Source organism: Ictalurus furcatus, chromosome 12, assembly GCF_023375685.1.
Source record: "Ictalurus furcatus strain D&B chromosome 12, Billie_1.0, whole genome shotgun sequence".
In the NCBI taxonomy this organism is placed as follows: Eukaryota; Metazoa; Chordata; class Actinopteri; order Siluriformes; family Ictaluridae; genus Ictalurus; species Ictalurus furcatus.
In genome coordinates this window covers 12979861-13041600 of record NC_071266.1, presented here as the reverse complement: position 1 = coordinate 13041600, position 61740 = coordinate 12979861, and the positions used below count along the sequence as shown (strand labels likewise).

Here is a 61740-nt window from a genome sequence, read left to right as displayed (position 1 = left end):
TATATTTATCCTTTCATCTGTCCCTCCATCTCTGAACAGAACAGAACAGAGGAATATCTAAATTCATACATGTTTAAAACTATGTTAAATGTATTTAATTTTACATATTGAAAAGAAATTCTCTTATATCATGTACTCTCAAATTATGAACTGTTAAGACACCTTGGATATGGGGAATACTGGGTTATAGTTTCTGTCTGTGTGTCTCTGTACTATCAAATACCTATGATGAATGTATTCATTTAATTACCTCATTGAATAAGCTGATCAACTGCCATCTTTCTTATAGCTGACACATGTAATTTTTATATCTTGAAAAGACATTTTCGTAGTGTGTGTGCTTTTTTTTTTCTATCTGTCTGGGCCCTGCACCAGTAGAAACCATCCACACACTGCTTCTTAGCTATGTGTATAAATACTCTTGTTTTGCATGAATAAACGGGGATGTCTCTGTGAGCATGCATGTGTCAGTGTGTGTTCATTTTAGACGCCCCAAGCCTGAACGCTCTACGGCAAAACCACACTTTCTAGCTCATAGCATCACAGAACTAAGAGTAAAGTTAGTAGAAGTAATTGTAAAACAGGCTGAAAGGGCTCACGGAGATCTGAAGACATAATCTGAGATTCTTGAGATACCTTGAAATCTAACACATAAAATGCACATCTAAGGACTATGTCTATACAAGAATTTAAAAATGGTTTTAAATAGATAATTTTTTCCCCTGATGAATCATTTTACTATCATTATTGCAGTACATTAATTAAGACAAAATGAAGTACACAAAGTAGACTGAAATAACTATTCTACTTGAACAATTATGAATTGTTAAATAAAAACTCGTGTCATAATAATTAGAAAACTTTATTTAAATGATGTATTTTAAAAGTATTGGCTTACCTATTTTACTGCACTTTTTCATGTGCTTATTTTATTTATTATTTTGTATTTAAAAACTGGAAAGCATTTTGGAAGGATGCTAGTAAAGAGAGTGAGAATCAGACACGGAAATCAGTGTTAAAGGATTTTATTGGATATTTACACTCAAGTACACCTACATCCACCTGTTATAATTTAAACAAACAAGAAGCACCTTTCAATTAAAAAAAGTACCGTATTAGGAGCGTTGTGTCAGAGAGGATTTAAATCTCAGTGTGTCAGAAATCACACACACACACACACACACACAAACACACAAACACACACAATCACACACAAACACACACACACTTCTTCATTGTTAAAGAGTCAGAATTAAACACTCCAGTGTGCTTTACAAATCAAATTACAGCTAAAACATATTTACATTTTAATAAAAGCATCAGAAATCATACACACACACTTGCGCGCACGCGTTTCTAAAACCTGAGATGTTTTGTTAGCCATTTAGCTAACTCAAAGAAATACACAATGAGACTTTTCCCTTAGCGAAGTTTCTCTTTTTCTTTGATTTAAAAAGATTATTTAATAACGTGATAGTATTATTTGTGATTAAGACTTTCAGTGTTTCTTCTAAACTCCACCAAAGGAAAAGGGAGTTTTTTTAAACCGCTAATAAAATGTCACTCCTGAGCTGCAGAACACTAAAGTAACCTCATCACATCACTGCGCCTCCTGCTGGCCGAGTGCACAAATTACAATCAGAGAGAATCGCTCTTTAAGATTCAGCATTTCGGAAAAAGGCATTGGTTGATTTTTTTTTATCGATATAATATACACTATAATTACACATAACGCTGATTAAACATCTAATTAACTAGAATAAATTTTAAAATAAACAATATACAATATATCTTTGGTGCAAAACTTTAGACAGTGTCAGTGCTGTAGCAACAGTCTGCGGTCGTAATGTTTCTGTGTGCAATTACGGTGATTTACCCTGAGCTGAAAACATTTAAAAACATTTACTGAGGATTAATCAAGTTTATGATTAGGATTTGGGGTCGGGGTCCAGAGGGTGGGGTTATAACAGAACATGGTTGGATTGTTTAGGGTTTAAGAGTGCATGGTAACAGGATAGGGGTCCAGAGGTTGGTGGTGGGGGTCCAGAGGTTGGTCATGGGGGTCCAGTGGTTGGTCGTGGGGGGGTCCAGAGGTTCTGGCAGAGGTTCATGGTTGGGGTCCACTGAAGGTGGAGATGGGTAAACAGAGCAGAGAGCAGAATGTTTGCTCCGTCTGACTGGACAGAGCTCTCACCTTCAGCCAATCAGAACAGCCGCCCGGCTTATAACACACCGACACCTCACACCTGTTACACACACACACACACACACACACACACACACACACACACACACAGAGTGAGTAAGTGAATGAGTGAGTGAATGAGTGAATGAGTGAGAGAGTGAGAGAATATCTCAGTACCGGGTGATGCTCTGTAAAATCTTTTTCTCGTCCTGATCCAAACACACAGCAAACGTTGTGTTTCCAGAACCACAGACCCGAAACCTGTCCACCTTCACCTGAGTTACACTCAACTGCTGCGCACACACACAAACACACACACACACACACACACACACACACACACAGTGAATAACTATATACCTCTCCCCTTAATTGCACTCACTAAACCAAAATATTCCTACTCTTTTAAAAAAAAAAAAAAACAACAAAAAAAAAACTATTCCCCGATGCAGCTCCATAATGCCACGAGATCAGAAATACAAACATCAGAACATCATCATCAGAGTTACCCCATTTACACACGAACTCTTTCAGAACAGAAGAGTCTGTACTTTACTGTAAATGACAGATTCTTATTTAAAGTAAAATGTAATTAACATTTCACAAATAAATCAAATCACGTGATTCTGGGTTTAAAGCAGCTGCTGCGACATTTCTGATAAACCTTTTTTTTCAGCATTGTAACCCACACAAAACAGTGTATTTATGACATCGAACCCCTCAGTGTGGGTGTAACTGACAAAAAACCCCTTTCCTGTTTATCAGAAAGTAAAAAAGCTAACTGTTTACTGTTTACAGGACATTTATCTGTTTTCACAGTATTTGATTTTATTACATCACATTGAGTTAACAGCTCAGTGTAATATATATTTGACAGATTATTCATTTTAAATGTAATTTTTCTGCTTTAGAATTTCTCATTAAAACATTATCCGATCTGACGTCAATAAATAAGTGTTTGCTAATTTACAAAACAATCAGACATTAAGTTCAGACGTCTAATTTATACAAAAATAACCGTTTTTTCAGTGCAGTGGAATTCATGAGTATATTTCTTTACGAAAAATCAAGCCTAGTGGATTTTTAATCAATACATTTCTATGAATTACGTGATGCATCAATTACTGTTGAAATGAACTTAAATATTGTAAAGATGGTTTCATTTTCATGATATTATTTTAATATCCTTTCATCCTGTGGTGTAAAGTTGCTGTCGGATCATTTGAAATTCAAATAAATTGAAGTGAATCACAGCAATTTTTTCTTTTTTATCTGGAAGCAGAGCTGCAGACTCAAACTGAAAGCAGAGACAGAGTTTTGTGGCTCACTGACACCAAAACAAAAACCACCAAGGTGTGAAAAGCTGCAGTGAAAAACACTGGTGTGCCGGTGGCTGTCGGTGTGGCGTGTGTGTGTTTACGCTGTATGTGGCACGCTCGCCGTGCTTGTGTTTGGTCGTGTGCTGTGTTTTGCACGGTCTCTAAACCTCGCTTCCTTCCTGCACATCAGATTTCTATCTCCATAGATTTGTGTTTAAGAGAATCGCTTTTGTCCTAATTCTTTATCACGACTTTCTCACAGTTACACCTTTAAATCATCCTTTTATTTACCTGGTTGTAGCTTCTCTTCGATTTGGAGTTCTGCCTCTTTAAAACCTCTGTCATGGTCAGCTGCAGGAACTCCATTTTAGGATCTGGATACAAAAATGTATTAAAGATTATTAAGTGCATCAGCTTGATCTATTTTAACTATAGTCACACATCATTTTCATTTTTTAAGTACTAACATTCATGCTCCTCATTTGCAGTCCAGGCGTTCTGTAACACTTTTAATCACCTGCCCAAGTTCTGTTTAGCTAAATCACTGATCACATGACCAGCAGCTCATAAAGCCCCAGGTTAAAGGAGAGGCCAGTATTAATAAACGATGAACAATAAAGGGTGCAGACTGTGTGTGTGTCTGTGTGTGGGTGTGTATGGGTGTGTGTGTGTGTGTGTGGGTGTGTGTGGGTGTGGGGATGTGTGTGGTGGTGTGTGTGTGGGTGTGTGTGGGTGTGGGTGGGACAGAGGACACACTCACTGAGTTCCTCCTGATTCCTGCACACTTTAGTCAGGTTAATCGAAGTGCACACTTTCTCCACCCTCGTCTGCTGACTCCGCCCACTGATGACCACCTTAGGAGAGGAACAGACAGACAGACAGAGAGAGAGAGAGAGAGAGAGAGAGAGAGAGAGAGAGAGAGAGAGAGAGAGAGAGACAGATAGAGAGATTAGACAGATCACAGGTAAAGAGAGTGTTGAAGTGTGGTGAGGTGTGAAGTGAAGCTCGTACCTGATTATAAACGACCTCGAGTGAAAGTGGCACTGCCTCCCGATCTCCATCAATACCAAACCTCTTACTCGCAGCACCTACACACACACGCACACACATGATTTTAAATGTTATTATTTTGTTAGTGTTTATGATGTTAATCTAACCACATGGTGATTTACTGGTTAATGGAGGTTGACGTTGTGATTAAAAATGGTTGCCAGGATGACTGGCGCTTACCCATGGCTTTGATGGCTCTGGTGGCTGCCGTGTGTCCGAGCTCTAGTGAGTGGATGAACACTTCAGTTCTTGTCTCTCCGCCGGCCAATGTCAGCTACACACACACACACACACACACACACACACACACACATACACACACATACACACACACACTTTATTACCTTTCATCATGTAGAAAAGCAGCAGAACTGAAATGTGTGTGTGTGTGTGTGTGTGTGTGTGTGTACCTCAGCCTGGTACAGTTGGATCAGTGCAGGTCGAGCTGCGTTTCTGCAGTAATACAGCAGCAGGTCGGCCATGATGGGTAAACACTCCTCTACTGAGTTGTCCACAGACTCTGAATCTGACTTGGATGTCTGCTGTGGGGTCAATGCACACACACATACACATACACACACATACACACACATACACACACATACACACACATACACACACATACACACACAAAGGTGTTTTTAGCACATGGGACAAAAAAGTGCTTAAATGTTTATCAAGCTTAACTATTTAGTATATATGTTTGTTTCTCACCTGACACACCACGTGCAGCGGCAGGTCAAGCAGACAGAGTGCATTTCTCTCGTACCAGGGGTCCAGCATGCCGAGAAGTTGAGCGATGTTGTTGGTGCTGTACTCATGAACATCAGTGTTCACCTCCTAAATACCAACAACACCATCATCACCAACAAACACACACTCAAATACACTATCAAACACCATCATCATCAACACACACACTCAAATACACCATCATCAACACACACACTCAAATACACCATCAAACACCATCATCACCAACATACACACTCAAATACACCATCAAACATCATCACCACCAACACACACACTCAAATACACTATCACCAACACACACACACACTCAAATACACTATCAAACACCAACATCACCAACACACACCCACTCAAATACACCATCAAACGCCAACATCATGAAACACCATCATCACCAACACACACACACTCAAATACACCATCACCAACACAGACACTCAAATACACCATCACCAACACACACACTCAAATACACCATCACCAACACAGACACTCAAATACACCATCACCAACACACACACTCAAATACACCATCAAACGCCAACATCATGAAACACCATCATCACCAACACACACACACTCAAATACACCATCACCAACACAGACACTCAAATACACCATCACCAACACACACACTCAAATACACCATCACCAACACAGACACTCAAATACACCATCACCAACACACACACTCAAATACACCATCAAACGCCAACATCATGAAACACCATCATCACCAACACACACACACTCAAATACACCATCACCAACACAGACACTCAAATACACCATCACCAACACAGACACTCAAATACACCATCACCAACACACACACACACACACACAAACACAACCATCAAACGCCAACATCATCATGAAACACCATCATCACCAACACACACCCTCAAATACACTATCAAACACCATCATCACCAACACACACACACTCAAATACACCATCATCAACAACACACACACTCAAATACACTATCAAACACCATCATCACCAACACACAGCCTCAAATACACTATCAAACGCCAACATCACCATGAAACACCATCATCACGAACACACACACGCTCAAATACACCATCAAACGCCAATATCACCATGAAACACCATCATCACCAACACACAGCCTCAAATACACCATCACCAACACACACACGCTCAAATACACCATCAAATGCCAACATCACCATGAAACACCATCATCACCAACACACACCCTCAAATACACCATCATCATCAACACACACACTCAAATACACCATCAAACACCAACATCACCATGAAACACCATCATCACCAACTCACACACACACACTCAAATACACCAAACACCAACATCACCAACACACACACTCAAATACACCATCAAACACCAACATCATCAATACACACTCAAATACACCATCACCAACACACACACTCAAATACACCATCAAACACCATGATCACCATCAAACACCAACATCACTTACACTCAAATATACCATCAAAGACCATCATCACCATCAAACACCATCACTAACACACACACTCAAATACACCATCAAACACCATCACCAATACACACACTCAAATACACCATCAAACGCCAACATCATGAAACACCATCACCAACACACACACACTCAAATACACCATCACCAACACAGACACTCAAATACACCATCACCAACACACACACACACATACACAAACACAACCATCAAACGCCAACATCATCATGAAACACCATCATCACCAACACACACCCTCAAATACACTATCAAACACCATCATCAACAACACACACACTCAAATACACTATCAAACACCATCATCACCAACACACACACACTCAAATACACCATCATCAACAACACACACACTCAAATACACTATCAAACACCATCATCACCAACACACAGCCTCAAATACACTATCAAACGCCAACATCACCATGAAACACCATCATCACCAACACACACACGCTCAAATACACCATCAAACGCCAACATCACCATGAAACACCATCATCACCAACACACAGCCTCAAATACACCATCACCAACACACACACACTCAAATACACCATCAAACATCACCAACACACACACACTCAAATACACCATCAAACGCCAACATCACCATGAAACACCATCATCACCAACTCACACACACACACTCAAATACACCAAACACCAACATCACCAACACACACACTCAAATACACCATCAAACACCAACATCACCAATACACACTCAAATACACCATCACCAACACACACACTCAAATACACCATCAAACACCATCATCACCATCAAACACCAACATCACTTACACTCAAATATACCATCAAAGACCATCATCACCATCAAACACCATCACTAACACACACACACTCAAATACACCATCAAACACCATCACCAATACACACACTCAAATACACCATCAAACACCAACATCACCATGAAACACCATCATCACCAACTCACACACACACACTCAAATACACCAAACACCAACATCACCAACACACACACTCAAATACACCAAACACCAACATCACCAACACACACACTCAAATACACCATCAAACACCAACATCACCAATACACACTCAAATACACCATCACCAACACACACACTCAAATACACCATCAAACATCATCACCAACACACACACACTCAAATACACCATCATCACCATCAAACACCATCATCACCAACACACACACTCAAATACACCATCAAACACCATCACCAACACACACACACTCAAATACACCATCATCACCATCAAACACCATCATCACCAACACACACACTCAAATACACCATCAAACACCATCACCAATACACACACTCAAATACAACATCATCTCTAACACACACGCTCAAATACTACATCAAACACCAACATCACCAACACACACACTCAAATACACCATTACCAGTCCTGTACGGAGTGTTCTGATTGGCCGAGAGCTGTAGAACATCTAGAGGTCACACCCATATGATCAAACAACAAAAGAAACAGACAAAAACACAGACAGACAGACAGACAGACAGAGGCCTAGAACAACACAGACAATCAGAGAGAGACAGACAGTCTCCAGGTCTGATCTCACCTGTGCAATTTTGAGTGGACTTGCGCTGATCTGACTCCCTCCCCCGTTTGCTATCGGATCTCTCTTCACAGGAATAAAGAAGAACTTCATCCTGCAGTGTTTAGTGAGTCGTGGTGAAAGTTTTTCTTTATTCCTCAGGCCGTTATATGCCCGCGCCAATTTCCCCGCCACATAATCGGCCCCGAACACCATCACCCTGATCAGCACCATGCCCGTGGCCTCATCTTCATCGCTGCTGAGGATGGGACGCTTCCTGTAGCACACCGGTTTCACGGCCACGCTCTCGCTCTGCGCCGGCTCCACGGTGAGTGCCAGCACCTGCTGTGGCATCGAGTTGGAGCGTTTGGAGCGAGCAGCCGGCAGAAAGTCCTTCTTTTCTTTACTGTCTGTGTTCCCCAGACTCTTAGCACGGCAGAGAGGATGTCCACGCGGTTTAAACAGCCGTGAGAGACGCTTGGAAAGTCCGGAGCTACTTTTACTTTTGCCTATCGGCATTAGCACGTGCGGTTCCTCCTCAATGTCCTCGCAGAAGTCACTGTCTGTGCCCGAAGCCTGAGAAGACGATGACAGGGTGGAGACCGGAGAGAAGTCGGATGACGTGGACAACATGGAGTCCTTAGATGCAGTGGACAGAGAAGACGTAGTGGAGAACATGGACGCCCGTGGGTCCAGGCAGCCCTCCATCTCAAACCGCTCCATCTCCACCTCCTCGTCTTCTTCCTCGTCTTCTTCGTCCTCTTCGTCAACCTCATCCTCCTCTGCGTGTCCTTCAGAGAAGAGCGAGGAGAGTTCAGGCTCGGTCTCCAAAAACTCACTCAGGACGTCTGTCAAGAAACACAAACATTAACACGGGGATCACACGGCACTCCAGAGTTCCAACATCAAAACGCAGAACCACATCCTTTCACAAATAAAACACTAACCGAGTAAAAAAAAAAAGAAGATTCACTCACCAAAATTATCAGTGTCCCAGTCGATCCTGTAGCACTTAGCTGTAGGTAACTTCAGAATCTGCAGCATCCCTGTACACACACACACACACACACACACACACACACACACACACACACACATCTGTTAAATTCTGGATTGTGATTGGTCAGAAGGTGTTGATTAATTCTCTAGAACAGCAGCTCTGACAGTAGTGCAGGATTACATTAATGCTCGTTATCATTTCTATAGCAACAGCTCATTCACAGGGATGTGTACAGTGTTGACCTGTAAGGAGATGTTTATGTAGCATTTATGGAAGGATTCTCCAGTGACAGAGATAAAACTGTAACTAAATTTTCCCACTTCTTTAGAACAGAGGAGTTTACGCTTCTTTGCGGTTTCTCGGTAACATGTGTAACAAGCTGAGATTGTTTATTTTATTAACTTTAACCGAGAGAGAGAAAAAACAGAGATGGTGTTTATAGCTCTAATCACGTATAAGGCTCTTTACCATCTGATGTGGCACAGTTGCATGCTGGGATACTGAGTTTTTCCCGCACTTCCTCTAGACCTTTCAGTACGTGTGCTCGAGCGGCGCTGGTGTCCGTCATGGCTGCCGCTGTCTCCAAGACCGCTGATACACACAACAGTGTGTCAGACAGTACATCATTACTGAGAGACTGGACACACACACACACACACACACACACACACACACACACAGAATCTGTTAAAACCCACAATACATCATTAATACAAACAATGTGAATGTGTGTGTGTGAGTGTGTGAGTGTGTGAGAGAGAGAGAGAGAGAGAGAGAGAGAGAGAGAGTGTGTGTACCTGCAGTGCACACTGTACAGTGTGTGTGTCATATCTTGTGCCCAGGCTGCACTGAAAGGCGTGTTTAATCAGAGTCATGCTGATCTCTCTTTGCGACACATCAATGGCGCTGAGCTGCTGAACGACAGACAGAAACGTCTGGGGGACATCAGCCGGGTTCAGCAACAACACCGTACTGCGCACACACACACACACACACACACACACACACACACACACACACACACAGAAGTTATGAAGGAATACAAGACTAAATACAGAGGTGTTTCAAAATGGAAATAGTGAATAGTGAATCCAACCACATTAAAATGTTCTCATTTAAGGATGTGTGTGTGTTTATAAGAATGTGAACCCTTTTTTTGATGATGTGTATAAAGGACAGAAGGTTTGCAGGCGTACGGTAAAACAGCAGACAGAGGAAGGAAGAGCTTCCTGAATAACACTCACATGGTTTTGCCACTTTGATGCTCAGCAGTGATGCCCTGTTCCTCTTTCACCAACCTGTGGTACGAAATTCCTATCACACACACGCACACACACACACACAAAAAACACCAGGTCATCTTTCAGCTGTGTCCATTTCACAATGTTCTGGTTTTTTTTTTTAACACTATGAGCTAACACACATCCTGAGTGACGGGGGACCGGATCACATGACCTCACCGTTAGCCATTCTTTATTTAACTGACTCGATGCTGACTCGACTATCTGAATGAGCGAGACATTTTAAACTCCGCTTTGAGCAGTGTGTGAGTCTGTACAGTATGTAATATATATATACACATATACATACACACACGCACACACACACACACACAGAGTGACATTAACGCCTACAGAATAAAAATATTTGAACTACAAACAGATTTCTAACGACTGGTGGTGAAAGTGTGGCTGCAGTTACTACTAACACCACTGGGTGGCAGTGTAACTGTAATAAATATATGTCATTATACTGTACAAGTGTGCATGTGAGTGTGTGTGTTACCTGGTGCCCTCAGTTCCTGCTGTATAGTTGTTAGAACACTGCGACACACACTGCTGTATGGTTCGGGCCACGTGAGGAAACCATGGAACACTTCACGCGCTTCTACCAGGAGATTACACTCCATTGGACAGTACGGAGTCTGGGGGGCGGAGCATAATCAAATTATTATTGGACAAAAAATGTGCAGAATGTGAGTCATGTGTGGACAGGGGGCGGAGCATAAGATGAGTAAATTAATATTAGTGGACAGGACAAAATCAAGGAGGGTTAGAATAAATTACTCTCATCATTGTGTGTGTGTGGGTGTGTGTGAGTGAGAGAGAAACTTACCTGTAGAAGTGTGGACTCAAACATGATGGTGAGAGGAGCCACCAACTCATACTCACACTCCTCCTGCACCTGTGTTAGAAAATTTGTGTTAGAACTGGGGTACAGGGGTGGCAATTATTAACACTGTGTAATACTGTGTGCATGTGTGTGTGTGTGTGTATGTGTGTGTGTGTGCATGCATGCGTGTGTTACCTGTCTTGCTCTCTTGACAATCTGCTGCAGGAGGATGAGGAAGTTCTCCGGATCTCTCTTCAGGAGTTCCTCCAAACTCCAGCGGTTCATACACCATCCGGCTACACACACACACACACACACACACACACACACACACACACACACACACACTCTATTAGTGTTATACATGTCTGTGTGTTACACTAATTAAAGAGCAGAACCTGAAAAAGAGCCAACCTCTACTGCTGAACTCGCCAACATCTTCACAGAGTGATTACTGTAATACTGTGTAAAGGTACTAGCTTAAAGGGTGAATTTTAGTTTTAGACCATTTCTACCTAATACATACTTCAGATCTGACTAGTATACACTTCCAATTAAACTAGTACACACTACTAATACAACTAGTACACTTCCAAACCAACTAGTATACACTTCCAATTTAACTAGTATACACAATCTATCTAACTAGAATACACTTCCAATTTAACTTGTATACAATTCTTATCTAACTAGTATACACTTCCAATTTAACTAGTATACACTTTTGACTCAGGTAGTACACTTCCAAACCAACTAGTTCATTTACACACACTTACATACTTCCAATTTAAATAGTATACACTTCCAATTTAACTAGTATACACTTCTAACACAACTAGTACACTTCCAAACCAACTAGTATACACTTCCAATTTAACTAGTATACACTACCAAACCAACTAGTATAGTTTAATTCCAATGAGTAACTTCTTATTCCAACTTCTTATCCAAACTAATATAGTTTCAATGCAACTAGTACATTTCCAATTTAACTAGTATACACTACCAAACCAACTAGTATAGTTTAAATCCAACAAGTATGCTTTTAATTTAACTAGTATATACTACCTATCTAACTAGTATACACTTTTGACTCAGCTAGTACACTTCCAAACCAACTAGTACACTTACACACACTTACATACTTCCAATTTAAATAGTATACACTTCCAATTTAACTAGTATACACTACCAAACCAACTAGTATAGTTTAATTCCAGTGAGTATACTTTTAATTTAACTAGTATACACTTCTAACACAACTAGTACACACTTTCGAAGCAACTAGTACACTTTCAAATGAATTAGTATACATTTCTTACTCAACTAGTACACTTCTGATCCACTTAGTAGTTTCAATACAACTAGTACACTTCTGATCCACCTAGTAGTACAACTAGTACACTTTAAATTCAACTAGTATACACTTCCAATTTAACTCGTACACTTCCAGTACAATTAGCATACAACTGCACCAGTATACTTCAACTCCACCTAGTAAACTTTAAATATGACAAGTATACACTTCAACCTGAACTAGCACTTGTAATATCCAACTAATACACCTAAAACAGCAGTACACAATTTTAATCTGATCAGTACACATCGGTGTTGGTGCTACACAGGTCTAATTAGATCCAACCCCAACTAGCACACTTGAAATCTAACTAGTACGCTTAAATACTAAGTGTGCTTTCTAAAACTGCACCATTAACACTCGTGTCCAAAGTGTATTAGTTCAAAAGTGTAAACAAGATTGTTTTTTTTTGTGTGTTTGTCTGTGTACTTGATAACCTCTCACCCGCTGAGGAGCTGAGCCTCAACTTCCTCCCTGAACCAACATGTCAGATTAGAAACTTCCTCTAGCACGTTTTCTTAGAATTCTATCAACATGTACACACTCGCGCACACACACACAAGGCAGAAATGAGTTGAGATGTGCATGTTTATCAGCAGCAGTGACACGTCACTTTTACACAAACTGTTTTCAGTTAGTCAACTGAGACACGTGTGTGTGTCTATGTCTATATGTGTGTGTGTGTGTGTGTGTGTGTATGGGTGTGTGTGTCTACTAGTTTTCTGTAGTTTTGTACTGGAGGCTTTACACTTCCCTTATTTATTAGCAACATTAGCCTCAAAGCGCCAGCATAAAACTAATGAGGAAAACAAGCCTCGCCCCTGTTTGACAGACAGCCATTGGTCACACTGCAAATTAAAGGCTGTCTCATCTCTGAGAAACAGAGACCGACAGATAGACATACAGAAGGACAGACAGAGAGTAAGATGGTTTCTCACTGTTCCATGACTGAGAGAGGAATTCGGATGATCGGAGGCCATCGAGGCAGCGATCCAATGCGTGCTGGATCCGATCCTCTGTGCACGAGGTGTACTGCATCTTCACACTTCCTAAACACACACACACACACACACACACACACACACACACACACACACACTCTTATATTTGTGAAGACCAAGATTATATCTACTATAAGGTCCAAAATCAGGTTCTGTATTAGTTATCCTTTATTGAGTGTTCTGATTGGCTGAGAGCAGTATGGTGTGTTCTGATTGGCTGAGAGCAGTACGGTGTGTTCTGATTGGCTGAGAGCAGTGTGTTTTAGTTCGTTATTGTTGCTCTTCTAACAAAACTCATTTTACTTTCATTCCAGTTGAAAGAAGCGAATAAACTCGCAGCAAATCCAGAAAATCTGGCAAGAGAGATTTACAGACAGGGAGGGAGACAGACAAGGAGAGAGACAGACAAGGAGAGGGATAAACAGAGGGAGAGACAGACAGAGGGACAGACATACAGGGAGAGGGATAAACAGAGGGACAGACAGACAGGGAGAGGGATAAACAGAGGGAGAGACAGACAGGGAGAGAGACAGACAGAGGGAGAGACAGACAGGGAGAGAGACAGACAGGGAGAGAGACAGAGGGAGAGACAGACAGGGCGAGAGACAGACAGGGCGAGAGACAGACAGACAGGGAGAGACAGAGTGAGAAAAACAGAGAGAGACAGACAGAGAGAGAGAGAGACAGCCTCAGAGAGAGTCTTGTATTTGGGGAAGTAACATACCTGATCAGTTTTGCATGTCTGATAAAGACAGAAGTTTAGGCAAATTATTTTACTTCCTAGAAAACACACTCTCCCTCTCTCTCTCTCCTGGAGAATTTCTGGGGACTCTAGTGTTTGTCCCCATTTGTTTATCTTCCTGGTTGTAAACATGATCAGCAATGAGCGTCCACAAAATATTGTATGCAAATGAAGACTGGTCACACACACACACACACACACAACACACCCTCTACCTGTTCAGCCTCAATGTTTATCATTTTATTTGGTTGTGTAATGATCTTATAAAATCCATTTACGGCGATCTTCCAGTTCAACATGGCTCTGTGGTGTGTGTTTATTTGCCTGTGGTGTGTGTGTGTTCTTGTGACTATAAATAAGCCGAGCTATTATTATTATTACTAAAAATAATTAAACATTTATAAAATTAACATTAAAGAGGCTGAGTTATTTGGATGTTGAGTGAAGAGTAAACTCTCCTCTGAAACTGAACATGGACCGAAGTGAAATGTGTGTGTGAGAGAGAGATACATAAAATGGCAATGCATGGTATATTGTATCAGGTCTATTAACCACACAGATCCATCTGTTGTGCTGCATAAAGTATTGGCACCCCTCAACCCCATCCATCAATATATAGAGATGACCACAAGAGTGTTACTGGAGGGTTAAACACTTCCTGCCAGTTATCACACACTCCTACTCTGGTGTTCACTTTGTAGGTGTTCAGTTAGGGACTCATCCTGTGCAATGTGTGTGTGTGTGTGCGTGTGTGTCTGTGTGTTTTAAACACCCTCAAAACTTTGTCATCAGGGTCAGTTTCTGACTGGAGCAGACCTGTGATTAGGAGACTACCTGTTTTCCTGCCACTTCCTTAACCAGTTATGTCACTGGACTGCTTTCACTTCAGTATTTTTGTGTGCGTGTGTGTGTGTGTGTGTGTGTGTAACCCTGGAGCTGACAAGCTGAAGCAATCACAGAGTTTTATCCAACAAAAGTAAAATCCAACAAAAAGCCAGGATCAGGTTTCATTCCAAATCAAACACAACGCACAGAGAGAAACAAAACGAGACAAGTTCAAACCCAGAGATGCCCAAAGGTCATAAAAGCCTGGCTGTGTAAATGCCTTTGAGTTCAACAGATATAGCAGGTGTTATGATCAGCTGTACTGGTGCCAAACGGGATGTCAGCGCTCCATTAGATTATAAAAACATCCCAGTATGATCACACTTCCTCTTTCACACTTGGCCCTAAAACACAGACTAGCACTGAGGAGGTTTTTTTTTTCCATCTCAGATCAGGATTGTGCAATAAAAACTTCCCCTCCAGCACACTGAGGTCAGAAAAACAGCTTCGGCTGAAATACGGCCGGAAAAGGCGACTTTAAAAAAGGAAAGTGGTTTATTATCAAGATATTTATGAACAACTTGACCAGAAAACTTATCACTGGACTCAGCTTGATATTTTGCTTTCATACTGGACACACTGCTGAAATTAGATGAGAAATTCCCCACAGCTGTAAATACCCCCCCCAACAGAGTGTGCAGCACACACCAACTTCAACCATACTGAGAAATATGTAACAGATCAAAACACTCAGTGGAGCATGCTTTTATAGAAAAGTAATCAATGGCAAGATGGTGATCTGAAGCAGAGTTACTGCTACCTGAAGCTGATTATTTTCCTATAACAGCACGTCCCCATGTGGGTTATACCTCTTACACCACAGCACCTTACCAACGATTTGAATTTTTCAAATTAGATACATTGTTCCTTTTTATCTGTTTATAGTTACATTTAACGTCGGCGAAACGTTTAGTTCCGGCGAAACGTTTAGTTCCTGTTCTCACTTACGGAGTAACACTTTCACCTGTCAAAACCAACAATAAAAAAAAAAAAAAAAAAACGGCAGCTTTTCGTGTTACCAAGAAACTGCAAGATATGTAAACTACTCTGTCCTAAAGATACCGGAAAACTTAGTTACAGCTTTACCTCGGACACACATATCGACGATTACACAAGGGAGTGTCCGCTGTACACATCCCTATGAATGAGCTGTTACTATAGAAACTATAATGTATTAGATATGAATGAATGCAGTAATAATAATAATAATAATAATAATAATAATACTATTGTCAGAGCTGCTGTTATAGAAAAGTAATCAACACCTTCTGGCCAATCACAATCGAGAATACAGCAACAGCATGGTGGAAATAAAATATAATACAAATCTTACATTTGCAAGCTCAGATATTATTTTGATTCAGTGGAGGAGATTAATAATAAGAACAAGTAGAAAATGTAAAATGTTAATAATTCAGGTGCTCGTCTATGATGCCGGCGCTGAGATATAGTATGCTATTAAATCGTTAAAACACTTCATAGGAATAAAAATGACTAAAAGCAGGACTATTAAAAAGCACAGCAAAGCATGAGACGGAAATAATCCTTTATTCAGTGCTGCTTCTCTACCAGCTCACTGTAAAGTGAGTATTTTATGCAAATGTGATGTAAAGTCCTCTTTCCACAGAAATGTTTCCTCTAAAGAGGGAAGTTCTGCATCTCTCGCTGGTTTGGTTATTATTCCCGCTAAAACCATGCTGATATTTTTCCTGTACTTTACACTTGGCAGTGTTTATAGTTTATAGAGGAGATGGTCATGCCAAACAGACCCTACTCACATTTCTGTTCTTAATATAATACTAATTTTCCCTAAAAAAACCCACAGCATTACAGAAGAGTGTGAATCCCCTGTTATGTACTGTAGATACAAAATGAGTCATGGTTTATCTACACACCACACAGATAAGTTCCTTATAGTGCGCTGGAAACGCCAGTAAACATGCAGATACACATACTCCAGAATTAGAGCTAGAGGATTAAAATAAACCCACACACATCCGGTTGAAATAGATTTCCTAAATATCACAGAGAATGCTGACGGTAACAAGATGAATTCTGAAATTAATTAGTATGTTATATGCCATATTAAAACAATAAGCATGAATTTTATCCAAAAAGCAAACTGAGTGAATTCTGACTAACTAGTACTCTTGCTAGCTGGTTGTGGGTTTAGTCTGTTTAGTAAAACTGATCACTACAGTTCTAAGAGCGAGTGTTTATCACTAATTAGCCTACTCATCCAACTAATTAGCCAACTCATCGACTTTTGTGTCCTTTGATACAAAATAAAGCTACACCCATCTCTAGAAAAGGCCAAAGGATCACTCTGCAAGTCTCTCATGATAAATTATATGTGTTATATATTAAAGAGAGAGAGAGAGAGAGAGAGCGAGCGAGAACTACAGCATTATCCAGAGTAGGGCTGTAACTAACGATTATTTTCATAATAGATTAGCTGGAAGATTATTTTTTCGATTAATCGGATGGGGGGCACACTTTCAGTACCATTTTTTTTGTTTATTTTAAATGAAATCCACAAGCTGAGTGTTACAAATATAAACTTCAGACTAAAACTTTACACAACTGTTTGTCCAATTATATAAGACTGAAAAGAACCCAATACACACAGACACACACACACACCAGAATATATATTATTCATTTAGGACTGTAGTTTAATTCAGTGCTTTTTGTCCATCCATAAAAAAGAATGCATAAATACTTAAAAAATAAACTAAGTATATAACTAAGTATATAAACAGTAAACTGAAGAAAGTCATCATCGTTGACTCTGGGTATCTGCTAAAGCTAGCGGCATCACATTACATGCGTATGACGTCATGAGCCACTGACTAGGAAGCAGCTTATACTTCCCGTTAGTAAAAAAATGCTAGACAATATTTTAGACGATATTACCTAAAATGCATACACTAGACGGTAGAGTACACAGTGCATAGTGTACGTGTATAGTATGTCATTTGGGACACAACTTTAGGATTTAATCTCCTAAGCATGTTTTCAGAACAGAAGTAACATAGTGAGTAAATGTACACCGTCTCGCGCGCAGACCAACTAATCGTTAATGAGATTCGTTGCCAACGATATTCATAATTGATTATTATTGATTTTATCAATTAGTTGTTGCAGCTCTAGTCCAGAGCTGAAACCAACACAGACGTTCAACACTTTTATTAACCAGGGATCTCAAAATGCATGATGTGAAATGGTGGACTGGTGTAACTCATAATCCAACCTGTAATGTCCACCAACATCCTTCATAAAACCATAAAACACACACTGAGATAACATTAACAAGCAATCACTCATCATTATCCAGTCCACTGGCTGCCCAGTCCTTTCACAAAAGCAGTTTTTTTTTAGGAAGAAGCTGTTCATGTGTAGCACAAACACGGCCCTAAAACCTTCCTGAGCCTGTGTTAGGTGAGGTTATTACTAGAGACACCACCGCTCCGATACCCAGGCTCAGTATAGGGTAGGGATGGGCGACATCTTATCGTTTGCGATATACCGGTAGAAATTCTCCCCACAATAAGAATTAGTCTTCCCGCGCTAATAACGAATGAGGAGCTCCTGTACCTCTACAATCTGGAACTTGTTTAGTAACAGAAAACCAGTTTTAATTTAGATCAATGTTTGTGTTTCTGAGGCTCTCAAGATCACAGCTATCACTTGTAACCAAAAACAGTGGTGCATGCTACTATATATATATATATATATATATATATATATATATATATATATATTGTCACTGATATCGTTATGGCAATAAATACCAGAAAATATCATGATATAGTTTTAAGTCCATATCGCCCATCCCTAATATAGGGCCGATATCAGAAGACAAAACAAAGGTGGATCGGATATCAGGTGAAAAAATAATTCATTTGATCAGATCATATAATAAATGGAAAAGATTTACATATGAACTGCCTTGACTGTAAATTATATATATATACAAATATATACACACACACACTTATATTTAAACTTGAAATTTGAAACTTAAAATTGAACCCGCCCCCATTTCCACCCATCTACACAAAGCTCCACCCCTAAAACTTAAGGTGGTTTCCAAACTGTTTTTTTTCTCCAGCTATGTAATGTTCTGAGACACTGGCTTAGACCATTTTTTTTGGATCTACATAATTTCTGTTACTATTTACATACTATTTCTACTAGTAACAAAATTGGTTTGTGAAATAATTCCTGCACACTGAAAGCTCTTATAGAGTTTATATTGAAGTTTAGTCTGGAAGCTGATAAAAGTATTTGGATATAAATTTCAGACATTTGAATGATAAACACGTCACATTCATTACAATAATTTTATTTAGCCTACTGTAGCGTATTTAATAAAGTTACATTTTTGCCAGTGAGTTTCCTTTGTTTTGAAACTTGCTAGTGATGAGATTTGACTTTAAAAACACACCATTACAGTCAGAAGCCTGAATAAACACAAGTCCCAAAAATACAGGACGGATGTAAATTAGGCCAAAGGTGAAGTGAAGCGACTGTTTGAATTTACACTAATGTCTGCGTGTGCAATGTTCACATTCCTGTGATATTTTGTTTACATTATCATGCTAACAGCTAACAAGCTAACCACCGCTCCAGCCGGGTCAGTACAGTAAATAAAGACCTCCATCATGTTAAAGTGACAGCGAAAAAAAAAAAGACCACACACTATATGACGTCACAGCTCAGGAGTAAACTCACCAGCATGTTTACTACACATCAGACACACCGCCAACAAAATCCAAGCGGGAGCATACCGGATCTGGATCTCAGCCAATCACAGAGCGCCATGACGCGCACCTGGGATTGAGAGTCGCTAGTAAACGTGCAATGGCGTCTCACCGGACATCCGCCCGCGCGCGCGCCTCCTCGGTCCCGGTGGTAGAGTCGGGTGAGTTTAATAAACACCGTTAATGATTTAAAACAGCTGAAATGTGGAGCGAGTACACGCACACACGCACACACCCCCCAAATGTAAAGCTGAGAAAATTCAAATCATCATCATTTCCCCCGGGATTTCCCCTTCATAGCCAAGCTGGGAAAACCTCTGAGAGTTATTAATACACAAGTGAAAGTGTAGACACAATGTGTAGACAACACTTACTCAATTTAAAGTAGAGGCAAAAATGGCTACTTTTAAAACTGCTCAGGTTTTTATAAATTAAAATGTGGACGTTTTTAACTGATGAAATTGAGTGGGTTTTACTGGTGTTTTCCACTCTGGCTTAATGTCACTGCTATTTATATCACATTGACACCTGTTTAATCTCACACACAGAATCTAGGGTACATGATAACCAGGTCGTTATTTCACTGCACTGGGACTTTTTCAGAGGTGATAAGAGACAGGAAGTTGTCATCATGTTACAGATAGAGGTGGAGGAAGAGGAGGAGGAGACCATGTTAGGTGCAGAAGTGAACGCCAAAAATCAAATCCAGAACCTGTTTCTGAGGTTTATGAGATCACACCAAAATGCTCGGGAATTTCTTTTCCCATAACACTAAGGACACACATGCCATGTCACAAATGTCTCCCTACTCCCTATTCCTTACTTTCCATTCCCTACTCCCTACTCTATTCCCTACTCCCTATTCCATACTCCCTATTCCTTACTCTCCATTCCCTACTCCCTACTCTCTATTCCCTACTCCCTATTCCATACTCCCTATTCCTTACTCTCCATTCCCTTCTCCCTATTCCTTACTCCCTATTCCCTACTCTCTATTCCCTACTCCCTGTTCCTTACTTATTATTCCCTACTCCCTATTCCCTACTCACGTCATCTGTCCACTGTGGGCGTGTCCCAAATCTACAGTGCGTTTAATAGGGTGTGTGAGGGTAGAGTTCTGACAGCACAGAGCAGTATTATTGAGTGTGGTGACATTTTTAAAATTAAATAAATTATAACAAACGTATATAAATATGGGCCAAACAGTGGATTTTCCCTTCATCTTTTTAAACCATAGCATCCCAGAGGAAAGTGCTATCCGCCCTCTTCCACATCCATGAGCTCACAGACACCCACGATTGAACTTTGGGAGCTTTCTGTCAGCACTGATTTTTCCGAACAAATCTGAAACAGAAATGACTGACACTGCTTTCAGTATGGCCGCCCACATGATCATCTGGCTTCAGAGTTTTAAAACCTCGGAGATGTTCCAGTGGTGATCTCGTTTCTGTTGGTGATGTTGATCTTCTCCAGTCATACTTCATACTTTTACACTGATAGTAGCTACTCTTATAAAAAATGACAATCCATTTGGATGAAACCGATCTCTAATAGTTTCAATTGCATAAAACCCTGCCATGGAAAGTAACTTAATGGTTTCCATCAGATTGAGATATATTTCCATTAGGAATTTTCTGCTCCTTATTAAACCTCCAAAACACTAGTCCATTAGACTACCATTAGGAACCAGGAGAAACCTTGAAAGGTAGCTAGCTAGAGTACTTATAGCTAGCTCCTGTAATGACAAAAATATTTTAAGGAACTGTTATTTAGTTAGCTAGTTATCTGTTTATGTTAACTACTGGAAGAAATGCTTATGATGTATTTTCAGTTATATTAATTATATTTAAATTTATGTCGTAATTTATGTCTTGTGTTAATCACGTCTGTTGTGAATGATGTGTAGGTGATGTCAGGGAACACATCAGAGATAATAAGATGGAAAAATAGTTCTAAAAATAGTACATTAAATATTAAAATATTATTTATTGTTTAAAACTCAAACATGCAATGGGTGTTTTGGAATTAGAGACCGTTTCGGTCATCCTGCATAACTGTCCAGAGCATTACAACAATTAAAATAATTATATTATTAATAAATATTGAAGTAGATGTGTGTGTGGTGTGTGGCAGGGGGGGATTTCTCACACAGTTGAACAATAGAGCTGTCCTTCACGCCTGCAGTTGTATTGTATTGTATTGTATACCTGCTGGAAGGAAATAATTCATCACTGAACTGAAACCACATTAGTCTTTTCCATTAGAGCCAAAAGAGAAGGTCATTGTGAGTTTATCAAGACTTTATTTGCATTTACTGTCATCTTTTGTACAGTCTGAGCGTCAGTTGGGTTAGCATGGTTAATGACAGCTGGACGTCACCTGATTCACTCTGGATTTCTTTTTGTCAGAGCTGTTTGCTCAACAAACACAAAAACACTGTGGCTTAATGAACAGCTCAGTGTCGTGTAAATATCTCACTGATATCATGTCATGAGGCGTTTATTGCATCTGTTCCCTATACTGTAAACACCATCACAAAAGGCATGGACGTGCACCAAATCATAGTTTTATTCTGCTGTTTTATTGTAAAAGGCCCTTCAGGAGTTTTAAACTGAGCTGGTCAGAGTCTTGACCTTTTCTTTTGCAACTACAAAAAAAAAGTGGAAGTGCCCTTGTTGACGTGTTAAAGGATGTGCTCACGTCCTCTTATGAAATTAGAGGATTCATCTGGGCAGCACACATGACCAGCAATAACTGTTTGCACACAGCGAGCAAAAATTCCACAATAATCCCATTTTAATCCAACGAGTGACTCAATTAAAATATAAATCTAAATATACGGGCTGAACATTATCATTTTTTGTTTTGTTTTTAATAATAAAAGATTATCAGCACATGTCTTAATGACAACAACACAAAAAAATATTAAGTTTGGAAAAGCTACAGGACTACAGGATAAAAAATGTTAGAAAATGATAGAAAATGTCTGAAATAAATTCAAATTAAGTTGTGGTAAACATATACATTTTTAAAAAACGAGAATTAGAACTAGAATGAAATTTTACCTTAACATTTACTTACATTTTAAAATAAATTACAGTATTATATATATTATTGTGCATGATGCATTAGTCTTTATATATATATATAAATATAAATATATATATATATATATATATATATATATATATATATATATATAAGACTAATGCATCATGCACAATAATATATATAATATATTATATATATTTTCATATATATATATATATATATATATATATATATATATATATATATATATATATATATATATAATGAGCTTATGGGCTTATAAGCAACTTATAAATATGAGCATCAGAGTTCGTTATAGTTTGAAATTAAAGTCTGTTGTACTGAACTGAAGTTATTCACTATTCAGTGATGGAGACTTGAGCGGAAGCTATTCATAGTAATTGCAGTCCTAATGCTCTCCAAGGAAGGAAATGAAAACAGATATCATCTTAAGTCTTAGTAGGTTTAGTAAAGAAATTAAAGAAACAGTGGCGTGGTGTCGTGTCTAGCGTTCCATAACACTACGTTGTAATTATACAGATAATGATGATGCTTGAAAACAGACTTAAAAAGAGGTGTTTCTACAGAGGGTCATAATCACATTCCACTGTACCATCTCACACACACACACACACACACACACACACACACACATGCTCACACCAGGTCCTCAGTCCAGTAGAATAACCCCCCGTCCATGAGAATCTCCTCGTCTTTTCCTTCTCTGTCCAGATCCCATTTCCACCAGCCCCAAACAGGAAGTTCCCCGAGGAAGCAGGTGTCGCTCTATTGTTCCTGCTTTACACTCCCACAATCACGCTGCTCACCGTACACACTGTCTGATTGATTACATACATCATTACGTTTATATATGCATACTCTACATACTGTATACACTCAGCTACACGGCTAATCTTGTAGCCATGGTAAAGACTAAATAATAATCGATTACTGACCAATCCGTACAGGACTTCATGGAGTTTTTTTGTGTCTGTTGCTTGATTTTTCTGCAGTATTAAAAAAAATTTCAAGAGTGTTTTGTGTTTTAATTTGCGGGAAGACTACTCGAATTGGCACTAAATTGTCTTTCACAGTGATGTTTGTTGGTAAATGAGACCTTTTAGCTGTTCTTCTGTTCGACACGTGAATGGAAGAGGGCTTTGGCTGAATGCGGATTGTGATGACATCGCATGACACATCCTGGCCCAAATCTGCACAATATCTACGGCAATTGTGAAAAATTGTGAGCTCCTCCGAATATTGCAGAGTTTTCTTGATTTTGCCTTCATTTCTGCGATCGCAAAATCACCAAATCCTGGATGGATTGATTGCTTGGGATTTTTTGCCATTTAGTTATTTCCTGCTTGTGCTTATTATTATTATTATTATTATTATTATTTTTACCAAAATAAGTAGCTAGTTGGCAAAATTTGGTAATCAGTTATCATTTAGCATTGTTTAATATGAATTAAAGATCATGTTATAACGGCATGCTCACAACTTCCTCTGATCGACCTGTTACTCAGGAACCAGGAGCAAATCTTTTACTCCACAATGAATTATTTGTTGCTCATTTCTAATCTCTGTCATGTTACACTTCCATTTTCTCATAAACACCTCTGACGATACGTCCCAAAGTTAATATACCGAGCTAAATGTTTTCGTAACAGTTATATATCTCTCTCTCTCATATCAGATAAAAGAAGTCACGTAATGTCTCGTGAGAGCTAAACATCACGTCCGTTTTGTCTATGACGAGCGAATCATCACTACTTGTAGCCTTGGAAAGTTTTTTCAACATAGTTTTCTATCATCACGTCACTGTTTCTATGTTCAATTTAACACCTGAAACTATGTGGAGCATAAAAAGACCCCTAAAATATTAAGGTAACACCAGGTTCAAGACCTGCGTGTCCTCATAGCTAGTGATGGTACCAAAAATATATTCGTGTACGGGGTGTAAAGAGCTGCAAAAGATGCAGGATGTTACAAAACAAACAAACTGAATAATAGAAGAGCCTTCAATTTTGCTTGTATTTTCTCATTTGTTTTGCTTGTACTTTCTCATTTGTAAGTTGCTTTGGATAAAAGCGTCTGCTAAATGAATAAATTTTATGTAAATGTAAATGCAATTTAAAGTGCATAAACACTTCAGGAAAAAAAGTTAGCAGTCATCATTAATGTGAAAGCTGCTCCTGTTTAACTGCCTGACCAATGGAAATGTGGAGTTTAAATCCATAAAGATGTGTTTATTTGTTTGTTTGATTGATTAATCTTGTATTCTTCATTTTTATAAACGCCATGTGTGTGGAAGACGGAGCCGATACAAAAGTCATTCATTTGTGGCTTCTCTGCGGTTTTAACCTAGAAAAACACACGCACACCACCTCTTAATACACACCCATGTCTGTGTGTGTGTGTGTGTGTTTGTGCATTTTAGTAGGTTATATGTAATCAGTGTGTTATGTGTGATGGATCAATTGCAGGTTTTACTTGTGTTTTGAGTAAAACATGAAACTCGCTGGTGTTACCGTTATAGTCTCAGGTTTGGAGATGACATGCTGTTCATCCTCAGTGCACACATACACACACATACACGACCTGTGCTTTCGTATGTTCTGTTTCTCATAATAGTTTTATCTATCAGTATCTGTACATGTTTAAAACACGTATTTCTCAGTAATCAGAGTAATGCTTTTTGTTTACGTAGCACTTTCCATTACCCCCCCCCCCCACACACACACATACACACACAAAAATTATATCTAGATATATAAGTTTATTATATGATTCTCACACTTATTTTCTTATTTCACCCCCTTACCCTCACTTTAGCCTCATTTACCCCCAACAGCACACAATAAGCGTGATACTGTTCGGAAATAACTGCACTGAAACAATAGATTATGAAAAAGCAAGGGCTTCCTCTTTTTTTTCCACATGAATGGGCCACAGGTACAGTAAGGACGCGCAATATTTACAAACGCAGGTGAATATGAGCGCCAACTTCCTCTCTGGACAGGAAATGAGGAACCGGGGCTCTTTCCTTTTGGCCTCTATTGATTGCAGTGGGAACTCCTCTGGAGGTGATTCGGTGCGTTATGAAGTCAGATATTCGGCATAATCAGCAAGGTCATGCACATTAAACAGTTCAGGTCATCCAGTACACACACACCTCATCCCTTTCTGTGATACATTTGAATGAAAATCCAGGGTGAGATTTGGCACGCAGGGTTCTGTTGGCTTCATTCTGTGCATTGTTCTGTCCAAAATCAAGTGTTCAAACTTCCATTGTTGAAGCTTAAGTTACTGTGTGTGTGTGTGTGTGTGTGTGTGTGTGTGTATGTGTGTGCGTAGTAGTGGTAGTAAAGAATATGAAAATTATTCTTTTGATAAGAACAACTGCACAAACAGGAAGGCAAGCAAGGGCAAACCTAAATACAGAGTAAGTGTGTGTGTGCTTGTGTGTGTGTGTGTGTGAGTGTGTGTGTGTGTGCATGCATGATTATGCAGTGTAAATTTGTGTTCATGTATAAACTATAATAAGCCTCACTATGGCACACACACACACAGAGGGAATAATAATAAAACATAAGAAAAACTTCCCTCATGGTTCAGCATCAGTAAATGTCAGAATGAGTCACGGGGGAAAAGCAGAAGTGTTGCCCTGTGTGTGTGTGTGTGTGTGTGTGTGTGTGTGTGTTTGAGAGAGGGAACTTCAGTCATACATCTCTTTAGCCTCTCTGTTCTTCCCGGGCGTGATACACCCTGCTATACGGTGCAGTACCATCATGGAGTCAGGAAACTGATCACACATTCATCTAACTTCCTGTCAGTGAAATTCAAAGAACTGCTGCAGCTGAGGTGTGACATGTGCACCACAAACACATACCACCACCAAACTGTTGGTTTTTTTTGCCAATATGACCTAAAGCTAAGATAGAACCCTTATCTAGCTAATTTAGCATTCTCAGATCAGTCTAAAATTTGCACTTTTAAACTTATTTTTACACACACACACACACACACACACACACACACACACACACACGATCACGATCTGGTCACAATCATGACCAAAAACATTCTTTTTCATTGTTCGGAAACAACACAAAACTGTAAATACGCTCGGGTCAGATAGAGTAAAAGTCCAGGCGTTAAAGCCGTAGTCCCTCGCTAGTGTACACTACATAGCTGTTTACATGCACGTTTTGAGTCACATACAAATCAGATTTTTTTTATTCATGTTATCATAAATAGTGAAACTGTTTCAGTTAATGATGTTACTCAGGAGTGAGGTGAAGATGCCATTTTATCTCACACAATCTATATTTTTAATCTAACAGATATATAGAAGCAGAATTGACTCGAGACTGCAGGCTGTACCCAGTCACATCGAGACTCCAGTTTCTGTACGGATTAACATCAATTCAGGAGAATTCATTTTTGTAGATTTAATATACAGTGGTGCTTTAAAGTTTGTGAACCCTTTAAACCCTTTACATTTCTGCATATACATGACCTAAAACATCATCAGATTTTCACACAAGTCCTAAAAGTAGATAAAGAGAACCTAATTAAACAAAAATATTATACTTGGTCATTTATTTATTGAGGAAAATGATCCAATGTTACATATCTGTGAGTGGCGAAAGTATGTGAGCCTCTAGGATTAGCAGTTAATTTGAATGTGAAATTAGAGTCAGGTGGGAAGACAAACAGGTGCGAGTGAGCGGCCTGTTTTATTTAAAGAACAGGGATCTATCAGAGTCTGATCTTCACAACACATGATTATAGAAGTATATCATGACACGAACAAAGGAGATTTCTGAGGACCTCAGAAAAAGAGTTGTTGATGCTCATCAAGATGGAAAAGATTACAAAACCATCTCTAAAGAGTTTGGACTCCACCAATCCACCATCAGACAGATTGTGTACAAATGGAAGAAATTTAAGACCATTGTTACCCTCCCCAGGAGTGGAGACCAACAATGATCACTCCAAGAGCAACACATGTAATAGTCCACGAGGTCACAAAGGAACCCAGGGTAACTTCTAAATCAACTAAAGGCCTCTCTCACATTGGCTAATGTTAATGTTCATGAGTCCACCATCAGGAGAACACTGAACAACCATGGTGCGCATGGCAGGGTTACAACGAGAAAGTCACTGCTCTCCAAAAAGAACATTGCTGCCCTTCTGCAGTTTGCTAAAAATCACGTGGACAAGCCAGGAGGATACTGGAAAAATGTTTTGTGGATGGATGAGACCAAAATATAAATTTTTTGCTTTAAATGAGAAGTATTGTGTTTGGAGAAAGGAAACCACTGCATTCCAGCATAAGAACCCTATTCCATACATGGTGGTGAAACATGGTGGTGGTAGTATCATGGTTTGGGCCTGTTTTGCTGCATCTGGGCCAGGACGACTTGCCATCATTGATGGAACAATGAATTCTGAATTATACCAGCGAATTGTAAAGGAAAATGTCAGGATATCTGCTCATGAACTGAATCTGAAGAGAAAGTAGGACATGTAGCAGGACAACGACCCTAAGCACACAAGTCGTTCTACCAAAGAATGGTTAAAGAAGAAGAAGATTTATATTTTGGAATGGCCAAGTCAGAGTCCTGACCTTAATCAGATAGAAATGTTGTGGAAGGACCTGAAGCAAGCAGTTCATGTGAGAAACCCACCAACATCACAGAGTTGAAGCTGTTCTGTACTGAGGAATGGGCTAAAATTCCTCCAAGTCGATGTGCAGGACTGATCAACAGTTACTGCGAATGTTTAGTTGCAGTTATTGCTACACAAGCGGGTCACACCAGATACTGAAAGCAAAGGTTCACATACTTTTGCCACTCACAGATATATAATATTGGATCATTTGATGACCTCAATAAATAAATAAATAAATGACCAGGTATAATATATTTTAGGATATATTTTATATATATTACTTTTAGGACTCGTGTGAAAATCTGATGATGCTTTAGGTTTATGCAGAAATCTAGAAAATTCCACCACCGTATTTCTGTTTTTCTTCCACCTCGATTTATTCTGATCTGATAATGAAGACTAATTAGACGAATTTTAATCCTAATTTTAGTTTTTAAATACAGTGCAAATGAGAGTTAGAGTGTGACGCTGTGGAACATCACAGTGCGTTACAGTGTTCTGATCTACAGAGTTCTAGAATGCAGGGTTCTATGAATGTGGAACTTAAATATGTGGAACATAAATAATACACTGTAACAGGTCTATCAGTACTCTAGTGTAGGGAATACACTCCCAAATTGAAAAGGTACTAAATTGAACCTTTTCCTTGTTACAAATGAAACTTTTAGAAATGAATGTAGTATTTATATTTATATTTATATCGTACTGTTCTCACCATCATACTACTATGACTCTTTGATTTCCACTTTAGGGCTCAATATAAGTTTATGGTCTCTTGTCGCTGGGGTGGTACCCTTCTCATTTGTACCTTTAATACACACCTTTCACCTGGGAATGTGGACATAGTGTAGCTTTCAGAATGATTTAAGGTACTGTTAAAAAATGAACTTTTAAGTTTATAAGATATACAGATAAACACTAAAGGTACAAAAGATGTACCACCATAGTGACATGGAAAAAGTACAGGTGAAAACCACTTTTCCCTTTTCTGTATGGAATAGGTTGAGATTTATTACACAGCTGATGAAACTAAGACTTTGCAAATGCAGCTTAAATAACACACACACACACACTTTTATTTCCTATTTTTCGACTCTCGGCTAGTAATGACCAGAACAGCAGCTCTCTGTTAGAAACACACGCTTGTCGTTTTTTTTGTGTGAATGTGTATGATTTTGGTCTCCTACCTGCCAGCCGTCACACACTCCCCATGTTTCAGCAGGTCAAAGATCAGAAGTGAGAAGTTCTTCACTTCATATCCGTTGAATAAAAGAAAGCATTTCTTTCAGGGTGCAGCAGCTTCATCTGCTTCAAACATACATACATATACACACAAATGCACACACTCATACACACACACATATACACACACGACTCAAACAGTACTGAAACAGGAAGTGAGTTTAGGGAAGGTGCATGAGAGGACGCAAGGGGAGGGGCTTCCACGCCCACACAGCAGCGGAAGTCATTCTTTGATGTTTTGTGTTGTTTTTATGAATTGGAGTGTGTTGTGGCATCCTGCATCAGGAGAAATGGGCACAAAGAGCAGGCTCTGTGTGTGTGTGTGTGTGTGTGTGTGCACGTGCACTTGTATTGTTCTAGTTCTGAACAAAAACTATATTCCAAAATGTTCCAAAAAGTATAAAATGTGTGTTGATGTAAAAATCTCACAGTGTATACATAATTCAGTGTGTGTGATTGACAGCAGTAACAATGAGGGCAAGTGAACAGTGTGAATATACACTTCCACTAGGGGGTGACGATGCACTGAACATCCTGCAGGTGATGAAGACAGTACAGTATATTAGTGTGTGTTAGAGTGTGTTAATGTTAGTTGGTGTGTGTTAGAGTTAGTTAATGTTAGTGAGTGTGTTAGCATGTGTTGGGGTATGTTAGGGTGTCTTAATGTGTGTTGGAATGCATTGGTGTGTGTTAATGTTAGTTGGTGTGTGTGTTATTTGGTTAATGTTAGTTAGAGTGTGTTGGCGTGTGTTAGTGTGTGTTGGCGTGTGTTAGTGTGTGTTAATGTTAGTGAATGTGTGTTGGAGTGTGTTAGTGTGTGTTGCAATGTGTTAACATGTGTTAATGTTAGTGAATGTGTTAGTCTGTGTTGGCGCGTGTTGGCATGTGTTAGTGTTTGTTGAAGTGTGTTGGCGTGTGTTAGTGTGTGTTGGCGTGTGTTAGTGTGTGTTGGCGTGTGTTAGTGTGTGTTGGCGTGTGTTAGTGTGTATTGGAGTGTGTTCGTGTGTTCGTGTGTGTTGGCGTGTGTTAATGTTAGTGAATGTGTGTTGGCGTGTGTTAGTGTGTGTTAATGTTAGTGATTGTGTGTTGGCGTGTGTTTGTGTGTTGGCGTGTGTTAATGTTAGTGAATGTGTGTTGGTGTGAGTTAGTGTGTGTTGGCATGTGTTAGTGTGCGTTGGAGTGTGTTGGCGTGTGTTGGCATGTGTTAGTGTGTGTTGGAGTGTGCTGGCATGTGTTAGTGTGTGTTGGCATGTGTTAGTGTGCGTTGGAGTGTGTTGGCGTGTGTTGGCATGTGTTAGTGTGTGTTGGAGTGTGCTGGCATGTGTTAGTGTGTGTTGGCGTGTGTTAGTGTGTGTTGGCGTGTGTTGGCGTGTGTTGGCGTGTGTTGGCATGTGTTAGTGTGTGTTGGAGTGTGCTGGCATGTGTTAGTGTGTGTTGGAGTGTGGTGGCATGTGTTGGCATGTGTTGGCATGTGTTGGCATGTGTTGGCATGTGTTAGTGTGTGTTGGAGTGTGGTGGCGTGTGTTAGTGTGTGTTGGCGTGTGTTAGTGTGTATTGGAGTGTGTTGGAGTGTGTTCGTGTGTTGGAGTGTGTTCGTGTGTGTTAATGTTAGTGAATATGTGTTGGTGTGTGTTAGTGTGTGTTGGCGTGTGTTAATGTTAGTGAATGTGTGTTGACGTGTGTTAGTGTGTGTTAATGTTAGTGATTGTGTGTTGGCGTGTGTTTGTGTGTTGGCGTGTGTTAGTGTGTGTTGGCGTGTGTTGGCGTGTGTTGGCGTGTGTTAGTGTGTGTTGGAGTGTGGTGGCATGTGTTGGCATGTGTTGGCATGTGTTAGTGTGTGTTGGAGTGTGGTGGTATGTGTTGGCATGTGTTGGCATGTGTTAGTGTGTGTTGGAGTGTGGTGGCGTGTGTTAGTGTGTGTTGGCGTGTGTTAGTGTGTATTGGAGTGTGTTGGAGTGTGTTCGTGTGTTGGAGTGTGTTCGTGTGTGTTAATGTTAGTGAATATGTGTTGGTGTGTGTTAGTGTGTGTTGGCGTGTGTTAATGTTAGTGAATGTGTGTTGACGTGTGTTAGTGTGTGTTAATGTTAGTGATTGTGTGTTGGCGTGTGTTTGTGTGTTGGCGTGTGTTAGTGTGTGTTGGCGTGTGTTGGCGTGTGTTGGCGTGTGTTAGTGTGTGTTGGAGTGTGGTGGCATGTGTTGGCATGTGTTGGCATGTGTTAGTGTGTGTTGGAGTGTGGTGGTATGTGTTGGCATGTGTTGGCATGTGTTAGTGTGTGTTGGAGTGTGGTGGCATGTGTTGGCATGTGTTGGCATGTGTTAGTGTGTGTTGGAGTGTGGTGGCGTGTGTTGGCGTGTGTTGGCATGTGTTAGTGTGTGTTGGAGTGTGGTGGCATGTGTTGGCATGTGTTGGCATGTGTTGGCATGTGTTAGTGTGTGTTGGAGTGTGGTGGCATGTGTTGGCATGTGTTGGCATGTGTTAGTGTGTGTTGGAGTGTGTTGGCGTGTGTTAGTGTGTGTTAATGTTAGTGATTGTGTGTTGGCGTGTGTTTGTGTGTTGGCGTGTGTTAATGTTAGTGAATGTGTGTTGGTGTGAGTTAGTGTGTGTTGGCATGTGTTAGTGTGCGTTGGAGTGTGTTGGCGTGTGTTGGCATGTGTTAGTGTGTGTTGGAGTGTGCTGGCATGTGTTAGTGTGTGTTGGCATGTGTTAGTGTGCGTTGGAGTGTGTTGGCGTGTGTTGGCATGTGTTAGTGTGTGTTGGAGTGTGCTGGCATGTGTTAGTGTGTGTTGGCGTGTGTTAGTGTGTGTTGGCGTGTGTTGGCGTGTGTTGGCATGTGTTAGTGTGTGTTGGAGTGTGCTGGCATGTGTTAGTGTGTGTTGGAGTGTGGTGGCATGTGTTGGCATGTGTTGGCATGTGTTGGCATGTGTTAGTGTGTGTTGGAGTGTGGTGGCGTGTGTTAGTGTGTGTTGGCGTGTGTTAGTGTGTATTGGAGTGTGTTGGAGTGTGTTCGTGTGTTGGAGTGTGTTCGTGTGTGTTAATGTTAGTGAATATGTGTTGGTGTGTGTTAGTGTGTGTTGGCGTGTGTTAATGTTAGTGAATGTGTGTTGACGTGTGTTAGTGTGTGTTAATGTTAGTGATTGTGTGTTGGCGTGTGTTTGTGTGTTGGCGTGTGTTAGTGTGTGTTGGCGTGTGTTGGCGTGTGTTGGCGTGTGTTAGTGTGTGTTGGAGTGTGGTGGCATGTGTTGGCATGTGTTGGCATGTGTTAGTGTGTGTTGGAGTGTGGTGGCGTGTGTTAGTGTGTGTTGGCGTGTGTTAGTGTGTATTGGAGTGTGTTGGAGTGTGTTCGTGTGTTGGAGTGTGTTCGTGTGTGTTAATGTTAGTGAATATGTGTTGGTGTGTGTTAGTGTGTGTTGGCGTGTGTTAATGTTAGTGAATGTGTGTTGACGTGTGTTAGTGTGTGTTAATGTTAGTGATTGTGTGTTGGCGTGTGTTTGTGTGTTGGCGTGTGTTAGTGTGTGTTGGCGTGTGTTGGCGTGTGTTGGCGTGTGTTAGTGTGTGTTGGAGTGTGGTGGCATGTGTTGGCATGTGTTGGCATGTGTTAGTGTGTGTTGGAGTGTGGTGGTATGTGTTGGCATGTGTTGGCATGTGTTAGTGTGTGTTGGAGTGTGGTGGCATTTGTTGGCATGTGTTGGCATGTGTTGGCATGTGTTAGTGTGTGTTGGAGTGTGGTGGCGTGTGTTGGCGTGTGTTGGCATGTGTTAGTGTGTGTTGGAGTGTGGTGGCATGTGTTGGCATGTGTTGGCATGTGTTGGCATGTGTTAGTGTGTGTTGGAGTGTGGTGGCATGTGTTGGCATGTGTTGGCATGTGTTAGTGTGTGTTGGAGTGTGTTGGCGTGTGTTAGTGTGTATTGGAGTGTGTTGGAGTGTGTTCGTGTGTTGGAGTGTGTTCGTGTGTGTTAATGTTAGTGAATATGTGTTGGTGTGTGTTAGTGTGTGTTGGCGTGTGTTAATGTTAGTGAATGTGTGTTGACGTGTGTTAGTGTGTGTTAATGTTAGTGATTGTGTGTTGGTGTGTGTTTGTGTGTTGGCGTGTGTTAGTGTGTGTTGGCGTGTGTTGGCGTGTGTTAGTGTGTGTTAATGTTAGTGAATGTGTGTTGGTGTGAGTTAGTGTGTGTTGGCATGTGTTGGCGTGTGTTAGTGTGTGTTAATGTTAGTGAATGTGTGTTGGTGTGAGTTAGTGTGTGTTGGCATGTGTTAGTGTGCGTTGGAGTGTGTTGGCATGTGTTAGTGTGTGTTAATGTTAGTGAATGTGTGTTGGTGTGTGTTAGTGTGTTAGTGTGTGATGGCATGTGTTAGTGTGTGTTGGCGTGTGTTAGTGTGTGTTAATGTTAGTGAATGTGTGTTGGAGTGTGTTAGTGTGTGTTGGCGTGTGTTAGAGTGTGTTGGCGTGTGTTAGAGTGTGTTGGTGTGTGTTAGTATGTTAGTGTGTGTTGGCGTGTGTTAGTGTGTGTTGGAGTCTGTTGGCGTGTGTTAGTGTGTGTTAATGTTAGTGAATGTGTGTTGGAGTGTGTTAGTGTGTGACGAGTCACTCAGCAGAGACAGCAGCAATCTCTGCTACTTTCCTCCAAGCTTTATTTTTCCTCAAAATGTCTCTGTACACTTTTAATATAACAGGAGGAGATGAAACTAGGGTATTAAGCTTTTCTTGCAGTTTTGTGGGTGCATTTGTATGTGTGTGTGTGTGTGTTTGCTCTTGTTTTTCTAAGCTAAAGATGATATGATCGCATCCTCATATAGATCCTGATCTATATGAACTGTAACTCCACCCTCACTGATTCACACACACACACACACACACACACACACACACACACTTTTATGATGATATATAACACATCTGCAATGAGTCAATAGACAGGATCATTCACATCTTGTTCTCTGTTTAAAGATGAGCATTCCATAAATAAAAACATCAAAATAAATGATTTACTTGTTGAATTTAGTCCATGTACTCACTTCAGAACTTAAATACAATTTCATATTGTTTTTTATTTTGTGTGAGTTATAAACAATAACAATTATGGACAGTAATGAAGGGAAAATGTATTTAAAATAGTAAAACAGTATGAAATGCGTAAACGTTTTGTTTGTGCTACTGAACGTTAATACTGACCTGTGTAAATAAATAAGTACTGTACGGCTATTTGATTGAAAACAAAATGGTGGTTTCCTGTACATCTATTTTTTGTCCATTTTTAATACCTGGATTAAACAATAAAACAAATGCTGATTTCAAAAGTATGTGCACAGTAAAATCCCTAGTGTTGAATTAACACCCAGAGTGTTCATTTGTGTCCAATGGACTTATATAAACAGTTTGGGGTGTGCATTCAACACTCTGGGTGTTAAATCAACACTAGGGATTTTACTGTGTGGTGTTATATATGATGTTTTCAGCACAGACAGCTTGATGATGTACATACTGCTTCTAGTACAACTAACTGAACAGCAATTAAATAAAAAACACAAAATCTTCACAGAGTCCTAGATTATAATCCAAACTGATAAACATTGAAGCTATGAGTAAATTTGTATCTGTCATTTTTTTTTTTTTAAATCTCTATGCCAAAAAATTCCTAAATTATGAAGCAGTGATGATGATTAAGACATGATCTTTCATAGAATTTTAAGGATTACTGTCTAACAGTAGTCACAGAAAATACCCATCGTGCTGTTTGAAAATGACACAAAGCCTGGGTGTGTGGTTTGGTGATGATGGTGAGATGCTGAGAAATCCATTACTGAACACCAGTGTTTATCACGCTGAAGTGTGACTCTTTAGTGTAGGGGGTAGGGAGTAGGGATTAGGGAGTAGGGCATAGGGAGTAGGAAGTAGGGAGATATTAGGAATACCTCCCAGCTTTACCTGAGTTTATCCAGATCAGATGTGTTAGATCACTGTATAAGGATGAGAAGAGCCACACTGTCACCTAGTGGAGCTCAGTGAAACACACACACACACACACACACACACACACACACACACACACACAGGGTCAGATAATATTACAGACAGAGTACAATTGACAATCCAACAAGCTACACCTCATAAAATAAATTGGAAACATTATTATTATTATTATTATTATTATTAACAATAATAATAATAATAATAATAATCATCTTATTGTTGTTGTTGTTCTTGAACCTCACACTAAAACATCACATTTGTATTTTTACTTGCTTTGACTGTTTACTTATTTAAGATATTTAACTCTCTCTCTCTCTATATATATAAATTTATATATATAGTTGTTATCGGTTCTTTGAGTTATTGCTGCTCTGTATTTACTTTTTTGTGGCTATTTTTGCTTTTTTAAAATTAATTATTAACGTATCTTTATAAATACACTTATCTGAAATAATAGTTTAGGTTTTCCATTTTTTTTTAACATGTCGATTTATTTTTAATGACATTATTGCATTAGATTATTTATTGTGGATATTTCTTTATTCATTTCCTTTACTCTTCTGTTGAACTGAATTTATTTTCCAAAGAGGCGCTCAGCTGTTTTTAACAGCACCAAACCGAATCCCACAGCAAAACAAGGTGTTACTGGTTTTAACATAAAAATGAAATAAATATGAATTGCATAAAGTACACTAATTAGTTTGCTAGTCAGTTTCATCAGAAGATTAAAAAAAAACAACAACCAGGTGTCTGATATAATCATAAGCCAACACAATGATAATATGATTGTTAGCCTATTACCTTCCTCATTTAATGATCTAAGATAACTGAAATTAAAATAACAATTTCTACTGACCTACAACATGGAAACACATTTCAACTATTAATAACAAAATTCATATTCAAAACGCTGATTATAATATAATATAAATATTAATGTTATCAATATCAATGTTAACGGTCGGAATAATTAATGATAAATTATAAATAGTTTAGTATGTAAATATTATTATTATTATTATTATTATTATTATTATTATTATTATGCTACAGTCCTAATTAATCTGCGCGTGAGCTGTTTCATGACCGCGTCACTGGGCTCTCTGCCCGCGCGCCACAGAACTCTCATTTAATTTTTTTTTTTTACATTTAACGGAAGCTCATCGGAAACCAACTCCTCTACATTTAGCACCAATTCAGTACAGAATCTGCGTTTGTTCTTTCTTTTTATAATGACTAAGAGGAAAACGTCACAATAAAATAAAGCTAGATAATAATTAGACTTCTTGCGGTACATGACGACGGATTAGAGTTTTATAGCTGCGTATACAGTCGATGCTTAGCCAGTCTTGCTAACACTTAATCAAACCCTGAGGTAAAAACAAAGAGAAAGAAAAATTTAACACACCGTAGAAATTTGTAAACTATCTCCGTCCTGTGGAAATATTTCAGGTAAATTAATATATATTTATAATATATTATAAATATATAAATATAATATAAATATATTATATTGCGATATTTGTAATAACGGTTAACATTTTAATTGGCGACGTAGCACAGGTGTTAGCGCTGTTTTATCGACATCTTTACATTTTTTAAATATATATATATATATATATATATATATAAAAGCTAAGCAGGAGGTAATGTAAGATAATGTTAGCTGTCTTGATAGCTTAGGCTATACATTTAGCTTAGCCTTTAAAATGTATTTATTTGTTTTTTCTTCTTTTTTATTAAATTGACCACAAAACGGACTGAACGCTCGTGTTTCCATTCCGCGCGCCCCCGCTGTAATTCCAGCGCACGCGGCCGGCGGTGTGTTTAGTAAACGCTGCTGTGTGAAAACCGGTTGTTTCTAGAAGTTACCGATGGATGTCGTTGTTTGTTTGAATACAGCTCTGTCGCGCGCTCGACATGTCATTGGAAAATTGTAATGTGTAGTATGTACTGAGACTGAACTCCTGAATTAATACAATTGCAAGACTTAAAAAAAACTAAACAATTACTGTAAAAAGGAAAACGCAGTTATTCAAAATGCTAGTCTGTGTGTTCAGACCCCAGAAAGGTGTCAGAATTGTTCCTGTACTGAAGGTACCAAACTGTAGCTTTCCTTGTCACTGCGGTGGTACCATCAGCGGTATGTGTGTAGTACCTTTAGTACTGTGAATTCGCATGTAGAGTACAGCTCCTGTGTAGTGGTAGTGTTGTAGCCTCCACTCCAGGGTTCGCGGCTCCAGGGTTCCTGCGCTGAGGTTACTGTTGATGCGGAGTTCCTGTGCATGTTCTCCTCATGTCCATGCGGGGTTCCTCTGGGTTCTCTGGTTTCCTCCCACCACCCTTCCTAAGACATGCCAGTGGACTGGTTAGGATACTAGGATAAATTCCCCCTGTGTGTGTGTGTATATGTGTGTACATATAGGATTCAACCTACACAATTAGGCATCAAACAATGTTTAAGTAGCCTAATTAAGTATCGAAACAATCCATAAATCGTTTTTAAGCTCGTAGCCATTTTTCTTTGCAAACAGATCACACAACATTACACTTGTTCTACAACGTTGACTTTATCTCCACACACACACACACTGTTGCGCTTTATTATAATTAATAAAACCAAATTTGGGTTACAATGTTATTTCACTAACTTTTTGTAACAGATGAGTCACTATCGTGAAATCGTATTTCTGCCATTCACATGCTATAAAAGACCTAACGGGTCAGTGAGTGAAAGATCCGAGTCTGCAGAATTAAAAGAATCGAATCATCGAAAAGAATCGTTTTTCACATCAATTAATACAGGAGGGAAGAAGTGTAGAGCCTCTGAGAGATGGAGAGATTTCCCACCTTCAGCTATTTGAGGTAGAATTAGGCTATTATACCCGGACATCTAACCCGAGTTAAATCCACTTTCTGTGATGTATATTAAAATTAAATAATTATTAAATCTGTGGATAGTTTCTTAAAGCCTTACCAGTGGTATTGTCTCTTTTTTAGTGTGGTGTCACACACACACACACACACACACACGCACACACAGGATCAGTATCCAGCCGCACTCCCTTTAAATTTACCGTATGTGTGTGTGTGTGTGTGTGTCTCCTCCTCTTGCAGGATTACCGGCTCCGGTCTCCGCTGATCACACACACTCTGAGGGACTGGGTAAGAGCTGTGTGTTGTGTATCAGCTGGTGTGCGGGTCAGTTCGGACTACACGCGTTAACCGGGATGATGATTGTGGACTGTGCCGCTGTGATGCTCGGTGTGCTGCTGCTCACGCCGCTTTGTCGGCCCTCGGTGGAAGCGCTCGCGAGCTCGTCGCCGCCGGACCCGTGCTACGACGAAAACGGGCAGGCGCGCCGCTGCATCCCGGACTTCGTGAACGCTGCGTTCGGCCGGGAAGTGCGCGCGTCCAGCACATGTGGCCAGAAGACACCGAGTCGCTACTGCTTGGGGACGGAGAGAGGCGGTGGAGAGAGGAGCCGCGAGTGCCGCATGTGTGACGCGTCAGACCCCAAAAGGCGCCATCCGGCTTCGCACCTCACCGACCTGCACAACCCTCACAACCTTACGTGCTGGCAGTCCGAGAACGGCATACGGTACCCTCAGAACGTGACGCTTACGCTGTCTCTCGGTAAGAAGTTCGAGGTGACGTACGTGAGCGCGCAGTTCTGCTCGATCCGTCCGGACTCGATGGCCATTTTCAAGTCCATGGACTACGGCAAGACGTGGGTTCCGTTCCAGTACTACTCAAGCCAGTGCCGGAAAGTGTACAACAAGCCGAACCGGGCCGCCATCACCAAGCAGAACGAGCAGGAGGCCGTGTGCACGGACGCGCACCAGCAGCAGCAACCGCACCATCAGCAGCCGGTCTCGGGCGGCCTCGTGGCCTTCAGCACGCTGGACGGCCGGCCGTCTGCTCACGACTTCGACAACTCGCCCGTGCTCCAGGACTGGGTCACGGCCACGGACATCCGCATCACATTCAGCCGCTTGCACGGTGAGGAGCGCAAGGCCGAAGCAGAGGACGAGGAGGACTCGCACTTCTACGCCGTGTCCGACCTGCAGGTAGGCGGCCGGTGCAAGTGTAACGGGCATGCCTCACGCTGCGTGCGCGATCGCACCGGAGAGCTCGTGTGCGAGTGCAAGCACAACACGGCGGGACCCGAGTGCGACAGGTGCAAACCGTTCCACTACGACCGACCGTGGCAGCGCGCGACCGCGAGAGAGGCCAACGAGTGTGTCGGTGAGTCTTTAATAACATTAACGCTATAAACACACGCGCGTGTTTACACTGATAGAGAAGAAGAGCATTATTGAAGTTACACAGGTGTGTTACCTTCCTCACTAACAACACAGTTTATAAACCTAAACCACAGCTTTCAGGGTGAAAACACATGTCACCAATGCAGTACCCAGGGTTTATATACAGAGTGAGAGCAGCAGCTGATTTACATTTATATCACATTAAACGAACAGAACTGAATCACTGTTCTACATCTGATGCTGCATTTACGTTGTTTACACCTTACAGAATAAAGATGGACCTGTACATTATACACTGCATTAATGTCAGAAAAAAATCCTTTATATTGTCCTTGATGAGGCTGTTATTATATATATTCTAATTATAAACAACACATACACACTGTACATACAGCACTACACTACTGCTCAGAGTGCACTCACACATGGCACATGATTAGGTTTAATTCATTAAGGAATCTAAAAAAAAGTCTACCATACCCTTATAAAAGAGGATGTAGTGTACTTTTAAATTGTATTAAAGGTACAAACTGATCACTGTTGTACCTGTACTGTATGTTTTTTTCCACTTTACAGTGTGATATGGCATGTTTAAACTGTGCTGCTCTGTTTGGGTTACTTTTACTGGATCAGCATGGTGCAGAGGTGTATACTGTACACCATCTCTATCACTGTCTACACCTGACACCTGAATAGTGTAACGTAGCTGACATGCGTTAAGGCTCATAACTGGACATAATGGACCTCTGCTTTGTCTGTGAGGATACATTAGAGGTTCATTTGGAATTCCAGAGTGCTCCTAAAGACAGTGCTCTAAATCCCTGTTTTAAAAACAAAGAGGTATATAAATTAATATAACTAAAAATAATTTAGGAGGTTTGTTACAAATGTAAGGACAAGACGGTAGAAAGAAGTTCTGTAAAGCTGGCTTTTATTTCTCTGTCTTTCAGTTAAGTATTTTTTGTTTGAAGTGTGGGAATTATTTAGCTTTATAAAGAAGATATGCAGCATAAACATTGTTCATTATAGCTTTAAACCCAGAGCCAGTACAAGAAGCCACACAGTCGTATCTTTTATTTCTTTATTCGTAAAGCTTATTTAGGATCATTTGTGGTTAATATTATAATTATAATTATTATTATTATTAGAGAAATATTTCCTATTTATTTAATTAGAATTGTATAAGAATGTGACTGTGTGTGTGTGTGTGTGTGTGTGTGTAAGACAGTACAGATATTAATACTGTCAGTGAAAGCATGTTAGGTCAATATCCTCATTTATCAGAAGTAGCGTAGCCTTTGCTACATGGAATTATGACACGCAATAAATATATCCTGGATAGATCATGTGTAGTATGTACGAACATGAAAATGGATAAACAAAATGAGAACTTTAATGCAGTGTTGCTTACAGAACAAACCTTAAACCTAAATACACAGGTTTGATCAGTTTGTAGGGACATGATATTAGAAAGCTCAGTGAACCAAGTAAAGCGCACAAAAGACCAGGAACAGTGCCGTGATGTGGTGTGTAAGACAAAGGTGTCCTTTTCTGACGAGAAGGGGGGTTTGATATGTTCGGAAGGTTCATCTGTTTGGAGGTTTGGTGTTGTTAATCTGGTTCTGAGCATAGCTAAAAAAACAACAACCCAAAAATACAGTATGTAAGAGTAGAGCTGAAATGCAATTCTGTTCAAGTCATTTCACATGAAAGCTGCTTTATTGGCATGATCATATCAGGATACAGTCCAGCAGTAACACCATATACAATATAAATCAGAGTATTATTGTTATTATTGATGTTGTTATTAATTCCTCTCCCGAAATACAGAATATATTGATTAGGTATTATATATTCCTGCCTGATAAAAAAGAGAAAGTATCCGTTACTTTGACTCTTAATAGTAACCGTGACCCAAGGTTTGTCCATTCAAACTTACTGTAATTTATCAGGACAAGAAGGGACAGTGAACATGTGAAAAAGAGAGAGATAGAACACGAGAAAGTGCTTAAAGGAGAAATGTACAGCGACTGACATTGAGACACAGTAAGAAAGTATCATACAGAGAGAGACAGAGAGAGAGAGAGACAGATACAGACGGAAAGAGTTGGAGAGAGAGAGAGCGAGAGAGAGAGAGAGAGAGAGAGAGAGACAGGTCTGTAGCCTCTTACACGATCCTGGGCTGGAAATGTCAACATGAGGAGTTTAAACTGTCTTGCAGGAGGAATGAATTGTTCCATATATCCTTGACACTTTATTTTTATAAAGGTTGTGTGTGTGTGTGTGTGTGTAAAACGCAGGATACAAAAGAGCGTCACTCACTGCATCCATCTTGCTGTCAGCGAGCCGATGGTACGACCTTACATTCCTGAACTGGGTTTTCACACACTCACACACACACACACCTCTGAAATAAAGCGAGAGAGGGAGAAGAAAGGAAACAGTGCTCAATCTATAGAGAAAAGAAAGCGTCACTTTTTTTAGAAGAGTGTGTGTGTGTGTGTGCGTGTGAGAGAGAGAGAGAGCATCTGAGATGACAGACATCCTTATACACACACTGGTATATAGAGGAAAAAAAGAAAGAATGACTCAGAAGAAAATTGAGATAGCTGTTAGAGAGAAAGATGTATTTATTAATAATTATAGATGTAGAATTATATTTATTTATTTTAGAATGTTAATTAGATCATATAGTTTGGCTTCCTCATAGGATAATAGAGAGCATATAGTAATAAGAGCATATAGTATGGCTTGCTCTGGCTTGCTCATTAGGGATAAATTTAAAATATAATATCTATATCCTGAATTTATATATTTCTGTAAAGCTGCTTTGGGACAATGCCCATTGTTAAAAGCATTATACAAATTAAATTGAATTGAATTGAATATTAATCTTATAGTCCATATCTGCATTTAGCTGATGTTTAAAATATATTGATCATTAAACTCACTTAGAGGCCATTAACACAGCGCTGAAGGGAGGAGTGGTGGAGAATATTAAACATACTAACACACAATCGACAGAAATTACAGTTAAACATCCTCATGTCCTCATGACCTGCTCACGGCGGAAAGCAAAAATACGAAGAGAGGAATACTCAGAGAAATATGCTCTTTATCCACACCACATGCCTTACAACTCAGTTCAGATTTTAGGAGCAGCCAGGTGGACCCCCACTTTTCTATGTCTTCACTGTAATTCTCGAGCTCGTTTGCTTTGCTCGAAGCTTTGCTGAGTGAATCAGGAAGACAGCCGAGCCGAGCCATTTCACACACAGATTAGATCCGACATGCTTTCAGCAATCAGTAATTACGAGTGATTTAATTACAGCCTCACAGACGCTTCAGATCGCTAAAGCAAACAACAACAATTTAGTTTAATGTCATGCTTTTAATTCCAAGCTGCGAGCAGAACTTTGTTTTTTATCTCACATTTATATAACAGCACCTTCAGCGAGGCAATAAAACGGCGTGTGTGTCTATGAAGAGGTGATTGAACAGAGGCATTAGCGCAGCCGTGTTGGCTCGAGGCCTGCTGGTTAATGTTTGAGCCGCTCCGCTGGGTTTATGGACCGGCGTCTATCATCCTCAAAAGCGCCCGCCGGATCAAACCTGGCAAATAAAAGAGAGAGGGTGAGAAGAGAAATTAGGTGAAGAGAGAGAGGAAAAACACTTTTGCACTTTGGTCACCTTCCCTTCATCACCTTAAAACCTCCCACGTGACTAATAGAAGTGATAGAGAGAGAGAGAATAAATGAAAGAAACGTAAAGAGAGGAAAGGACTCTATTTGCGCTCTTCGTGGTTGACCGTCTGTATAAGCCAACATTTCTGGTGAACAGAGAGAAAGACTGAAAGAAAGAAAGAACAAGCTCAAATAGAATAGAATAGAGGAGATAAAGAGAAATGAACTTCAGCACAGTGCTGCATCACACGTTGTCCATCTCAAGTCAAGCTGATAAAGGGAATAGAGCAAAAATAAAAAGAGGAAAGAACAAACGAAAAGAGAGGATAGGATGAAGAACAATTAACCAAGAGGACAAGATGGTTTTCACTTTGCTCTTCCACTCTTCCGCTTCTCATCCTTACATGTCCCGATAGAGCAAAGTGAGAAAGTGAGCACTGGAGAGAAGGAATTAGAGAATGGAAACAGAGAATGATAAAGAGGAAGATGTTTTTCTTTTTTAAAGGTCTATATAAATCAAACTTTCCACATGGCATACTTAATTATTCTCATCTGAATGGATCAAATATACAAGTAAAAAAAAAAAAAGCGAGGAAGACAACCCAGAGAAGAAGAACAGAGAAAGGGAGGGAGGGAGAGAGGGAGAGAGAGAAGAGGGCAAAACAGACTGAGAAAAGGAAAAGGAAACACTTTTGATCTTTAATTAAACTTCCCACCTGACAGATTTTTCGGAGCAATTAAGATCAGCACACACAGTGTGACGCTCACCGGCGGCTGAATTAGTGCCTCTGAATTAGTGTGAGAAATTTGTGTTTAAAATCGTTTCAACGACACTAGTCTAAAATCCACCAATAGGATGACAGCAAACGTAAACGAAATACACTAATGGACAGAAAAATCTCCTCTAAGCTCTCTGTGAAGAATGTGTGTGTTTATTTTCTGCACCAGCTGATTTCCGGATCACGCCGATTGATGACGCGAGCAGAATGTAGTGATGTCTTTAACCTCTGGTCCATCGTTAGAGGATCTTCATCGTATAATCTGACGCAGAGACACACGCTATCACACAGTCTGTTCTAGAATATTCAGCCCTGAGTTTATTGTACAGGATCTCAGGAACATGAAGCCAAGAGAGACAAGATAGAGAGAGAATGTGAGAAAGACGTGATTATAATTGCACTTTTCCAGAATAGAATGCTTCATGAGTGTTCTTGTTGGAGAAGTGACTGACGTTCCTCCACTGAGCATCATCCTCTTCTCCTCCTCTCATCTGTGATCTTCTCGCTCACTCAGTGGATTCTGAAGAACATAGAAACGTAGCCCATAACGATGACTTTTCACATCAGCCATCCGACATGTGTGTGTGGATCAGTCTCAGCAGGGACGCCGTTCTCCAAGCTAAATTAATATGGAGTGTACAGGCAGTTATGGCCGGCGCTGGCACCGTACCACGGTTCAAGTTGGGTACAGCCAAGTTCATCTTATAGCGCAGTGTACATATACAACTATATGATCTGAAATACACGAGATAAACCACACAGCACTGATATGATATTATACTCAAAATGCCTGATATTAAATCTACATCTCATCATCACACCCAGCGTCTCTGCTGCAGCTCATATGGAAGTTGTGTGTATGTGAAGCCCGGACCTCACGGTGAGATGAGTGCTGGCAGAGAGCCCACCCCGAGTGTGTGTGAGCGTGTGTGTGTGTGTGAGGACCCTGCTGCAAATTGAACTTGATGCCTGCCAGACTGCAGCACACCAGCCCAGAACCAACCATCTGCAGCTGGTTTAACACATACACACACACACACACACACACACACACACACACCTTAAAATGGAATGTGTTGTAATACGATAATACCTCTCTTCTCCTCTCATGCTATGAATGCTTTGTCTTTTTCTCAACTCTTTAGTTTTCATATCGGACTTCAGTTGGGTCTGGTATTTAATTAGGTATCAGACATCGGTTGGGTCCGGTGTTTAATCAGTTATCAGACTTCAGTTGGGTCCGGTGTTTAATCAGTTATCAGACATCAGTTGGGTCCGGTGTTTAATCAGTTATCAGACATCGGTTGGGTCCGGTGTTTAATCAGTTATCAGACATCGGTTGGGTCCGGTGTTTAATCAGTTATCAGACATCAGTTGGGTCCGGTGTTTAATCAGTTATCAGACATCGGTTGGGTCCGGTGTTTAATCAGTTATCAGGCTTCAGTTTGGTCTGGTGTTTAATCAGTTATCAGACTTCGGTTTGGTCCGGTGTTTAATCAGTTATCAGACTTCGGTTTGGTCCGGTGTTTAATCAGTTATCAGACATCGGTTGGGTCCGGTGTTTAATCAGTTATCAGACATCGGTTGGGTCCGGTGTTTAATCAGTTATCAGACATCGGTTGGGTCCGGTGTTTAATCAGTTATCAGACATCGGTTGGGTCCGGTGTTTAATCAGTTATCAGACTTCAGTTTGGTCCGGTGTTTAATCAGTTATCAGACATCGGTTGGGTCTGGTGTTTAATCAGTTCCATCTCACTGCAGATTCTTTTTGAGAAGCTTAATAAAGTTAAAATGTTATTTAAATAGAAATAGAAATCTGTAGAACTTTAAGAACTTTGCTAGAGCTCACTGAATTCATCATGCAAGTGTTATTGTGTTATTATGCAAATGCAGGTCATGAAACACCAGAGGAGGGGGTGGGGCTGTCAGGGAAATCTCTTCATTTCGATTGAAGCCACCATATCAAGAGAGATCAATATTGTTGTAAAATCAGAGCTATTTTTTGGGGACAGTTGACGCTCCCACCTGGCTCACTGCTCTCTTTCTATTACCTGACTGAGCAGTGAAATCACTACTGAAGTAGTGTACATGTGGAAGAATTTCTATCCATGATATCTGACTGAAATCTACAGTTATGGAAGGATATTAAACGAGCCCTAATCACTCAGTAAATACTGTTGATGAAAAAACACACTGCATCCTGAAGCACCTTTAGTATACAGATACATGTTTATTGTTTATTCACAAAATATATTTATTAAAAAGTGTTTCTAATATCGTGTATGGGGTGTTGGACAGCTTAGCGGTGTTACGTCCTGTAACTGTAGTGATTATCTGAGCGTCGTTGGTCCATCTTCGTCTCAATGATGATGAGGATGAACCCAGTGAAGGCTAGGATTCCTTACAGCAGAACTTCTCTCCACATTCCAGCGTCTTCATCTCCAGAGTAGGTTTAAACACCAGGCTCGCGTTCAGGATGAGGCCGTCTGTCTCTCCGTCTCTCCTCGGAGTGTGTGCTGCTTTCATTTTTGAGGTTTCGGTTTTGTAACACTGATTGGATCCATAATGTGAGCCAGATTCCTTTTACAAGCCCACAGACCGTGACCTCGGCTTTGAAACGGAGAGCTGGAGAGAACGAGGGAATGAGGGAATGAGTCGATTTTCACAGAGGAGGAGGAGACTGCATTTCTCTTCTCTTCTCTATTCTCATTTTTTCTTTTCTCACTTTTTCTTCTCTTCCCTTCTCTTCTCTTCTCTTCTCTGTATTTTCTCTCCTCAATTCTCATTTTCTCTTTTCTCACTGTTTCTTCTCTTCCCTTCTCTTCTCCGCTCTTCTCTCTATTTTCTCTCCTCAATTCTCATTTTCTCTTTTTACATTTCTTTCTCTTCTCTTCCAATTTCTTTTCTCTTTTCTTTTATCTTCTTCTCTCCTGTTCTCTTATTTTCTCTTCTCTTCTTCATTCTTCTCTTCTTTATACTTCTCTTCTGTTCTCTATTTTTATGGTCTCTTCTGTATTCTTCTCTTCACTATTCTCTCTGTTTTCTTCTGTTCTCTTATCTTATTTTTTTTCTCTTCTGTCTTTTCTTCTTAACTTTTTTCCCCTCCTCATTTCTCCTGTTTTCTTCTCTTGCTTTTTCTTGTCTTTTCTTCTCTTCTTTGTACTTCTTGTCTCTTTGTGATGGTGAGAGATGTCGGTGTGTTTGTTTTAGTTTTCTGCAACTCTAAGCACTGAAGACAGATATCCATAGCGAGATGGAGAGACTTACATACAGAGAGCAAGAGAGAGAGCGAGAGAGAGAGAGAGATGGATAGTTGTATGAGTGTAATGATGTTTGAGAATAATGGCATGTAGTATTTTTCCATCCTTTTGTCTCCGTTTCCTGTCTTGCCTGGCCACACTTTAGGAAACTAGCGAGGACGAGGAGGATCAGGAACGTTCCGTTCTGAACTGTCGGACGAGCGCTGGAGTAAATTCAGAATTAAAATACCACGCCGTCTTTATTTACTCGGACTTCTGAGTAAATAAACGTTCGTGTGATGTTTACTGGGGCGTAACCATGAATCAACAGCCATACGTCTTTTATCTGACACACACACACACACACAGAGTGTAGGTGTTTATGTGGTGCTGCAGTATATTGTGATTTACTGCCCTACTTCCTGTATAAATGCCCTACACAGGGTGTGAAATAATGACTTCTGAGCCCTGTGTAGTGAATTATACGTATATGCAGAGGTGAGTTATTTGATTTAGGTTTTTAATAATGTCATCTATATGCTTCTGTGTTCGTTATAAAAGTCCTGCAGTGAACAACATAGTGTTCAGCTCCCTGTTTAATAAATATATTATGAAATAATGTGATATAGAATATAGTACAGTCTGTATTAGCAGAGTTCCTATTCATCTTGTGTAGCTCCATTACACACACACACACACACACACACACACACACACGTATTGCAGTGCTGAGATTCATGATCAGGCTTTTTGTAGTTTAGAAAAATCGGATAATAATATTCCTCGACTGCCCAATAATTTATTTACTGACTGTTTATCTCCTCTACTACGTTTTCCTCATCCCAGACTAATCCCGGTGTCAAAGTTCACAGCTATAGATATGCTTTATCAGACACCTGCTGTAGATAAGCTGAGATAAAGACACTTCAAACAACATAAGCCGACACGAAGAGGAAGAAACACTACACACACAATTACACATTACCACGACTGAGCAGTTCCTTTGATTTGGTCACGTGTTTAAACATTTCAGTTCTGATTAGTGTGCAGATGTGTCCAGTGTTCCATGTCACTCAGGACGGGTTATAATGATCACGGACAGACCGGAGATTTCAGATCTACTTATAGAGATTGCCTGAGACATCGGGAAACATCATTAATTCCACCGTTGCACAAGTTCTACCTTTCACCACAACTTACAAATGTTTAATCCATCACGGATCAGATCTCCCCACTCCTAATCACGTCACATCTGCCGGTTTATTTGTCCTGAGTGAGCTGAACAAAGCCAAGCGTAATTTCCAATCTGATTCTCTCCTCCGTTTGAAGCCAAACACCAGCTCTATTACTCTCCTCGCTCTCCTTGCTCTTTCGTTTCCTCCAGGCACTTTTTTGTTATTGAAGCTTCGGGTTCCCACCCATCTCCGTGGAAACGAGACACCAGATCTCTTCTGGAAACAGAGAGTCGTCGGCGAGGATAAATAAACTATCGGAGGAGTGTGAAGGATGCTGCTTATCATTGCTCTCTGCTACGGTTTATACGAAAACAAAGAACAGAGAGCCAGGAAACGTACATTTTTGAACGAAGCTACCGTTGAGAGAACCTCAGCTGAGGCTGGAGTTGTGAGTGCACCTGAAAGAAGTGTCTTTTTTAAACACCAACGAGACATTTTAAACACTTAAGCAGGCCTGAGGGTGGAGGTACGGATCGGATCGCCCGCAGTTAGGAGTCATCAGATTTCCGGTGTAAATACGTAATCAGAGAGCAGGCGATGTTATATGCGACTAAGCTGTTATATGGCGGAATATAAAGCGGTAGATCAATCCCTGCCTTTGTTTAAAACATGTGCTGATTGTTGTGTTTATTGTCATGTTAATGAAAATGTGTTCGACTACAGCCTGCTCCCTCAGGTTTAAGATTTAAGATTAGTGAAACGCTTTCACGCTGCTTGTCGTGTCTGAGTTTTTGGAAATTCCTCAGATCTGAGATCGGCATTGGCCGAGCGTGTGCGCACAAACGTCATATATTGTGTTTGGCATTTTTTCCCCGTTTTTGTTTGTACTTTACTCACGCAACAAAGTCTGTAATAAGCTTTTAATTCAGTCTGGGAAAAGACCCCTGGATTGTTTTCCTGTTACCATCTCTCTGAGGATGTTCCGTTATTCAATAAGTTTGTTCCCACCTGCATCTGTGTGTGTGTGTGTGTGTGTGTACATGTGTGCGTGCGTGTGTGTGTGTGTGTGTGTAAAACAGGCTCTGTGTTATCTGTGAAAGTTAAGTAGTGATGTTTTAGGTGAGTAATGGAGATGACCTGAGAAGGTTTTCCGCTCTAATAACCCGGTTTTCTCATAACCCTTTTCCCAAAAACACGTCACTGTTTTATTAATCATAAACTAACTATAGCGAAACTTGCGTTAATAACCAGAGTTCAGCTAAAGTTAATCACACACAGCCAGGTCTCCAAGAGCCACATATACACTTCGGGTCCAAAAGTCTCACTGCACGAATTATTCCTCAGTTTAACAAGCTCCAGCATTTATCCACGACACAAGTCTGTCATATTTCACTAATACAAGTGCACTACAGTGTAATATGGGAATGAATTAATCTTATGGCATATGAGCAACATAATGAACAGGTTATTCATTAGGGGCCAAACACCGCATGGTAATCGTTAGTGTTCTTCTTATTATTATTATTCTGCTACTTCTTCTTCTTCTTCTTCTTCTTCTACCACCGCTCTTGAGTCTCTGGCAGCCCACAGAACCTGTCACGATATTGATTTAGAGGCGGATGCAATTGCAGAATGTCAGTGAATTATTTAATAACGTAGCAAACAAAATACCACACTAGACTTCCATGAAACAATGGCGAGCGTAACATGAACCATGAGGACAGTGTAAATAACGCAAGACAACTGTGCAGTGCTGAACGTGACTATACATTCACACCAGTGCTAATGAGCTAAACGTGAAACAGGTGAAAAAGACATGTGACATGGTGTGGTGGCTGATGGGAAACGTAGTTCTAGTCCTTCTCCCGTATTACATGACAGTGTGTGTGTGTGTGTGTGTGTGTGTAATTATGGTAACAGAAGAAAGAGAATGTCATCCGATCCCATTTGAACAAAGCTGTACACATTCTCAGTGCTTTGGCACTGATACACGATTTCAACATTCTGAAAAGGAAAAAAAATCCCGCTGTGTTCTCTACGCTGTTGTAAATACACACTCCACTCATGCATGAAGATTTGAAACGTTTATTGTTATGTAAAAATGTACAAATGTAATGCCAACATGAACCAGGTTTCAGTTTGTTTTGAGCACTAGTTATAAAAGTCTACAGGACACAGGCGTTATCTCTGCGCTGTATAAATGTATACGTGGTGGTGTTTTTTCACAGAAAAACTGTAACTGAAATCTTAGTTTCATGGATTTTTTTTTCCCTGAATGAAGGATTTCAGTAATCCTTTGCCTGATCTGAGTCAACACAGAGTCATTATTCAAACTCAATTGGACCAGGAGCGGATTTCAAAAGCCTACCGTCTATTTTAACGTCGTTAGAAAGTAATTACGCCCCTGGTGTGAGATAATGAGAGTTTAATGTCCCTCATGGCCACCCGAAGAGAGCGAGAAAAAAAGTTGTCCTTCAGGGGAAGGTTAAACTCTGGGCAACGCACAAAGAGTGTTTATTTGTCAGATCAGCCCCGATTCATCACACGTAAAACAGCATCGTACATGAGCGGGGTTTAAAACTCTCTACCGGGGATTCAGCAAAATGGACAAACAACAGTGACGCAGGACATTATCTAAACTAACAAGTGATGGAATTTTGTTGGTCATAATTTAAAATAATTAAAAAAATATATAAAACACGTCACACAATCTCCCTTTTAAAAAGCGAAATAGAGAGTAACACTTTGGGTAACTAGGAGCAAAGGTTTTGACAGAGAGAGAGACAGGGAGTAAAAAAGAGAGGGAGAAAGACAGAGAGAGACAGGGCGTAACAAAGAGGGGGAGAAAGACTGAGAGAGACAGAGAATAACAAAGAGAGGGAGACAGACAGAGAGAGAGACAGGGAGTAAAAAAGAGATGGAGAAAGACAGAGAGAGAGACAGGGAATAACAGAGGGAGAAAGACTGAGAGAAAGACGGAGTAACAAAGAGAAGGAGACAGACAGAGAGACGAGGAGTAACAAAGAGAGGGAGAAAGACTGAGAGAAAGACAGGGAGTAACAAAGAGAGGGAGACAGACAGAGAGAGACAGGGAGTAACAAAGAGAGGGAGACAGACAGAGAGAGACGGGGAGTAACAAAGAGAGGGAGACAGACAGAGAGAGACAGGGAGTAACAAAGAGAGGGAGACAGACAGAGAGAGACAGGGAGTAACAAAGAGAGGGAGACAGACAGAGAGACAGGGAGTAACAAAGAGAGGGAGACAGACAGAGAGAGACGGGGAGTAACAAAGAGAGGGAGACAGACAGAGAGAGACAGGGAGTAACAAAGAGAGGGAGACAGACAGAGAGAGACGGGGAGTAACAAAGAGAGGGAGACAGACAGAGAGAGACAGGGAGTAACAAAGAGAGGGAGACAGACAGAGAGACAGGGAGTAACAAAGAGAGGGAGACAGACAGAGAGAGACGGGGAGTAACAAAGAGAGGGAGACAGACAGAGAGAGACGGGGAGTAACAAAGAGAGGGAGACAGACAGAGAGAGACAGGGAGTAACAAAGAGAGGGAGACAGACAGAGAGAGACAGGGAGTAACAAAGAGAGGGAGACAGACAGAGAGAGACAGGGAGTAACAAAGAGACAGGGAGTAACAAAGAGAGGGAGACAGACAGAGAGAGACGGGGAGTAACAAAGAGAGGGAGACAGACAGAGAGAGACAGGGAGTAACAAAGAGAGGGAGACAGACAGAGAGAGACAGGGAGTAACAAAGAGAGGGAGACAGACAGAGAGAGACAGGGAGTAACAAAGAGAGGGAGACAGACAGAGAGAGACAGGGAGTAACAAAGAGAAGGAGACAGACAGAGAGACGGGGAGTAACAAAGAGAGGGAGACAGACAGAGAGACGGGGAGTTAGTGAAGTTAGTTTTGGACTGACAAAGAGAAACAGGGAGAGAGACAGAGATTAGCAGAGTGTGTGTGAGAGAGAGAGAACGTGAGAGAGAGAGACAGACAGACAGACAGACAGTGAGTAACACTCAAATGAGTTGTAGACTGAGAGAGAGACAGGGAAAGAGAGAATAACAAAGATAGAGGGTGAGAGAGAGAATAACAGATAGAAAAAGAGAGACAGTAACAATAATGTTAGTTTTGGATTGAGAGAGAGATAGGAAGAGAGAGAGACAGAAGGAGAGAGACAGTGATAGAGAGAGAAAAGCAGCAGGAGAGTGAGAGAAAGAGAGATAGAGAGAGAGAGAGCGTTACAGTGAAGTTAGTTTTGGACTGGAAAATGGACACAGACCTTTTTTTAAACTAAAAATATCATCAGAAGGCTAAACGTGTCTCCTCCCAGATTAAGAAGAAATAAACGGTGTTGTGTATAAATATTAAAGCTGTTGGATGGATTTATTTTGAAGTGCACTGAGAGATGAAACAGACTGAGCTCTCTTCATGCGCGATGAATCAGGCCGAGTAGCACTGCTCTGCTCTACGTATCGACAGATTATACACGTCCTAACTGTAGAACCTTCACCGTAATCATCATAGCTCTCACACAGGACAATAATGTTGAACAGAAATACTTTCTCTCCAGCCCTTCCTCACTCCAGATCCATCCTGATAGCACACTTACTGCAGTTTGACTGATGCTATAATCTTATCTCTGCTTTATAGCCAGAATGTCCACTAGCAGGACAATGCTATAGTTAATAACATTACAGTCACTAAAAGCCTGAAAAGTATGTAAAAGCAGGTCGTAGTGATGTCCCTTGTTATCGATTCATTATCTGACTGGATCTGGCATTTTTACAACAGGCTGTCTAACCCGAGCCACATCCATCGTCCCTCTCTCTCTCTCTTTCTCTCCCTCTCTCTCTATACTGCACTGTACGTACATGCGTATTTACAGCCTCTATAGTAGACTGCATTTCACACAGGGAGACATTTAGGATGAAGCATGCACGTGTGTAGAGTTCAGTTTACATCTAACAGCTGGGTGTGCATCACCGGTTGCTAGGTAACAGGTATATAACCATTTGTTATTGACTAGTTTATTGGACAGATTTCCAACCCTAACCGCATGCAAGTCTGCATAATAAATAATTTGACATAATTTATGAACATTTTGCACGTAGCCCACGTCAAAGTTTGTCCGTTTCACGACATATGATTAGATTTTCCGAGCTCATGAGACTTACCATAGCTATTTCCTAACTTTGGATATTGGCAGCAATAACAAATCAAATGAATAAAACTAAAATACATGTATAAATAATATAGCTGCAAGCAGCAATTATGGGACTAAGCACAACAGGATATGATGTAAAACACTATGCAGCACGTATGTCAAGTTTGATGATGCATTATATGGAAACAGTTTGAGATATCAAAAAGGTTTTTTTTTTGCCAGCATGCTCTGATGATGATCTGTGTGAAATTTGGTGGAGACTGGATAAATGGTCCAGGTTTTTGACATGACTCACAATGGCAGATTTGAGCTGTTGGTGGCACTAAAGCATTTGAGATAGCAACTCCAAATTGGCTCTGGCAACATTTCAGACTGTCCCCTATATATGTGCCAAATTTCATAACTTTGTACAGTTCTGTCACGTCACGGCAAACTACTGACTCCATTTCCCAGAATGCACTGCAACCTACAAACATGACTGTGGAACTCCCAGTGGAACACACATACAGGTCATCTTCTCCTGAGGTCTAATCACACACACCTGTTCCCAATCACACTGACAGTCACACCACAATATATAAGAGACTGCTCATTCACAATGTCTTTGTGAAGTATTACACTTGGTTGCTATTGTCTCTGTCATCTCTGTCTTATTTAGTGTTTGATATTCTGGTTTTGACTTAGTTTACTCCTTCATCCTTGATTCTCTGCCTTGCCTGTTTTGAACTGTTTGCCTGATCGTGTGACCCTCGTATTGATGGGAAGTTCGGATCATTTTACTGACTCGGATCTTTGAATCTCATTCGGCAAAATGAACGAATCTTTTTTCCGAGTCATTCTGTTCATTTCACCAGAATATAATTAAAATGTTACATGTTCAATTCCCCAACACATCTAGTACTTATGCAAACGTTGATCACATTTGAAATAAAAAATAAACTATAGGCTAATGCAGCCAAGGGCAAATTATGAGAAACAGAAATGATTCATTAATAGCTTAGATGGGTCTTCAGGCGATGCAGTCTGTTAGTTCACCTCACCTCCCGATCCGAATCGTTCTTTCTTTTGTCACGTCACATTTGTCACATCTATTTCCCTGGAAACAGAAATGATTAGTGCACGTCTCAAATCTTAGGATTCGAGTCGTTTGTTCATAACATCACAGCCCCACTACATTCAGCCTATGGGGCTGTGACGTGATGAACGAACGACTTGAACCTGAAGACTCGAGAGGTGAACTAATCATTTCTGTTTCCTTTACAGAACCTATGGGGATGTTGCAGCGCATGCGCGGTCAACACAAAATGAACGAATCACTGTCTGAGACAACTCGTTGTTCCAGAGTCATATTAAAGATTTGTTCAAAATGAACGAATCGTTCATGAACGACACATCACTAGACCCTTGTTTGCAATTGCTTCCATCTAAACCCTGATTGCGTGACACACACACACACACACACACACACACACACAAAACGTACATTTATTGAAAATAACAACCTCATGTCTGTGTTTAAGAGAAAGGCTGGGAGAGAGATAAAGAGCACACACACTGGTCAATTCACGGTAAATGTGTATTATTCTGTGTAATATTAGTGTAATGAGCAGTGTGTGTAATTCAGGATTAGAGGTTAGAGAGCTGTATTTTGAGGAATAATGATGAGCAGTATGGGGGGGTGTAAAAGGGCATTCCTGTGGGGTAATTGTGGTCTTTGTGGTCATGGCAGCCACACAGCAGCAATACCTAAACTCCAGCGCAGTTCGGGGTAAACAAACCCACCGCTGAGTTATCTCCAGGCCTGGAACTTTCACTGCTGTTATTTTTGGATTGTATAATTCCCCCCACCCCCCCCAAAAAACAGTAATTGCGAGGGTGCTGGCTGATGCTCAGTTCCACTTCTCCCATAATTCATCTGTGCTGAGTAATCTTGTGCAATAAAAAAAAAAGTTGTGGTATTTGAGGAGTTTGGAAGGCAGCACCAAAGTTCAGGGGCAGATCAGTTCACACATAAGACTAAGCCTGGTATCTGTATCGCCGTGGGGTTGAGCTCTGTTACACCACACACTCACACACACACACACACACACACACACACACACACACACACACACACACACACACACGCAAGGCCGTTAACTCCTCTGACCTGTCCCGCTTTTAAATCACAGAAAACCAACACATGAGCCAATCTCAACACAGCGACTGACTTTGACATTGTTTGCGTTTTTTTCTGCGTCATTTAGGAATGCAATTGCGCACATATCATTACTAACCTTCCATCTATCTATCCATCCATCTTTTTTCCATACCACTTATCCTACACAGGGCCGCAGAGAGCCTCTCCCAGGGAACAAGGTAGGGGACACCCTGGACAGGGTTCCAACACATCATAGGGCACAATCATACACACACACACACACACACACACTCACAACCCTGGAGGTGCGAGGCAAGCGTGCTAACCACTAAACCTATATAGCTGTATAATAAATTTGTTATAGTACCGGTACGGGTGCTCACCTGTCCTCTTACCCATATAGAGATTAGTTGGTTCTGTAACGGAGGGAATGGACGTGCTGATCCACTTCACATGTTCTCAGACTGATTAACAGGTCATGGTGGTGGATATTTGTAACTTTGTCAGGTCGTAGAAGTGCAAAAATACTAGGATTGTCTAAATAACTGAGTGTTAATTTGATCTTTTATGACCTCCTCATGCTGAGTTTTATGTTCAAGATGTTTAATCATGTGTAATTGTAGGAAGACGCCGTAGTTCCTCCTTGTGATATTTTCACAGTTTTGCTTTGCTTTCATCACTAATTCTGAAATAGGTCCAGATCGCTGTCGATCTGATCACTGTACACTGAAATCAGATGTTGTATCAGAGCATTTTGCATGAGTAAATGAGCCCCATGATGAACTGATACCTGATTCCAGGATCTGCACTGATGCATACCTATAAACACCTGTTGTCAGGTTACGCAATACAGAGCAACCGCTGCCTCTCTTTATAGAGGTATTTATTCAATGTGGATGATGACATGGCCCATGTACCAGGATAGAGGCGACTTTCACTGACTTTACCTTCATATTCAGGAGGATGTCTACACATATGGTGCATGAAGGGAATATTCAGTTTTACAAGTGATCAGATGGAACCTATAGCAGTGCCGATTTAGCTGCTTGAACACGCATCTAAGGAAAGTGTTTGTGCCAACATTTTTTTGCTGTCTCTCACACACACACACACACACACACACACACACACACACACATACGCTGAATAAAAGCTGCTTTTGCTATAGTGTCAGCTCTCGTTTCATCTCCAGTCTGTGTAGAAGTTAGCACTTTGTACACTTACACTAATCGTGACTGCTAAATGCTTAGCCTGCAAAATTACCATGACGTACCACAGGTCTTGAGCACCAGGTCTTTTTCCTGATGTGTGTGTGATAGTTTTTAACTAGTTTTTACACACCTTTACTGCTCACTTCACATGGATTAAGATGAATAGCTGAACAAGTCATTAAAGGGTTAATGCTGTGGATAAATGTTAAAATGCTGTGTGTGTGTGTGTGTAAGCTTGAATTTTTATTTGTATTTCAAGGTCTAAGCAGTTGTGATGTTTTCTGGGAGAAATTTGTGTCACAGGGAATGTGGGAAGGCTGCGTAAACAAAGACCAATTAAGATGTCTGAGGTGGAAAAAATGTTCAAGTGAGTTTCAGATTTATGGCTGTAGACACTTCCTGTCTGCTCTGGGCACTTCCTGTCTGCTCCTTGTTCACACTCATGGACTCAGTGGGCAAACGAGGAGAAATGTTCATCACTGTTTGATGAAGAGATGCTGAGAGATGCTTCATGGCCCACTGAGAGAGAGAGAGAGAGAGAGAGAGAGAGACTGGGAGAGACAATCAAGTAGAGAAAGACAGACAGAGAAAGAGAGACAGAAGGAGAGAGAGAGAGAGAGAGGTCAGACAGAAACAGGTCACACAGACAGACAGACATGTAGAGAAAGTCAGAGAAAGTCAGACAGAGAGAAAGAAAGAGAGACAGAGAGAGTGTTAGAGACAGACTGGGAGAGACAGACAGGAGAAGAGAAGGAGCAGGAGAGAAAGAGAGAGAGAAAGAGACAGACAGACAAGTAGAGAAAGACAGAGAAATATAGACTTTGATAGGGAGAGAAAGAAAGAGAAACAGAGAGAGAGTTAGAGACAGACTGGGAGAGACAGACAGGTACAGAACGAGAAGGAGAGAAAGAGACGGACAGAAAGATAGACAAGTAGAGAAAGACAGAGAAAGATAGATTAATAAGTTATGAGATGTGATATTTATTGTATACTTTTACACACTGATTGGATTATTAGTTATATTTGTGTATTAAAATGAACAAAGTTGTTACCATGGTTACACTTAGCTAACATGACACAATATACAGAACTTGAATAACTGTATTTTTTTTTTAGAGACAATATCAGAAAGATTGAGTTTTTTATTGGAATGTAATATTGACCGGATGGGTCTAGTCTCTGTGTGCAGCACTCGGTGAGATTAAGATTTTAAAATGAACATAATTCCATCCAAACTCACTTCAGTCTACATATTTACAGCTACATTTTCTGCCAGCTTGTGCACACTCAGCATCAAGATGAATAAAGCAATAAGATAAGAAGACGTGCCTGATATCCACACACATCCTTTTCCCCTCTCTCATTTCCCTCAAGTCAATTTTACGCTCTGTAAATTTAACAGGAAAGTCAGACGCGGTGTGAAAGCTCGTTAAAGTCCAGCGAGGACAGTAAACTCCCTCTGGTCCTCACTGACACTCTTAACGATGGCCAGGACCTCACACCATTGTTCATCACGAGAGAGAGAAACCACTACGCCATCTACGCTAACCTTGTTAACCCGTGCTGTTTAAGTAATACCCAGTGTGTCAGTGTATTGGTTTGGGACGGAGCCTCAGCCAGAGACTTGTGGTCGTGACTCTGGGAAAGCTTTGTTGTGGCTGCTAATTGCTTTGCTGGCTAGTTAACACCACATGCTATTTCGACCTGCCGTGTAGCGTGCGAGCATGCGGTTTTGGGATGTAGCCCACGATTGCGTGTGATCGGCTGGCGCTCTTTTGATGACATCATGGCATGGCTCCCGGTCAGAATATTCCTCCGTACAGTAGCTGATTTAAACACACGCAGCCATTCACGTTTCACTTCCATCATGTTTTTGGAAGCGTACTTGCAGCGACATTAGCAGCAGCAGCAGGAACGAGCGAGCGAGCGAGTTTTCCTCCTATCGTAACCGTGCCGTGCCAGTTTGGATTTCCCGTGACCAGACGTGCTGCCCCGGCAGTCATTTCCCGAAAGACATTTACACGAAACGCCAGGCGTATTTGAGTTTTAGGGGCTGCATTTGTTTCTGCAAATACCACAGCAGGTGACGGCTAAGTCTTAAATTCGAGCCAGAGAAGAAACGCTGCCTAAGAAAACAAACGAGATCCTCTCACACACACATACGGCATCCACTACTCGAAAAAAAAGCCGCAAATCATACTGAAGTCCGGAGCGAGTGGAAACTGAGTCACCTTTTACCATCAGGCTTTACTGTGGATTTTACTGTCACACCCTTTAACCTTCCTGCTCAAGTGCTCACTACATAGCAATGCTCACATCTTTTTCTTAAAGCACCCTCGTCCACTCGCTCTTCCTCGCTCTGTCTCTCTCTCTCTCTCTCTCGCTCTCTCTCTCCCTGGTAATAATCACAATGACACTAGCTCAGCATAGATGTCTGTGAAACTTCTATAGTCAGTCCGTACAGGAAGTGAATTATACTGAATGCGCGTTGTGATGACGTCACGTGACACACCTTGGCCCAAATCTGCGGCCATTGTGAAAAATGTAAGGTCCTCCAAATGTTGCGGCGTTTCCTTGATTTTGTGTTCATCTCTGCGATTGCAAAATCGTGAAATCCTGGAGGGACTGAACAGGAAGTGCTCGCTCAGAGTTTAAGGCTTTGGGTTTCTGTGATACCCAGCTTCCATGCCTGGGTCCTTGAGCAAGACCTTCAGTCCTCAACTGCTCAGTTTTCTCCTGTTTCAAAGCAAATGCCTTTCTGCTTAACATTTTTCGTACGGGTTGGTTTCTGGGTGCATTGCTTTTCATGTTAAACATGCTGGAGATGCAGATTAAGATCTAACGGCGTCTTTAGCAGACAATATAAACAGTAAAGCAGTGAAAGACCTGTCAGGCGAGGACTCACCCTAAACTCATCAGCTGCGGCATATACACTCGTCATGCTGTCAGACGGATAACTCAGCAGCGCCTCGTACAGCTCCACTGACTAATTTGATGAGATAATATGTATATATAAGGTTTAGGCATGTAAGCTGTAAAGACAAAGCAGCTTCGTTTGGCTGAGATGTCTCCAGCGTTTGCGGGTTCCTTCATTCCAGACGTGCCGCAGCTGATCTGTACAGCGGCCCGTTTTTAAAGGCGGCTGTGATGTGGCAACGGAGCCGAGCTGAAAGACGGCCGAGGTGTTTTCAGCTGGAATCAAGCTTTTGATCGGGTTTAGCTGTCTGTCATTACTTTAAACGTGTTCACGCGAGCCAAACCGCCATTAAAGAGAAACACAGAGAGACGTGAGCACTTACACACATTCCCCACGTTCCATGTTTGTAGGTCATATGCTACAAATCATATAGCAAATTTAAAGCGACGCGCTGCACCTGGAAGTAATGTTTTCTGCGTGATATCGTCATGTTAGCAGAGGAGGATCACACTAGGTATATAGAAGAATTGGGAAGGAGAACTTCACCTTCAGAGTCACCGCTGTGCAGGAACCAGGACTGAGGCAGAGCAGCACGGAGAACACGTACGCAGGATGCCACGCTGGAGCTGTCTTCATCTTTAATACTCACAAATCTATGGGGAAAAAACAATGTTGCACTCATTTAGCACTGAAACACGCTTGCTTGGGTTAAAGCTCATGCAGCTCTACACCGCTATGTGTAAATGAAACTTAATCACACAGCCTCGATATTTATGATTTTAGAATTATGCTTTATGTTCGGGGCGGCTGTGGTTCAGGTGGTAGAGCGGGTTGTCCACTAATCGTAGGGTTGACGGTTCGATTCCCGGCCCACGTGACTCCACATGTCCTTGGGCAAGACACTGAACCCCAAGTTGCTCCCGATGACAAGTTAGCGTCT

General features: G+C 40.7%; 2 protein-coding genes across 6 annotated transcripts in view; one reads left to right on the top strand and one right to left on the bottom strand.

Annotated features, from left to right (window-relative positions):
- Positions 1-1009: 1009 nt before the first annotated feature.
- On the bottom strand, positions 1010-30517 carry pik3r5 (phosphoinositide-3-kinase, regulatory subunit 5). Of its 4 annotated transcripts, none has more exons than XM_053638559.1 (18): positions 30189-30517; positions 13816-13926; positions 11716-11816; positions 11524-11592; positions 11194-11332; positions 10653-10722; positions 10206-10380; positions 9877-10045; positions 9386-9454; positions 8433-9256; positions 5269-5394; positions 4965-5093; positions 4735-4828; positions 4516-4592; positions 4265-4358; positions 3796-3878; positions 2363-2475; positions 1010-2246 (listed from the first exon to the last, which is right to left on the bottom strand). In XM_053638559.1, exons 2-18 carry the CDS (start codon positions 13913-13915, stop codon positions 2108-2110), a joined length of 2571 nt encoding a protein of 856 aa, XP_053494534.1. In that variant the 5' UTR covers positions 13916-13926; positions 30189-30517; the 3' UTR covers positions 1010-2107. The 4 variants fall into 4 exon arrangements, with proteins under 4 accessions (XP_053494534.1, XP_053494532.1, XP_053494533.1 ...); XM_053638557.1 differs by having other exon boundaries at positions 4965-5096; positions 30189-30515; XM_053638558.1 differs by having other exon boundaries at positions 2363-2478; positions 30189-30515.
- A 6723-nt stretch (positions 30518-37240) lies between these two features.
- The window catches only part of ntn1a (netrin 1a), a 70782-nt gene continuing 46282 nt past the window's right edge, over positions 37241-61740 (top strand). Inside the window, exons 1-2 of one of the 2 annotated variants that reach the window (XM_053637507.1) lie at positions 37241-37664; positions 39330-40460. In XM_053637507.1, the coding sequence (XP_053493482.1) occupies positions 39443-40460 (1018 nt within the window). In that variant the 5' untranslated portion in view covers positions 37241-37664; positions 39330-39442. Of the gene's footprint in view, positions 37665-39301; positions 40461-61740 lie in introns of those variants that run through there. The other variant, XM_053637508.1, reaches the window with a different exon arrangement.

Bases quoted from the DNA above. Each gene is read 5' to 3' on its own strand.
- pik3r5 (XM_053638556.1), bottom strand. From the start codon at position 13,915: ATGCAGTACACCTCGTGCACAGAGGATCGGATCCAGCACGCATTGGAT. The intron at 3,879-4,264 runs GTGAGTGTGTCC...TTTTGTATCCAG, and splicing joins CAGGAATCAGGAGGAACTCA to ATCCTAAAATGGAGTTCCTG. The intron at 2,479-3,795 runs GTAAATAAAAGG...GTGTGTGCGCAG, and splicing joins CGAAGAGAAGCTACAACCAG to CAGTTGAGTGTAACTCAGGT.